The sequence below is a fragment of the Bombina bombina genome, chromosome 1 (assembly GCF_027579735.1).
Source record: "Bombina bombina isolate aBomBom1 chromosome 1, aBomBom1.pri, whole genome shotgun sequence".
NCBI classification, from domain to species: domain Eukaryota; kingdom Metazoa; phylum Chordata; class Amphibia; order Anura; family Bombinatoridae; genus Bombina; species Bombina bombina.
This window is the reverse complement of record NC_069499.1, coordinates 92,254,496-92,326,584: the sequence shown is the minus strand read 5'-3', so window position 1 is coordinate 92,326,584 and position 72,089 is coordinate 92,254,496. Positions and strand designations below refer to the sequence as shown.

The window sequence follows — 72,089 nt, the reverse complement described above, 5'->3', positions numbered from 1 at the left end:
TTTGGACAGCTTCTAGTTTATTTATATCTTTCTGAAGATATGGTTTCCAGAACTGTACACAGTATTCCAGATTTGGTCTAACTAATGATCTGTAAAGTGGCATAAGAGCCTTGCTATTTCTGCTACTAAAACCTCTTCCAATGCAACCAAGCATTTGACTGGCCTTGCTGGCTGCACTGTGGCATTGTGTACCAAATTTTAAATCATCTGAAATAATAATTCCCAAATCCCTTTCTTCTTTAAAGGGATATTCCAGCCAAAATTGTAAACCACATGGGTGTATTTTGGTATTGAAAAGAAGAGATTTTGTAATATACATGCATTAGCAAAAATGCTTCTAATAAAAAAAATATAGCTGTTTCAAAAGTGTATTTAAATATGCACCGTGCACCAGCATTTTAAACACAGCACTTGTTTAGAGAGCCTAAGGTGCTTGTACCGTCTGGTAATGACTCAATTTGTTAATTGCTTACATGATACAAGCCCCGCTGATGATCTGAGAAGCTGCATTATTTAAAATGTGGGTGCAGTGACAATATCTAGCTATGCTTCACATGCACGTCCAGAGAAAAATGTTAACACTAAAACAGTGATTAGTTTTACTAGAAGCATTTTTGCCAATACAAGTATATTGCAAATATGTTTCTATCCAAAGATGCAATAAATCTATGTGCATTTATATTTTGATTGGAATGTCCCTTTAATTACAGTCAGTAATGTACCATTGAGACTATAATTGGCCTTTGGGTTTTTGCATAATTTTGCTCTTGGTGATATTAAATTTCAGATCCCATTTATTTGACCAGTCCTCTAGTTTATTAATATCACAGTTGAAGGGGGCTTCAAATAAACCCTTGGGCTGAATCCCCTAGTTATTTTAGTCTTCTAGAAACACCTCTGATAATTAATAATGCAGGCATGACATAAAAGGTATGGAAATTTGGGCCAAACCAAAAAGAGGGAAGAAAAATAATAAAATAGGGTTGCAGGATATCATTTTCCCTCAATAATCTCAGAACATCATACCTATGGTACAGAAGTACCTGAAAATTAAAGGCACATGAGACCTCAGACAAGACCTATGGCCCTTATGTAAATATTTTACATTCCAATGTTCTTCACGTAGTAGAAAATATTCTTTGTATTTTTAAATATATATTCCTATATATTTCTTCATATATCTATATCTGTATTTATTAATTTAGATATATAGGTATAGATATATATTTTACAAAAAATGTATTTTTTTATATACAGGATATATATATATATATATATATATATATATATATATATATATATATATATATATATATATATATATAAAGAGTGCAATAGGTCCAGCACAAGTAACAGTTCAGAGTTAGTTAGCAAAGTGCACGGTAGCCAGAGGGTCCTGCTCACCTCTCATATGTAAATCCACATATGCATGATTAAGGGTCTGTGTTACCCGAAACGTTGCTGTCTGTTCATTTTGTCACCTTAATAAAGGTTTTTTCACTTTTAAGAAACAGTGCTGGAGCCATTTACTTTTTTCCTTTTGGATTTATATATATATATATATAAGAAAAAGTCCTGACTGAATGACTGACTGTCTCATCAACGTCAAAATGTGAAATTTGGAAGTCACGATTTTTGGAAATTGCGTCCCAAAGGGGGTAAAAAAAGCTGGGTGCTTAGATTCTCCTTGAAAAATAAAGAAACACTTGTTTTACCAATTCCCCAAAATCCACTTAAAGGGGTCAAAAGGGGGGCTGATTTATGAGGATACCTATATCTTAAAAAACCAAAGATGTTATAGACGTGAAAATTGATATTTAGATTATCCTTTAAAAATAAAGAAATACATGTTTTACCAGTTCCCGAAAATCCACTTAAGGGGGGGTCAAAAGGTGGGGGCTGATTTATGAGGATACCTATATCTCAAAAAGCAAAGATGTTACAGACATGAAAATTGGTATTTAGATTACAAGGAACACAGAGAATTAACGAAAACCTAAGACGTTCTTGTCAGCGAGTGTGCAACCCGAACGGGCACACACGTGAGGGCACACGTGATTGCGAATGGTTGCATTTTTCGCTATTTTTTTTACAAATTACAAAATCCACACGAGCAAAGCAGCGGGCAACAGCTAGTATATATATATATATATATATATATATATATGCAAGTAATATATATAAATATTTAAAAATAAAAAGAACCTTTTCTTCTATCTGAAGAACATTGGAATGTGAAATATTTATAACTACCTTCAGGTTTTGTGCTACAGGTATAAAGCAGTGTCGGGTTAGGGCACGAGTGATACGTGTTCCTTTTTTGTTGTTGTTGAAAAGCACACTCCATTGAAGTCTATGAGGAGAAGATTTCAACGAGGTCCAGCTGTTAGTGCGCATTGGAAACACTTATACAATAAAGTGCAGTAGAGTTCTGATGAGGGGAGGCACCCTAATGACACTGGAAGGAAAGAGAGCTATTGGAATACTGGGACACATACAAAAAAGTGCAGTAGAGTTCTGATGAGGGACCATAAATAATGAGCAAGCAAGAGACAGGAACACGTTAGGGGCTAGACTCTTCTAGACTCTATGGAGTTTTGCAATAACTATTGGAAGGACTTAGCACCCCTCAAGACATCTTAAGCTTGCTAATGTAGTAGAGTTGATCTGGTCCTTTTTTACCCTATTAAATGTCTCTTTCTTAAGCTTTACAAATAGTTCTGGTGACTTTTGAATAAATAATTTTAATTTCCAAAGGCAAAAACTTCAGTCAGACAATTGTTATTTTATTTGAACAAAAAACAAACAAACATGTAGTGAATGCATAATTCTATGCAGTGGGATTTACAATCTTTCCAATGAAGGGTAAGCTTCTAGTTGGACGATGATAAAATACTATCAAGAAAGGCCTGTTGAACACAACTGATGGGGAAAGTGACATAGTCCTAAGTTCTAAAGCTGTTTTCCCAGCAGCCTCAGATCCACTTTCATCAACACTCAGAACAGCTTTATGAAGTGCCTAAAACAGAGAACAGAAATGCAGCAGGTTATGATCAGTCATATGAAATAATTCAAAGCAGAAATCTTTAAATGGACCAGAACAACTAAAAGACTTGACAAATTTTTTTTGACAATAAATGTTTTCTAAATATGCTATAGCGAATATGTTCAAATGTATAAATTACAAATGCATTTATGTCCTCCCCAGTTACACTTCATCCTCCCTCTTAACTAAAACATCATTTGCCCTTGCTCTGTCTCCTGATGCTGAGAAGGCTTTCGACATAGTGAGATGGGAATACCTCTGGATCACGATGGGAGCCTTTAATTTCCCAGGCACCTTAATTTGTGCAGTACAAGCCCATTATACTGCCCCTCAACTAGGGTGAAGGGAGTGGGCTTCAGATCAGATCCTTTTCACATCACCAATGGCACTAGGCAGGGCTGCCCGCTCTCGCCCCTTCTTTTCGCACTAGCGATTGAACCTTTAGCCCAGGCGATTAGACTTAACCCCAAAATTGCCGGAGTACAACTTACAACGTCATCCCATAGCATTTCCCTATATGCAGATGACATAACTCTCTTCCTCACTTCACCGACTATCTCTCTTCCTGCTGTATTCAAACTCCTCCATAGTTTTGGCCAACTATCCTATTCTAAACTGAACATCAATAAAACTGAAGCCTTGCACTTAAACATCCCTACTCAGGAGCTAGCTTCCTTACAAAAAATATACCAATTCCAATGGAACCCTCACACTATCAAAATTTTAGGCACCCTTTTAAGCCCTGATCCAGAAACCACAATTGCTAAAAATTACACAGACAGGCTAATAGAATTCCGTAATCTCCTCTTAACACAGGAATTCAAAGAAATTTTGTGGACAGGGAGAATAGCGGCAATAAAGATGTCCTTCATACCCAAACTTACTTATCTGTTCAGGTGCATTTCATATAACATCCCAAGGCCTCTATTAAACAAATTACAGAGTATCGTCACCACTTATGTATGGAAGGATCACAGGCCTAGAACCTCTAGATCCACACTGCAGAGACCAATCTCACAAAGAGGCTTTGCACTCCCCAATATTATCCTATACTATACCGCAGCTCGGTCGTAATTAGTTGGAACATTACAGACGAACGTTCCCGTTGGTTTGATACTGAAGCATCAGTGTTGCCATCAGGACTTATCTTTCCCGACTTGTTATGGATTCCCTACCACTACCAGCATTCTTATAACTAAAAAAACCTCCTTCATTGTGCTATCCTCTGGGAGCTACAGCACACAATTCTAGTCCGATTGCTTCTTGTGCCTTGCACACTGCACAGGATATATGGCACTCACTCCCCCAAGTGTTGGCGAGAATGAGGACAGCTAGGTACCTCCCTACATGTGTGGTGGTCCTGCCCCAGGGTACGTCCTCTTTGGCGATGGATCTTCATAATCCTCAGCTCACTACACATCACCTAACCCTTCAAACCAGAGGTTTTTCTACTCCACATACATTTCCCAAGTCTAACTCCGGCTAGGGAAGCCCTGCCAATATATCTTCTCATGGCCACCAAACTAACTATAGCAAGAATGTGGAAAAACAAAGACCCACCCCCTTTACCACAAGTTTTCTCCATAGTACATTACATTAAACAGATGGAATTATATTCACACAGAACCTTGGACAAGGTTGACATCTACCTAGAGACCTGGTCCCCCTGGATCGAAAGATTTCCAGACTAAAACAGACTCTTAACTGCAACTTCCGTCCCCTTCCTCCCCCCCCCTTTTTTTTCCCTCTCTCCTCCCCCCCCTTCTTTCTCCTTCTTCTCTCCCCACTCACTCCATCTTGGGCTATTCCCTACACTACAGATATTCCAGGAACTGCTCTATCCAGACATCCTTTCTATTAGATCTGGCTGCATCAAACATTTACTACAGCAGTTTATCTGAAAAAAAAACTTGAGGCACTAGGTTCCAGATTAATGAATGAACAAGAACACAAGATTTGCATACTGTATCCTCCTTTATGTATTTACGTATACAACTGTTCTTTTGTAACAAACCGATGTACATCTGAACCGGTTCTTCAATAAAAAATGTCCCACTTAACAATGCAACACATCTATTACATCTATAGTGATTTACTTTAGTCTTATGTAAGCCTTGGTCATGTACTCAGAACTATAAAATATGGCAATGCTTTAAAATAAGAGATAGAATTATTAAAAAAATACATATTTTTTTAACAGAGCTATGGCTACAAGAATAACGTAAAATTATACTTTGCAGATATAAAAAGTTAAATTATTAATGTAAAATATATTTGGAATAATGCAAAAACAACAAAAAACGCATAGAGAATTATCCATTATTTTAAGAAAATACAACTATAAATGGACATGGACATGACAAAATGATCTTTTGTGGACGATTTATCATCGGTCTGTCCGACATGATCCGCTTAGCGGATCATGTCTGACAGACATTGATGAATGCCGACAGCATTTATCATTGCACAAGCAGTTCTTGTGAACTGCTTGTGCAATGCCGTCCCCTGCAGATTCATGGCTAATCGGCCACTAGCAGGGGGTGTCAATCAGCCTGATCGCATAGGATCGGGCGGATTGATGTCCGCAGCCTCAGAGCAGGCGGACAAGTTATAGAGCATTCTGAGCTAGATAATTTGGCCCCTTTGTTTTGATTTCTGGTGCATATGCGCACATCTACAAAGCAGAAAAGCCAGGCCAACAAAGGTTTGGTTTAAAAAACAAAGAAAGAGAGAAAAAAAAAAAAAATGAAAATAGTAGCCATGTTCCTGCTGCAATAGGTACTTTTGTTTTCACAATATGTAAAATGATCATTTCTAATAGTTCTTGCAGAAACCTTCATGAAAATATATCTGTTAGTTTATTCTTTTGTATTTTTTTTGTATTTATTTTTAGCCAGACTTTGACACTTCAAATCCTGCCATAACTCTGATCATAGTAAATTACAGATTATGGGTATCGAGCAGTTGAGATCAAGCAGACGTGGTGGGAATCTTGATAGAGTAATTCTACAACATGAGTCAAGATGGATCTATAGATTAAACACTCTTAGTCCTATTGGATTAAATGAGAAAATAGAGTACTCTTGCTTTCTGTAATATGCAGGAATTGGCATGTTTAGTGCAGTCTTATTGTCTATCTAAATATGCCTTGTAAATAAATATCTATATATACACAAATAAATCTCTCAAGGTAAAATGCTATCTATGTCTAATGAATCTGACAATAGGCTAATTTTTAAATGTATATATCTGTGCTTATATTAGTCTTAATGAAAGTAAAGTATTTATAATGTAGCTAGGTATAGATTTTACTCCAAATTACAATGATGAACATAATGGATTTTATGGTAGTTTGGCGCTTTAAATTTTAACGCTGATACTGCAGTGTGTTAATGATAGTAATACATTTATAATACTTAAGCAATCAGTTTCATGGTTAGCCACCTGTACACAAGGTATTGAGAGCATGCTTTGGTCGCTGTCACTGAACTTTGAGATATCTCAGTAAATGAGGGTGGTACTTTTAACACAAGAATGAATAAATAGCAAGCATGCCCTACAAGATCTACATCTGATGAGGCCCCCGGCTTCAGCCCTTTGTGGGAGGGGCGAAACGCGTCATGTCTAACGAATCAATGATGACATAACGGCTACGATCATACAGGCTGTGTAAGCAACCACGTTGAATTGGACAAACAGGTGTTTAGTGCACTACAGCACATCGGCAAGTGAAGACGCCAACTCACCCACGCTGTATAACTGCACAATAATAAGGTATTGAGTATCCTATCCAGTGGTGAATGAAGCATGTTGGATTACAGGTGAGGTTTGGCTTAAAGTCTTGCAACCCCGTGAGAAGTCCGTGAGAAGTCCAGGAAAAAGTTTGATGATACGGGACTGTATCTAATTATCACAACGCACTTGAAACAAAGTGGATACCCCTTGTGGAATTATTATGGGTGATATGTTATGATACAAGTTATATGCGCATAGCGCAATTTGGCCATTGTTTTGACTGTACCTTATCAAGAGCTCCATGTACCAATACCAGAGCGTTTTTTTAACACTTGAGTTCCTGGTTTGCAATTTGTATCAAGGACTCTGAAATCCATCCGTTCTTTCAATTTCTGGGGCCCCACAGCTATTTTTTGCATACAAAATATACAGCTTTGGACTTGACACACTTCTTATGGCCCATTTTATCAAGATAATATATAGTAATAAAGCGTTGTAGAACTATTGTGCAGCCTTTGGTCCTTCTTTGATTGTTACAATATTTGTTTTCAATCCTTCCCTTTGAATAATTTACATATATATTTATGTGTTTATATGAGTATATACATATATATTTATGTGTTTATATGAGTATATACATATATATTTATGTGTTTATATGTGTATATGCATATATATTTATGCGTTTATATGTGTATATATATATAAATAAATAAATATTTACATTGTGGTCTATGGAAACACACAGTACCCATAGACTGCAATGTAAAGGCACTTTTTAGTAACGTTTTTTTTTTTCTTACACCCACTTGCACCAACTTTAAGGCCCTAAAACTGCCTAGTGCCGTTATTTTTTATTAAAGGGACATGAAACCCAAATTTTTTCTTTCGCGATTTATAAAGAGCATGTCATTTTAAACAACTTTCTAATTTACTTCTATTATCTCATTTGCTTCATTCTCTTGATATCACTTGCTGAAAAGCATATCTAGATATGCTCAGTAGCTGCTGATTGGTTGCTGCACATAGAGGCCTTGTGTGATTGGCTCACACATGTGCATTGCTATTTCTTCAACAAAGGATATCTAAAGAATTGAGCAAATTAGATAATAGAAGTAAATTGGACAGTTGTTTAAAATTACAAGCCCTATCTGAATGATTAAAGTTTAATTTTGACTAGACTGCCCCTTTAATACAATACTATAATGTCCTCTATTTTGAGGGCATTTGGGGAACTTTTCAAAAATTAAAGGGACATGAAACCCAATTTTTTTTCTTTCATGATTTAGAAAGAACATGTAATTTTAAACAGCTTTCTAATTTACTTCTAGTATCTATTTTGCTTCATTCTCTTGATATCCTTTGCTGAAAAGCATATCTAGATAGGCTCAGTAGCTGCTGATTGGTGGCTGCACATAAATGCCTCGTGTGATTGGCTCACACATGTGCATTGCTATTTCTTCCACAAAGGATATCTAAAGAATAAAGCAAATTAGATATTGGAATTAAATTAGAATTTTGTTTAAAATTGTATTCTCTAACTCATTCATGAAAGAAAAATGTGGGGTTTAGTGTCCCTTTAACAAGAGATCGTATCTCTGGTTAAGTTTCTGAGTGCTAATTTCTACCGCATTGTAATGGCTGGTTAATTATTGTGCGGTAGCAATATAATTAACGCTCCACTATATTGTCAAACTTGTCTTGTATGTGCAGTATTGCATTGTTGCTGTGCCCATTGCGAAAACATATTCTGCCATATATCTAAAAGAAAAGAAGATAGAAGATGCCGCTTGGATGAAGATGTCTGCCGGTCCGGATGTCCTCTTCTTGCCCGATAGGATGAAGACTTTGGACCCCCTGGAGGAGCTCTTCTTGCCGGATACGATGAAGACTTCGGACCCTCTTCTGGACGGATCAGTGATACCCGGCGTGGTGAAGACAAGGTAGGGAGATCTTCAAGGCCTTAGTGTTAGATTTATTTAAGGGGGGTTTGGGTTAGATTAGGGGTATGTGGGTGGTGGGTTGTAATGTTGGGGGGGGGTATTGTATGTTTTTTTTTACAGGCAAAAAAGCAGAATTCTTTGGGGCATGCCCCGCAAAAGGCCCTTTTAAGGGCTGGTAAGGTAAAAGAGCTTTACAATTTTTATTTTAGAATAGGGTAGGGCATTTTTTTTATTTTGGGGGGCTTTGTTATTTTATTAGGGGGCTTAGAGTAGGTGTAATTAGCTTAAAATTGTTGTAATATTTTTATAATGTTTGTAAATTATTTTTTTATTTTTTGTAACTTTTTTTTATTTTGTACTTTAGTTAGTGTATTTATTTGTATTTAATTGTAGATAATTGTAGATAGTTTAGTTAATTTATTTATTGATAGTGTAGTGTTAGGTTTAATTGTAACTTAGGTTAGGATTTATTTTACAGGTAATTTTTTATTTATTTTATCTAGGTAGCTATTAATTAGTTATTAACTATTTAATAGCTATTGTACCTAGTTAAAATAAATACAAAGTTGCCTGTAAAATAAATATAAATCCTAAAATAGCTACAATATAATTATTATTTATATTGTAGCTATATTAGGGTTTATTGTACAGGTAAGTATTTAGCTTTAAATAGGAATAATTTATTTAATAAGATTTAATTTATTTCGTTAGAATAAAATTATATTTAACTTAGGGGGGTGTTAGTGTTAGGGTTAGACTTAGCTTTAGGGGTTAATACAGTTATTATAGTAGCGGCGAGGTGCGGTCGGCAGATTAGGGGTTAATACTTGAAGTTAGGTGTCGGCGATGTTAGGAAGGGCAGATTAGGGGTTAATACTATTTATTATAGGGTTTTTGAGGCGGAAGTGAGGCGGATTAGGGGTTAATAACTTTATTATAGTAGCGGTGAAGTCCGGTCGGCAGATTAGGGGTTAATAAATATAATATAGGGGTCGGCAATGTTAGGGGCAGCAGATTAGGGGTACATAGGGATAATGTAGGTTGCGGCGGTGTGCGGTCGGCAGATTAGGGGTTAAAAAAATTTAATAGAGTGGCGGCGATGTGGGGGGAACTCGGTTTAGGGGTACATAGGTAGTTTATGGGTGTTAGTGTACTTTAGAGCACAGTAGTTAAGAGCTTTATGAACCGGCGTTAGCCCAGAATGCTCTTAACTCCTGGCTTTTCTCTGCGGCTGGAGTCTTGTCGTTAGATTTATAATGCTCACTTCAGCCAAGACTCTAAATACCGGCGTTAGAAAGATCCCATTGAAAAGATGGGATACGCAAATGGCGTAGGGGGATCTGCGGCATGGAAAAGTCGCGGCTGGAAAGTGAGAGTTAGACCCTTTCCTGACTGACTCCAAATACCAGCGGGCGGCCAAAACCAGCGTTAGGACCCCCTAACGCTGGTTTTGACGGCTAACGCAGAACTCTAAATCTAGGCGATAGTGTTACACTTGTATGGAGCATTGAACAGATTTTACATACATACAATATAAAAAAAAAAAACAAGAAGCTTAAAGGGACATTGTACACAAGATTTTTCTTTGCATATATGTTTTGTAGACGATCCATTAATATAACTCATCTGGGAGTGTTTTTATAAAAATGTATACTTGTGCTTATTTTTTAAGAACATTGTGCTGATTTTCAGACTCCTAACCAAGCCCCACAGTGCCAGATGTATTCTGATGTCTACAGACTCCTGCAGGCTCCTGTTTATGTTATGTCTTTTAATATGCAGGGAAGGGAGGGAGGAGGGGAGTGTCTGCTCTTTTTCTTTACCCAGCCCCTTTCAGTGGATAATATAAGTTGTCTAAATAGTTAATTTAAGAAGTGAGCAGACCAGCTTTGTATTATAACACAACAAATGTTGTACAAATGCTATTTATATTTTGTGTACAATTCCAGTCATTGCAATATAATTTGAGAATAATATTTTAATTTACATCTGCAAATAAGGGCTGTTTATTATGTTAATTTTTATGTCACTTAAAGTTGTCCCTTGTTCATGATGATGTGGTAGTGCGCTTTTTATGGAGAACTGAAGGAAGGCTGTGATAGAGGGGTCAGAAAATCCCAAGGTATACTTTGTGTACTAAATTTTGCAGATAGGGAGAAATAAAATGCAGATAACTGTGGACATGTTCATAGTATGCTGCTTTCTAACACTTTAACATAAGTTGAGGGAGGCTTCAAATATACCCTTGGGCTGAAGCCCCTAGTTATTTAAGTCATCTAGAAACACCTCTGATAATTAATAATGCAGGCATGACATTAAAGGTATGGAAATTTGGGCCAAACCAAAAAGAGGGAAGAAAAATAATAAAATAGGGTTGCAGGATTTAATTTTCACTCAATAAACTCAGAACATCATACCTATGGTACAGAAGTACCTGAAAGTTAAAGGCACATGAGACCTCAGACAAGACCTATGGCCCTTATGTAAATATTTTACATTCCAATGTTCTTCACGTAGTAGAAAATGTTCTTTGTATTTTAAAATATATATTCCTATATATTTCTTTATATATATATATATATATATATATATATATATATATATATATATATATATATATATATAAATTCCTGACTGACTGACTCATCAACATCAAAATGTGAAATTTGGAAGTCACGTTGTTTTTAGGACATAGGCACCCACTAAGGAAGGATTTTTGGAAATTGCGTCCCTAAGGGGGTGAAAAAGCTGGGTGCTTAGATTCTCCTTGAAAAATAAAGAAACACTTGTTTTACCATTTCCACAAAATATACTTAAGGGGGGTCAAAAGGGGGGCTGATTTATGAGGATACCTATATCTTGAAAAACCAAAGATGTTACAGACGTGAAAATTGATATTTAGATTCTCCTTTAAAAATAAAGAAATACGTGTTTTACCAGTTCCCAAAAATCCACTTAAGGGGGGGGGGGGGTCAAAAGGTGGGGGCTGATTTATGAGGATACCTATATCTCAAAAAGCAAAGATGTTACAGACATGAAAATTGTTAATTAGATTACAAGAAACACAGAGAATTAACGAAAACTCAAGACGTTCATGTCAGCGAGTGTGCAACCCGAACGGGCACACACGTGAGGGCACACGTGATTACGAGTGGTTGCGTTTTTCACTATATTTTACCAATTACAAAATCCACACAAGCGAAGCAGCGGTCAACAGCTAGTATATATATGCAAATAATATATATAAATATTTAAAAATAAAAAGAACATTTTCTTCTACGTGAAGAACATTGGAATGTGAAATATTTATAACTACCTTCGGGTTTTGTGCTGCAGGTCTAAAGCAGTGTCGGGTTGGCGCACGAGCGATACGTGTTCCTTTTTTTTTGTTGAAAAGCACACTCCATTGAAGTCTATGAGGAGAAGATTTCAACGAGGTCCAGCTGTTAGTGCGCATTGAGTTTCGCTTGTGCGCAGTTTACTTTCTACTTGTAATACAAGTGCTAACCCACCCATGTTAAAAGATTACTATCAGTGGTGTTTACGCGTGAGTGAAAAAGATATATAGCGTGCCACTTGCAATCTGGCCCACTAAGAGCTCTACGTTGCAATATCATACTGCCCTAGGAACCAAATAATAACTAGCCTGCAGCAGGTAATGTACTCCAAATATTGCATAATTCTATGCAGTGGGATTTACAATCTTTCCAATGAAGGGTAAGCTTCTAGTTGGACGATGATAAAATACTATCAAGAAAGGCCTGTTGAACACAACTGATGGGGAAAGTGACATAGTCATAAGTTCTAATGCTGTTGCCCCAGCAGCCTCAGATCCACTTTCATCAACACTCAGAACAGCTTTATGAAGTGCCTAAAGCAGAGAACAGAAAGCAGCAGGTTATGATCAGTCATATGAAATAATTCAAAGCAGAAATCTTTAAATGGACCAGGACAACTAAAAGACTTTAGAACAAAATGTTGACAATAAATGTTTTCTAAATATGCTATAGCAAATATGTTCAAATGTATAAATTACAAATGCATTTATGTCCTCCCCATTTACACTTCATCCTCCCTCTTCACTAATACGTCATTTGTCCTTGCTCTATCTCTTGACGCCGAGAAGGCTTTCGACAGAGTGAGATGGGAATACCTCTGGATCACGATGGGAGCCTTTAATTTCCCAGACACCTTAATTCATGCAGTACAAGCCCATTATACGGCCCCCTCAGCTAGGGTGAAGGGAGTGGGCTTCAGATCAGATCCTTTTCACATCACCAATGGCACTAGGCAGGGCTGTCCGCTCTCGCCCCTTCTTTTCGCACTAGAACCTTTAGCCCAGACGATCAGACTTAACCCCCAAATTGCTGGAGCACAACTGACGTCATCCCATAGCATTTCCCTATATGCAGATGACATAGCTCTCTTCCTCACTTCACAGACTATCTATATTCCTGCTGTATTCAAACTCCTCCATAGTTTTGGCCAACTATCCTATTATAAACTGAACATCAATAAAACTGAAGCCTTGCACTTAAACATCCCTACTCAGGAGCTAGCTTCCTTACAAAAAATATGCCAATTCCAATGGAACCCTCACACTATCAACATTTTAGGCACCCTTTTAAGCCCTGATCCAGAAACCACAATTGCTAAAAATTACACAGACAGGCTAATAGAATTCCGGAATCTCCTCTTAACATGGGAATTCAAAGAAATTTTGTGGACAGGGAGAATAGCGGCAATAAAGATGTCCTTCATACCCAAACTTACTTATCTGTTCAGGTGCATTCCATATAACATCCCAAGGCCTCTATTAAACAAATTACAGATTCACCACTTATGTATGGAAGGATCACAGGCCTAGAACCTCTATATCCACACTGCAGAGACCAATCTCGCAAGGAGGCTTAGCACTCCCCAATATTATCCTATACTATACCGCAGCTCGGTTATCACACTTAATTAGTTGGAACATTACAGACGATCGTCCCCGTTGGTTTGATACTGAAGCATCAGTGTTGCCGTCAGGACTTATCCTTCCCGGCTTGTTATGGATTCCCTACCACTACAAGGAAAGATTAGCTAACACGTCCCCAATACTATTAGATGCCCTCAAATTTTGGGACCAAACAAGACACAACCCAGACTTAGCTCCACACCCCTCCCCAGTAATCTCTCTGACCGGTGCCCTTTACTGTTTACCAGATTCTCATGTTGGGTCTTGGCGGAATCTCCCACCTACCTTGGTCACGGATTTCTACGACCAGGGTCAGTGGATTCCACACTCTCAGTTCTGCACAAAATTTGAAATCCCTACTTCTTTACACTTTGAGGCTTTCCACCTCAGTTCTTGGTTGAGATCATGGGGATACCCCAGACAAAATTTGAGAAAATTATCTAGATGGGAGACCAAATGGACCCAGGGGAATGGCCTCAGACATGCCCTATCCTTCCATTACAACCTCCTTCTAGAGCCCACCACTCTTCATAAACTCTCCCAACATAGAGCCTGGGAGAGAGAGATTGGTTTCACGGCCGACACCGATACATGGCATACACGCATTCTAATAACTAAAAAACTCCTTCATTGTGCTATCCTCTGGGAGCTACAGTACAAAATTCTAGTCCAATGGCATCTTGTGCCTTGCACACTGCACAGGATATATGGCACTCACTCCCCCAAAGTGTTTGCGAGGATGTGGACAGTTAGATACCTCCCTACATGTGTAGTGGTCCTGCCCCAGGGTACGTCCTCTTTGGCGACGGATCTTCATAATCCTCAGCTCACTAAACATCACCTTACCCTTCAAACCAGAGGTTTTTCTACTCCACATTAATTTCCCAAGTCTAACTCCGGCTAGGGAAGCCCTGGCAATATATCTTCTCATGGCCACTAAACTAACTATAGCAAGAATGTGGAAAAACAAAGACCCACCCCCTTTACCACAAGTTTTCTCCATAGTACATTTCATTAAACAGATGGAATTATATTCACACAGAACCTTGGACAAGGTTGACTTCTACCTAGAGACCTGGTCCCCCTGGATCGAAAGATTTCCAGACTAAAACAGACTCTTAACTGCAACTTCTGTCCCCTTCCTCCCCCCCTTTTTTTTCTTTCTCTCCTCCCCCCCTTCTTTCTCCTTCTTCTCTCCCCACTCACTCCAGCTTGGGCTATTCCCTACACTACAGATATTCCAGGAACTGCTCTCTCCAGACATCCTTTCTATTAGATCTGGCTGCATCAAACATTTACTACAGCAGTTTATCTGAAAAAAAAACTTGAGGTACTAGGTTCCAGATTAATGAATGAACAAGAACACAAGATTTGCATACTGTATCCTCCTTTTGTACAACATTATGTATTTACGTATACAACTGTTCTTTTGTAACAAACCGATGTACATCTGAACCGGTTCTTCAATAAAAAATGTCCCACTTAACAATGCAACACATCTATAACATCTATAGTGATTTACTTTAGTCTTATGTAAGCCTTGGTCATGTACTCAGAACTATAAAATATAGCAATGCTTTAAAATAAGAGATAGAATTATTAAAAAAATACATATTTTTTTAACAGAGCTATGGCTACAAGAATAACGTAAAATTATACTTTGCAGATATAGAAAGTTCAATTATTAATGTAAAATATATTTGGAATAATGCAAAAACAACAAAAAACACATAGAGAATTGTCCATTATATTAAGAAAATACAACTATAAATGGACATGGACATGACAAAATGATCTTTTGTGGACGATTTATCATCGCTCTGTCCGACATGATCCGCTTAGCGGATCATGTCCGACAGACATTGATGAATGCCGACAGCATTTATCATTGCACAAGCAGTTCTTGTGAACTGCTTGTGCAATGCCGTCCCCTGCAGATTCATGGCCAATCGGCCACTAGCAGGGGGTGTCAATCAGCCCGATCGTATAGGATCGGGCGGATTGATGTCCGCAGCCTCAGAGCAGGTGGACAAGTTATAGAGCAGTTATGGTCTTTAGACCACTGCTTCATAACTACTGTTTCCGGCGAGCCTAAAGGCTTGCGCGGAAACAGGGGCATCAAGCTCCATTCTGAGCTAGATAATTTGGCCCCTTTGTTTTGATTTCTGGTGCATATGTGCACATCTACAAAGCAGAAAAGCCAGGCCAACAAAGGTTTGGTTTAAAAAACAAAGAAAGAGAGAAAGAAAAATAAAAAAAAATGAAAATAGTAGCCATGTTCCTGCTGCAATAGGTACTTTTGTTTTCACAATATGTAAAATGATCATTTCTAATAGTTCTTGCAGAAACCTTCATGAAAATATATCTGTTAGTTTGTTCTTTTGTATTTTTTTTGTATTTATTTTTAGCCAGACTTTGACACTTCAAATCCTGCCATAACTCTGATCATAGTAAATTACAGATTATGGGTATCGAGCAGTTGAGATCAAGCAGACGTGGTGGGAATCTTGATAGAGTAATTCTACAACATGAGTCAAGATGGATCTATAAATTAAACACTCTTAGTCCTATTGGATTAAATGAGAAAATAGAGTACTCTTGCTTTCAGTAATATTCAGGAATTGGCATGTTTAGTGCAGTCTTATTGTCTATCTAAATATGCCTTGTAAATAAATATCTATATATACACAAATAAATCTCTCAAGGTAAAATGCTATCTATGTCTAATGAATCTGACAATAGGCTAATTTTTAAATGTATATATCTGTGCTTATATTAGTCTTAATGAAAGTAAAGTATTTATAATGTAGCTAGGTATAGATTTTACTCCAAATTACAATGATGAACATAATGGATTTTATGGTAGTTTGGCGCTTTAAATTTTAACGCTGATACTGCAGTGTGTTAATGATAGTAATACATTTATAATACAGGTATACCTCACTTTACAGCGCTTCACTTTACAGCGTTTCGCTAATACAGCGCTTTGTGGCGCTGAAGTTCAACCTCCAAAAATTTGAAACAGTGCTGTAATCTTCGTGAGATTGCAAGAAAAGTGACTGTCACCATTTTGTTAAGCGCAGTTCACTTTGTTTACAGCATTGCAGTGCAATCCGTGTCTCAGTATTATAGTCTGGCAAATTTTACTACAGTAATTGTTACTATTTTACAGGTACAGTATTTATTGAATACTGTGCTGAGCTAGTGTTAAACTAAACATAGCAATATTGCACCTCTAATATATGTTAGTTTAAACATGTTTTTAAGTTTTTAAACACACTGGCAAGTGAAAAGATAGCTAAAACTGCCTTGTTTCACTTTAAGGCGGTTTTCACTTTACAGCGGGGCTCTGGTCCCTAACCCGCTGTATGAGCGGGGTATACCTGTACTTAAGCAATCAGTTTCATGGTTAGCCACCTGTACACAAGGTATTGAGAGCATGTTTTGGTCGCTGTCACTGAACTTTGAGATATCTCAGTAAATGAGGGTGGTACTTTTAACACAAGAATGAATAAATAGCAAGTATGCCCTACAAGATCTACATCTGATGAGGCCCCCGGCTTCAGCCCTTTGTGGGAGGGGCGAAACGCGTCATGTCTAAAGAATTAATGTTGACATAACGGATACGATCATACAGGGTGTGTAAGCAACCATGTTGAATTGGACTAACAGGTGTTTAGTGCACTACAGCACATTGGCAAGTGAAGACGCCAACTCACCCACGCTGTATAACTGCACAATAATAAGGTATTGAGTATCCTATCCAGTGGTGAATGAAGCATGTTGGATTACAGGTGAGGTTTGGCTTAAAGTCTTGGCTTAAAGACCCTGTGAGAAGTCCATGAAAAAGTTTGATGATACGGGACTGTATCTAATTATCACAACGCACTTGAAACAAAGTGGATACCCCTTGTGGAATTGTTATGGGTGATATGTTATGATACAAGTTATATGCGCATAGCGCAATTTGGCCATTGTTTTGACTGTACCTTATCAAGAGCTCCATGTACCAATACCAGAGCGTTTTTTTAACACTTGAGTTCCTGGTTTGCAATTTGTATCAAAGACTCTGAAATCCATCCGTTCTTTCAATTTCTGGGGCCCCACAGCTATTTTTTGCATACAAAATATACAGCTTTGGACTTGACACACTTCTTATGGTTTTATGTGTCAGCCTGTTGGTTGTTATACTATATAAGGAAGAGTGTTTCAAATTTCTCCTAGCAGCATACTGCAGTATCAGTGTTTAGAATTGTGTAAAATATTTTCAACGTAGTTGCTTTTCATTGCTTGTCATGCATTTTACTTATATGTGTATGTGGTGACTATATGAAATATGGGTGGAGGATAGATGGCCCATTTTATCAAGATAATATATAGTAATAAAGCGTTGTAGAACTATTGTGCAGCCTTTGGTCCTTCTTTGATTGTTACAATATTTGTTTTCAATCCTTCCCTTTGAATAATTTACATATATATTTATGTGTTTATATGAGTATATACATATATATTTATGTGTTTATATGAGTATATACATATATATTTATGTGTTTATATGAGTATATACATATATATTTATGTGTTTATATGAGTATATACATATATATTTATGTGTTTATATGAGTATATACATATATATTTATGTGTTTATATGAGTATATACATATATATTTATGTGTTTATATGAGTATATACATATATATTTATGTGTTTATATGAGTATGTACATATATATTTATGTGTTTATATGTGTATATGCATATATATTTATGTGTTTATATGTGTATATGCATATATATTTATGTGTTTATATGTGTATATATATAAATAAATATTTACATTGTGGTCTATGGAGACACACAGTACCCATAGACTGCAATGTAAAGGCACTTTTTAGTAACGTTTTTTTATTTCTTACACCCCACTTGCACCAACTTTAAGGCCCTAAAACTGCCTAGTGCCGTTATTTTTTATTAAAGAGACATGAAACCCAAATTTTTTCTTTCGCGATTTAGAAAGAGCATGTCGTTTTAAACAACTTTCTAATTTACTTCTATTATCTCATTTGCTTCATTCTCTTGATATCACTTGCTGAAAAGCATATCTAGATATGCTCAGTAGCTGCTGATTGGTTGCTGCACATAGAAGCTTTGTGTGATTGGCTCACACATGTGCATTGCTATTTCTTCAACAAAGGATATCTAAAGAATTGAGCAAATTAGATAATAGAAGTAAATTGGAAAGTTGTTTAAAATTACAAGCCCTATCTGAATGATTAAAGTTTAATTTTGACTAGGCTGCCCCTTTAATACAATACTATAATGTCCTCTATTTTGAGGGCATTTGGGGAACTTTTCAAAAATTAAAGGGACATGAAACCCAATTTTTTTTCTTTCATGATTTAGAAAGAACATGTAATTTTAAACAGCTTTCTAATTTACTTCTAGTATCTATTTTGCTTCATTCTCTTGATATCCTTTGCTGAAAAGCATATCTAGATAGGCTCAGTAGCTGCTGATTGGTGGCTGCACATAAATGCCTCGTGTGATTGGCTCACACATGTGCATTGCTATTTCTTCCACAAAGGATATCTAAAGAATAAAGCAAATTAGATATTGGAATTAAATTAGAATGTTGTTTAAAATTGTATTCTCTAACTCATTCATGAAAGAAAAATGTGGGGTTTAGTGTCCCTTTAACAAGAGATCGTATCTCTGGTTACGTTTCTGAGTGCTAATTTCTACCGCATTGTAATGGCTGGTTAATTATTGTGCGGTAGCGATATAATTAACGCTCCACTATATTGTTAAACTTGTCTTGTATGTGCAGTATTGCATTGTTGCTGTGCCCATTGCGAAAACATATTCTGCCATATATCTAAAAGAAAAGAAGATAGAAGATGCCGCTTGGATGAAGATGTCTGCCGGTCCGGATGTCCTCTTCTTGCCCGATAGGATGAAGATTTTGGACCCTCTGGAGGAGCTCTTCTTTCCGGATACGATGAAGACTTCGGACCCTCTTCTGGACAGATCAGTGATACCCGGCGTGGTGAAGACAAGGTAGGGAGATCTTCAGGGGCTTAGTGTTAGATCTATTTAAGGGGGGTTTGGGTTAGATTAGGGGTATGTGGGTGGTGGGTTGTAATGTTGGGGGGTATTGTATGTTTTTTTTTACAGGCAAAAGAGCAGAATTCTTTGGGGCATGCCCCGCAAAAGGCCCTTTTAAGGGCTGGTAAGGTAAAAGAGCTTTACAATTTTTATTTTAGAATAGGGTAGGGCATTTTTTTATTTTGGGGGGCTTTGTTATTTTATTAGGGGGGTTAGAGTAGGTGTAATTAGCTTAAAATTGTTGTAATATTTTTATAATGTTTGTAAATTATTTTTTTATTTTTTGTAACATTTAATTTTTTTTTTTTTGTACTTTAGTGTATTTATTTGTATTTAATTGTAGATAATTGTAGATAGTTTAGTTAATTTATTTATTGATAGTGTAGTGTTAGGTTTAATTGTAACTTAGGTTAGGATTTATTTTACAGGTAATTTTTTATTTATTTTAACTAGGTAGCTATTAATTAGTTATTAACTATTTAATAGCTATTGTACCTAGTTAAAATAAATACAAAGTTGCCTGTAAAATAAATATAAATCCTAAAATAGCTACAATATAATTATTATTTATATTGTAGCTATATTAGGGTTTATTGTACAGGTAAGTATTTAGCTTTAAATAGGAATAATTTATTTAATAAGATTTAATTTATTTCGTTAGAATAAAATTATATTTAACTTAGGGGGGTGTTAATGTTAGGGTTAGATTTAGCTTTAGGGGTTAATACAGTTATTATAGTAGCGGCGAGGTCCGGTCGGCAGATTAGGGGTTAATACTTGAAGTTAGGTGTCGGCGATGTTAGGGAGGGCAGATTAGGGGTTAATACTATTAATTATAGGGTTTTTGAGGCGGAAGTGAGGCGGATTAGGGGTTAATAACTTTATTATAGTAGCGGTGAGGTCCGGTCTGCAGATTAGGGGTTAATAATTGTAGGTAGGTAGCGGCGATGTTGGGGTGGGCAGATTAGGGGTTTATAAATATAATATAGGGGTCGGCAATGTTAGGGGCAGCAGATTAGGGGTACATAGGGATAATGTAGGTTGCGGCGGTGTGCGGTCGGCAGATTAGGGGTTAAAAAAATTTAATAGAGTGGCGGCGATGTGGGGGGACCTCGGTTTAGAGGTACATAGGTAGCTTATGGGTGTTAGTGTACTTTAGAGCACAGTAGTTAAGAGCTTTATGAACCGGCGTTAGCCCAGAAAGCTCTTAACTCCTGGCTTTTCTCTGCGGCTGGAGTCTTGTCGTTAGATTTCTAACGCTCACTTCAGCCAAGACTCTAAATACCGGCGTTAGAAAGATCCCATTGAAAAGATAGGATACGCAAATGGCGTAGGGGGATCTGCGCTATGGAAAAGTCGTGGCTGGAAAGTGAGCGTTAGACCCTTTCCTGACTGACTCCAAATACCAGCGGGCGGCCAAAACCAGCGTTAGGACCCCCTAACGCTGGTTTTGACGGCTAACGCAGAACTCTAAATCTAGGCGATAGTGTTACACTTGTATGGAGCATTGAACAGATTTTACATACATACAATTTAAAAAAAAAAAACAAGAAGCTTAAAGGGACATTGTACACAAGATTTTTCTTTGCATATATGTTTTGTAGACGATCCATTAATATAACCCATCTGGGAGTGTTTTTATAAAAATGTATAGTTGTGCTTATTTTTTAAGAACATTGTGCTGATTTTCAGACTCCTAACCAAGCCCCACAGTGCCAGATGTATTCTGATGTCTACAGACTCCTGCAGGCTCCTGTTTATGTTATGTCTTTTAATATGCAGGGAAGGGAGGGAGGAGGGGAGTGTCTGCTCTTTTTCTTTACCCAGCCCCTTTCAGTGGATAATATAAGTTGTCTAAATAGTTAATTTATGAAGTGAGCAGACCAGCTTTGTATTATAACACAACAAATGTTGTACAAATGCTATTTATATTTTGTGTACAATTCCAGTCATTGCAATATAATGTGAGAATAATATTTTAATTTACATCTGCAAATAAGGGCTGTTTATTATGTTAATTTTTATGTCACTTAAAGTTGTCCCTTGTTCATGATGATGTGGTAGTGCGCTTTTTATGGAGAACTGAAGGAAGGCTGTGATAGAGGAGTCAGAAAATCCCAAGGTATACTTTGTGTACTAAATTTTGCAGATAGGGAGAAATAAAATGCAGATAACTGTGGACATGTTTATAGTATGCTGCTTTCTAACACTTTAACATAAGTTGAGGGGGGCTTCAAATATACCCTTGGGCTGAAGCCCCTAGTTATTTAAGTCATCTAGAAACACCTCTGATAATTAATAATGCAGGCATGACATTAAAGGTATGGACATTTGGGCCAAACCAAAAAGAGGGAAGAAAAATAATAAAATAGGGTTGCAGGATTTAATTTTCACTCAATAAACTCAGAACATCATACCTATGGTACAGAAGTACCTGAAAGTTAAAGGCACATGAGACCTCAGACAAGACCTATGGCCCTTATGTAAATATTTTACATTCCAATGTTCTTCACGTAGTAGAAAATGTTCTTTGTATTTTAAAATATATATTCCTATATATTTCTTTATATATATATATATATATATATATATATATATATATATATATAAAATTTCCTGACTGAATGACTGACTGACTCATCAACATCAAAATGTGAAATTTGGAAGTCACGTTGTTTTTAGGACATAGGCACCCACTAAGGAAGGATTTTTGGAAATTGCGTCCCTAAGGGGGTGAAAAAGCTGGGTGCTTAGATTCTCCTTGAAAAATAAAGAAACACTTGTTTTACCATTTCCACAAAATATACTTAAGGGGGGTCAAAAGGGGGGCTGATTTATGAGGATACCTATATCTTGAAAAACCAAAGATGTTACAGACGTGAAAATTGATATTTAGATTCTCCTTTAAAAATAAAGAAATACGTGTTTTACCAGTTCCCAAAAATCCACTTAAGGGGGGGTCAAAAGGTGGGGGCTGATTTATGAGGATACCTATATCTCAAAAAGCAAAGATGTTACAGACATGAAAATTGTTATTTAGATTACAAGAAACACAGAGAATTAACGAAAACTCAAGACGTTCATGTCAGCGAGTGTGCAACCCAAACGGGCACACACGTGAGGGCACACGTGATTACGAGTGGTTGCGTTTTTCACTATATTTTACAAATTACAAAATCCACACAAGCGAAGCAGCGGTCAACAGCTAGTATATATATGCAAATAATATATATAAATATTTAAAAATAAAAAGAACATTTTCTTCTACGTGAAGAACATTGGAATGTGAAATATTTATAACTACCTTCGGGTTTTGTGCTGCAGGTCTAAAGCAGTGTCGGGTTGGCGCACGAGCGATACGTGTTCCTTTTTTTTTGTTGAAAAGCACACTCCATTGAAGTCTATGAGGAGAAGATTTCAACGAGGTCCAGCTGTTAGTGCGCATTGAGTTTCGCTTGTGCGCAAACAGTTTACTTTCTACTTGTAATACAAGTGCTAACCCACCCATGTTAAAAGATTACTATCAGTGGTGTTTACGCGTGAGCGAAAAAGATATTTAGCGTGCCACTTGCAATCTGGCCCACTAAGAGCTCTACGTTGCAATATCACAATGCCCTAGGAACCAAATAATAACTAGCCTGCAGCAGGTAATGTACTCCAAATATTGCTGTATACAATATGTGTGAAAAATGCAGATGCATAAAACTTGTAAGGTGCGAAATGCGTGAGAAAAAAAAATCTGACACAACCTGATTGCTTGATTGGCGAATGTATGCAAGGATGGTAAGCAATTCTAGGAACAGAGAGGGGAGGTGCAGTTCTAGCTCATGAGTGAAAAAACACTTGTTCTGAGTTCTTATGAGGGGTGGCACCATAAGGAATAGAGCTAGTGAGAGACAGTCATACACTAGAGGATAAACTCGACACAGGGAAGGAGAGAGAGATATTGGAGACACTTATACAATAAAGTGCAGTAGAGTTCTGATGAGGGGAGGCACCCTAATGACACTGGAATGATAGAGAGCTATTGGAATACTGGGACACTTATACAATAAAGTGCAGTAGAGTTCTGATGAGGGACCATAAATAAGGAGCAAGCAAGAGACAGGAACACGTTAGGGGCTAGACTCTTCTAGACTCTATGGAGTTCTGCAATAACTATTGGAAGGACTTAGCACCCCTCAAGACATCTTAAGCTTGCTAATGTAGTAGAGTTGATCTGGTCCTTTTTTACCCTATTAAATGTCTCTTTCTTAAGCTTTACAAATAGTTCTGGTGACTTTTGAATAAATAATTTTAATTTCCAAAGGCAAAAACTTCAGTCAGACAATTGTTATTTTATTTGAACAAAAAACAAACAAACATGTAGTGAATGCATAATTCTATGCAGTGGGATTTACAATCTTTCCAATGAAGGGTAAGCTTCTAGTTGGACGATGATAAAATACTATCAAGAAAGGCCTGTTGAACACAACTGATGGGGAAAGTGACATAGTCATAAGTTCTAATGCTGTTGCCCCAGCAGCCTCAGATCCACTTTCATCAACACTCAGAACAGCTTTATGAAGTGCCTAAAGCAGAGAACAGAAATGCAGCAGGTTATGATCAGTCATATGAAATAATTCAAAGCAGAAATCTTTAAATGGACCAGGACAACTAAAAGACTTTAGAACAAAATGTTGACAATAAATGTTTTCTAAATATGCTATAGCAAATATGTTCAAATGTATAAATTACAAATGCATTTATGTCCTCCCCATTTACACTTCATCCTCCCTATTCACTAAAACGTCATTTGTCCTTGCTCTATCTCTTGACGCTGAGAAGGCTTTCGACAGAGTGAGATGGGAATACCTCTGGATCACGATGGGAGCCTTTAATTTCCCAGACACCTTAATTCATGCAGTACAAGCCCATTATACTGCCCCCTCAGCTAGGGTGAAGGGAGTGGGCTTCAGATCAGATCCTTTTCACATCACCAATGGCACTAGGCAGGGCTGTCCGCTCTCGCCCCTTCTTTTCGCACTAGAACCTTTAGCACAGGCGATCAGACTTAACCCCCAAATTGCTGGAGCACAACTGACGTCATCCCATAGCATTTCCCTATATGCAGATGACATAACTCTCTTCCTCACTTCACAGACTATCTATATTCCTGCTGTATTCAAACTCCTCCATAGTTTTGGCCAACTATCATATTATAAACTGAACATCAATAAAACTGAAGCCTTGCACTTAAACATCCCTACTCAGGAGCTAGCTTCCTTACAAAAAATATGCCAATTCCAATGGAACCCTCACACTATCAACATTTTAGGCACCCTTTTAAGCCCTGATCCAGAAACCACAATTGCTAAAAATTACACAGACAGGCTAATAGAATTCCGGAATCTCCTCTTAACATGGGAATTCAAAGAAATTTTGTGGACAGGGAGAATAGCGGCAATAAAGATGTCCTTCATACCCAAACTTACTTATCTGTTCAGGTGCATTCCATATAACATCCCAAGGCCTCTATTAAACAAATTACAGAGTCACCACTTATGTATGGAAGGATCACAGGCCTAGAACCTCTATATCCACACTGCAATCTCGCAAGGAGGCTTAGCACTCCCCAATATTATCCTATACTATACCGCAGCTCGGTTATCACACTTAATTAGTTGGAACATTACAGACGATCGTCCCCGTTGGTTTGATACTGAAGCATCAGTGTTGCCGTCAGGACTTATCCTTCCCGACTTGTTATGGATTCCCTACCACTACAAGGAAAGATTAGCTAACACGTCCCCAATACTATTAGATGCCCTCAAATTTTGGGACCAAACAAGACACAACCCAGACTTAGCTCCACACCCCTCCCCAGTACTCTCTCTGACCGGTGCCCTTTACTGTTTACCAGAATCTCATGTTGGGTCTTGGCGGAATCTCCCACCTACCTTGGTCACGGATTTCTACGACCAGGGTCAGTGGATTCCACACTCTCAGTTCGAAATCCCAACTTCTTTACACTTTGAGGCTTTCCACCTCAGTTCTTGGTTGAGATCATGGGGATACCCCAGACAAAATTTGAGAAAATTATCTAGATGGGAGACCAAATGGACCCAGGGGAATGGCCTCAGACATGCCCTATCCTTCCATTACAACCTCCTTCTCGAGCCCACCACTCTTCATAAACTCTCCCAACATAGAGCCTGGGAGAGAGAGATTGGTTTCACGGCCGACACCGATACATGGCATACACGCATTCTTATAACTAAAAAACTCCTTCATTGTGCTACCCTCTGGGAGCTACAGTACAAAATTCTAGTCCGATGGCATCTTGTGCCTTGCACACTGCACAGGATATATGGCACTCACTCCCCCAAAGTGTTTGCGAGGATGTGGACAGTTAGGTACCTCCCTACACGTGTGGTGGTCCTGCCCCAGGGAACGTCCTCTTTGGCGAAGGATCTTCATAATCCTCAGCTCACTAAACATCACCTTACCCTTCAAACCAGAGGTTTTTCTACTCCACATTAATTTCCCAAGTCTAACTCCGGCTAGGGAAGCCCTGCCAATATATCTTCTCATAGCCACCAAACTAACTATAGCAAGAATGTGGAAAAACAAAGACCCACCCCCTTTACCACAAGTTTTCTCCATAGTACATTACATTAAACAGATGGAATTATATTCACACAGAACCTTGGACAAGGTTGACTTCTACCTAGAGACCTGGTCCCCCTGGATCGAAAGATTTCCAGACTAAAACAGACTCTTAACTGCAACTTCCGTCCCCTTCCTCCCCCCCTTTTTTTTCCCTCTCTCCTCCCCCCCTTCTTTCTCCTTCTTCTCTCCCCACTCACTCCAGCTTGGGCTATTCCCTACACTACAGATATTCCAGGAACTGCTCTCTCCAGACATCCTTTCTATTAGATCTGGCTGCATCAAACATTTACTACAGCAGTTTATCTGAAAAAAAAACTTGAGGCACTAGGTTCCAGATTAATGAATGAACAAGAACACAAGATTTGCATACTGTATCCTCCTTTTGTACAACATTATGTATTTACGTATACAACTGTTCTTTTGTAACAAACCGATGTACATCTGAACCGGTTCTTCAATAAAAAATGTCCCACTTAACAATGCAACACATCTATTACATCTATAGTGATTTACTTTAGTCTTATGTAAGCCTTGGTCATGTACTCAGAACTATAAAATATAGCAATGCTTTAAAATAAGAGATAGAATTATTAAAAAAAATACATATTTTTTTAACAGAGCTATGGCTACAAGAATAACGTAAAATTATACTTTGCAGATATAGAAAGTTCAATTATTAATGTAAAATATATTTGGAATAATGCAAAAACAGCAAAAAACACATAGAGAATTGTCCATTATATTAAGAAAATACAACTATAAATGGACATGGACATGACAAAATGATCTTTTGTGGACGATTTATCATCGGTCTGTCCGACATGATCCGCTTAGCGGATCATGTCCGACAGACATTGATGAATGCCGACAGCATTTATCATTGCACAAGCAGTTCTTGTGAACTGCTTGTGCAATGCCGTCCCCTGCAGATTCATGGCCAATCGGCCACTAGCCGGGGGTGTCAATCAGCCCGATCGTATAGGATCGGGCGGATTGATGTCTGCAGCCTCAGAGCAGGCGGTCAAGTTATAGAGCAGTTATGGTCTTTAGAACCCTGCTTCATAACTACTGTTTACGGCGAGCCTGAAGGCTCGCGCGGAAACAGGGGCATCAAGCTCCATTCGGAGCTTGATAATTTGGCTCCTTTGTTTTGATTTCTGGTGCATATGTGCACATCTACAAAGCAGAAAAGCCAGGCCAACACAGGTTTGGTTTAAAAAACAAAGAAAGAGAGAAAGAAAAAAAAAAAAAAATGAAAATAGTAGCCATGTTCCTGCTGCAATAGGTACTTTTGTTTTCACAATATGTAAAATTATCATTTCTAATAGTTCTTGCAGAAACCTTCATGAAAATATATCTGTTAGTTTATTCTTTTGTATTTTTTTTGTATTTATTTTTAGCCAGACTTTGACACTTCAAATCCTGCCATAACTCTGATGATAGTAAATTACAGATTATGGGTATCGAGCAGTTGAGATCAAGCAGACGTGGTGGGAATCTTGATAGAGTAATTCTACAACATGAGTCAAGATGGATCTATAGATTAAACACTCTTAGTCCTATTAGCTTAAATGAGAAAAGAGGGTACTCTTGCTTTCTGTAATATGCAGGAATTGGCATGTTTAGTGCAGTCTTATTGTCTATCTAAATATGCCTTGTAAATAAATATCTATATATACACAAATAAATCTCTCAAGGTAAAATGCTATCTATGTCTAGTGAATCTGACAATAGGCTAATTTTTAAATGTATATATCTGTGCTTATATTAGTCTTAATGAAAGTAAAGTATTTATAATGTAGCTAGGTATAGATTTTACTCCAAATTACAATGATGAACATAATGGATTTTATGGTAGTTTGGCGCTTTAAATTTTAACGCTGATACTGCAGTGTGTTAATGATAGTAATACATTTATAATACTTAAGCAATCAGTTTCATGGTTAGCCACCTGTACACAAGGTATTGAGAGCATGTTTTGGTCGCTGTCACTGAACTTTGAGATATCTCAGTAAATGAGGGTGGTACTTTTAACACAAGAATGAATAAATAGCAAGTATGCCCTACAAGATCTACATCTGATGAGGCCCCGGCTTCAGCCCTTTGTGGGAGGGGCGAAACGCGTCATGTCTAACGAATCAATGATGACGTAACGGCTACGATCATACAGGCTGTGTAAGCAACCACGTTGAATTGGACAAACAGGTGTTTAGTGCACTACAGCACATCGGCAAGTGAAGACGCCAACTCACCCATGCTGTATAACTGCAGAATAATAAGGTATTGAGTATCCTATCCAGTGGTGAATGAAGCATGTTGGATTACAGGTGATGTTTGGCTTAAAGTCTTGCAACCCCGTGAGAAGTCCAGGAAAAAGTTTGATGATACGGGACTGTATCTAATTATCACAACGCACTTGAAACAAAGTGGATACCCCTTGTAGAATTGTTATGATACAAGTTATATGCGCATAGCGCAATTTGGCCATTGTTTTGACTGTACCTTATCAAGAGCTCCATGTACCAATACCAGAGCGTGTTTTTAAAACTTGAGTTCCTGGTTTGCAATTTGTATCAAGGACTCTGAAATCCATCCGTTCTTTCAATTTCTGGGGCCCCACAGCTATTTTTTGCATACAAAATATACAGCTTTGTACTTGACACACTTCTTATGGTTTTATGTGTCAGCCTGTTGGTTGTTATACTATATAAGGAAGAGTGTTTCAAATTTGTCCTAGAAGCATACTGCAGTATCAGTGTTTAGAATTGTGTAAAATATTTTCAACGTAGTTTCTTTTCATTGCTTGTCATGCATTTTAATTATATGTGTATGTGGTGACTATATGAAATATGGGTGGAGGATAGATGGCCCATTTTATCAAGATAATATATAGTAAGAAAGCGTTGTAGAACTATTGTGCAGCCTTTGGTCCTTCTTTGATTGTTACAATATTTGTTTTCAATCCTTCCCTTTGAATAATTTACATATATATTTATGTGTTTATATGAGTATATACATATATATTTATGTGTTTATATGAGTATATACATATATATTTATGTGTTTATATGAGTATATACATATATATTTATGTGTTTATATGAGTATATACATATATATTTATGTGTTTATATGTGTATATGCATATATATTTATGCGTTTATATGTGTATATATATAAAAAAATATTTACATTGTGGTCTACGGAAACACACAGTACCCATAGACTGCAATGTAAAGGCACTTTTTAGTAACGTTTTTTTTTTCTTACACCCCACTTGCACCAACTTTAAGGCCCTAAAACTGCCTAGTGCCGTTATTTTTTATTAAAGGGACATGAAACCCAAATTTTTTTTTTTAGAAAGAGCATGTCATTTTAAACAACTTTCTAATTTACTTCTATTATCTCATTTGCTTCATTCTCTTGATATCACTTGCTGAAAAGCATATCTAGATATGCTCAGTAGCTGCTGATTGGTTGCTGCACATAGAGGCCTTGTGTGATTGGCTCACACATGTGCATTGCTATTTCTTCAACAAAGGATATCTAAAGAATTGAGCAAATTAGATAATAGAAGTAAATTGGAAAGTTGTTTAAAATTACAAGCCCTATCTGAATCATTAAAGTTTAATTTTGACTAGACTGCCCCTTTAATACAATACTATAATGTCCTCTATTTTGAGGGCATTTGGGGAACTTTTCAAAAATTAAAGGGACATGAAACCCAATTTTTTTCTTTCATGATTTAGAAAGAACATGTCATTTTAAACAGCTTTCTAATTTACTTCTAGTATCTATTTTGCTTCATTCTCTTGATATCCTTTGCTGAAAAGCATATCTAGATAGGCTCAGTAGCTGCTGATTGGTGACTGCACATAAATGCCTCCTGTGATTGGCTTACACATGTGCATTGCTATTTCTTCCACAAAGGATATCTAAAGAATAAAGCAAATTAGATATTGGAATTAAATTAGAATGTTGTTTAAAATTGTATTCTCTAACTCATTCATGAAAGAAAAATGTGGGGTTTAGTGTCCCTTTAACAAGAGATCGGATCTCTGGTTAATGTTCTGAGTGCTAATTGCTACCGCATTGTAATGGCTGGTTAATTATTGTGCAGTAGCGATATAATTAACGCTCCACTATATTGTCAAACTTTTCTTGTATGTGCAGTATTGCATTGTTGCTGTGCCCATTGCGAAAACATATTCTGCCATATATCTAAAAGAAAAGTTATGTGTAAAAAGCACTTTTACAGCCCTAAGTATTAATGGCACAAAATGGTAAAATCATTGCTGTATACACTAAAGGAAACCAAATGATGTGTAAAATAACATTTATTTATGGTGCTGGGAGAGAGACAAATCATATCTTTGTGTGTTAGCATTAAAGGGACAGTAAAGTCATAATTAGAAATTCATGATTTACAAAGAGCATACAATTTTGAACAACTTTCCAATTTACTTCTATTATTTAGTATGTTTCCTTCTCTTGTTATCCTTTGCTAAACGGTTTATCAAGGTAAGCTCAGGAGGAGCAAATAACCTAGGTTCTAGCTGCTGATTGGTGGCAGCATATATATATATACCGATTGTCATTGGCTCACCCATGCATTCAGTTAGAAACCAGTAGTGCATTGGTGCTCCTTCAACAAATGATACCAAGAAAATGAAGCAAATTTGATAATAGAAGTAAATTAGAACGTTTTTTAAAATTGTATGTTCTACCTAAATCATGAAAGAAAATTTTTGGGTTTTATGTCCCTTTAAGATGAAATAATTCCTCTATGCTCATTAATAATGGCCAAGGTTTGTAAAATATTTGATCGGGCTGACATGGGTTTTTGACTTTTAGCTCTATTTCTATTAATGGTAGAGGGGTGGAGTGACAGTATGTATCTATGTATGTTATTTACAGCAAAGAGTGTTAAACAAAAGGTTAAAATTACACTATTTTGCAACCACTCAATATAAGCTATTTAAATAAATATTACATACCTCCAGCAGCATGAAAACAAAAATTGTTTTATTTATGTAAAGGTCTATTTAAAATTCTATAATATATTTTAATATCAATGGTGTTTTACCTTTCAGATTTGCCCACATATTTGTGTTACACACAGACAACAGGAACACTCACTAAATTGTTCATATTTCTCTAATCCAAGGAGTTTGAAAACACAACACCGTCAAGTGGTGTGTGTATGTTGGGGTGGACTACTGATGCATGTGTGTTACTGGCACAGAGTGTTTAAATATTTCTCTAAATGGGCTACTACCAAGCAAATGAAATAGGGTCTGTGGTCTGTATATATTACTGGCAGCAATGGGTGTTACAATTACAGGTCTCTTTGTGATTATTAGTGCAAAGAAGGATAATCATTACATTGTTTGTGTATCTGAAATAAAAAGGAATAGTAAAATCACTACAGTTGAGTTACTGTCAGCCAAAGGAATGTTATTTCACTAGTCTTTCTCTGTTACTGACAATCAAGGGGATTCAAATCACTCTGTGTGTGTAATATTGGCATCAATAAAATGTCAAAGCTATATATATATATATATATATATATATATATATATATATAATGTCCCAAGAAGAAGCAGGCACTCACTAGACTTTATACAATATCCTTTTATTACCAGTATTAAACAAACATAACGTTTCGGCACCTTACATGTGCCTTTGTCAAATGTCACCAAGCAAAATGTAACCTAGCACCTAAACCACCTAATACAAATTAAAACTGGCATTCCTTATACACTGTATACAGTAAATAACAAGCAAATTTACCGCCAAACCTTCAGATGGTATCTGTGTACATATAAAATGTTGGAATGTATTCTTACTCTAACAGAATAATAATATTAATTATTGTCTCCGCCTCTCTCGGATTAGTAGGTCTATGAAGCCAGAGTTCCTACTTCTGGCTTATTGTGTATATACATAATTTAGTGTATATGTGCAAATTTCATATGCGGCTTTTATAGTATCTCTACACTGTTTGTGGCTATTGGGTTAAAAGATGGTATCACTGCCTTATTAAATCTTCACTAAATGTGTCTTTCTTTCCTATAGGGGTAATATACTTAAGTCTATCAGGCCCATTTATCAAAGGGCTTGCGGACCTGATCCGACACTGCGGATCAGGTCCGCAAGACCTCGCTAAATGCGGACAGCAATACGCTCTCCGCATTTAACATTGCACCAGCAGCTCACAAGAGCTGCTGGTGCAACGCCGCCCCCTGCTGACTCGCGGCCAATCGGCCGCCAGCAGGGGGGTGTCAATCAACCCGATCGGGTTGATTTCCGGCGATTCCTGTCCGCCTGCTCTGAGCAGGCGGACAGGGTTATGGAGCAGCGGTCTTTAGACCTCTGCTTCATAAGTTGTGTTTCTGGCGAGTCTGAAGACTCGCCAGAAACACGGCCCTTCAAGCTCCGTACGGAGCTTGATAAATGGGCCTGTATAACTCAGTTGCCATATTAATTTTAAGTTGTCCACATATGTCAGTCCTCACACTGTACGCTGTTTGTATATAGCGGTAGCTATGACAACCATCTAGTTCCCCTGCGAGTAGGGTTCTGGTTGCGCATGCGCAACAGTGATGGCGGACATGACATGAATCAGATTACCGCATCCTTCTGCGTTCTTTGTTGGTCGGTTGCTATAGAGACGGCGCTGATTACGCCGTGACGTGGATCACGACTCTACATGCTGATGTCACAGGCCACTCTGAACGCGCTTCTGAAGGTTTGGCGGTAAATTTGTTTGTTATTTACTCTATATAAGGAATGCCAGTTTTAATTTGTATTAGGTGGTTTAGGTGCTAGGTTACATTTTGCTTGGTGACATTTGACAAAGGCACATGTAAGGTGCCGAAACGTTATGTGTGTTTAATACTGGGAATAAAAGGATATTGTATAAAGTATATATATATAAATATAGCAGGATGCTGCCTAGGACATTGTTGGTTGACAATAATAGTTGTGTTCTGAGATCTTTAACCATAAACAAGTGCTGAAGGCTCTCATCATTTTGCAACCTGGCAACAATGCTTTTATATCACTATATTTATGTTATCAAATCATTACGGATGGTGCTATTAATAACCCTTACCTTGGAAACTATCAGGTTCTTTTCTCCAGTTATCCCAGAGAGATCAGCTTGATCAGAGAATATATCTGTAACACCTAATTTTCTTAATTCTGGTATAAGATCAAGAGATGCAGAAATAGAGAATTTGGGGATCCATAAGTCAATAGAACTGTAAAAGCAAGCAACAACAAAGGTTAAAGGAAATAGTCACAATTTCACTGTTAGTGTGAAAAAATGCTGTTGTTGCAGAGACTGTTAGGATGAAACACGTTTATTAGTGAAAATAATATCATGTAATATACACACTAATATATGCTAGGTATTGGGCTTTGCTATATAGACATAACGAAGCATGTGTGTGTATAGAAAGTGATAAAATAAGGAGATCTGATTTCCCTGTAAGTTCATCCCATTGTAAAGGGTTGTGGTGACAATGAAAAAATCCAGTTATTTCACATACTAAAATAAACCCAAAGGTGTGATTTCTCATACATTTGATGCTACTTGCATAGCAAGTCATTGGAAACACATTAAGGGGGACTCAAAAACAAAACTAGTTCCTTCAGAAACAAAATCCTTTCTTTACACACTAGTAGCATACAACCCTCTCAACTGCTTGTTATCATCCAAAACCCACACAGCCACACATTTACCTCTCTTGCCCCTGTTACTGAGGAAAACATTTCTGCCCTTATATCTTCTTCCCACCTCACTTCTTGTCCCTTCAATCCCATCCCTCACAACTACTACCCTTGCTCTCTCCTTTTATTATTCCAATCCTGACACATATTTTAAACCTCTCCCTCAGCACTGGTATATTTCCCTCATCTCTTAAACATGCACTAGTCACAACTATCCTCAAAATAACTTTCCATCTAACACACCACAGAAACAGCAATAGTTAAGGTTACTAATGACCTACTTACAGCAAAATCAAAATGCCTCTCAGTCAGTCAACATTTTATGCTGTTGACTAAACCTCTCTTGCTCCAGACCCTCCAATTCTATGGCATTTGTGACACAGGCCTTTTGTGGTTCTCCTCCTACATGTCTAATCATACCTTTATAACAAATCTCTTTATAACTAATCTCTGTCCATGACACCCTACCCTTCTCAATCTATACCTCATCCTCAGGTTCCTTAATAAAGTCCACCAGGTTCCAATATAATTTCTTTGCTTATGACACCCAAATCTACCCCTCTGTACCAGACGTCTCCTTGCTAACTTGAGTCACTAATTGTCTTAATAACTTTTCATCTTGAAAGTCCTCTTACTACCTTATGCTAAATCTCTCCAAAACTGAGCTCCCCCCTTCTTCCAAAATTTTCACCCACCAATTTCCTATAACTGTTGATAATAATCTTATTACCCAAGCCCCGTATTCCTGCTTTCTTTGGGTCACATTAGACTCAGATCTTTCTTACACTTCCCTCATCCAGTCTTTGGCAAATTCCTGCCGATTCCATCTTAAATACTTCTACAAAATGTATTTGCCACTTCCGCACACAAGACACAACTAACATTTTAATCCACTGTCTCATAGTTTCCTGCATTGACTATTGAAACTCCATCCACTCTGGTCTCCCTAGATGCCATCTATCTCCTTTCCATAATAAATGCCTCCACCTCCTGTGCTGCACCTCTCTTCCAGTCCCTTTACTGGCCTCCTCTAGCCTCCAGAATTAAACACAAAATCCAGACTCTGGCATTCAAGGCTCTCAATAAGACTTTCCCCCCTCTACCTCGGACCTTGTCTCCAGATACTCTTCCTGCCATTCCCTTCACTCTACTCATTTGTCTCCTATAAATGCTTCCATGCATGTCATACCTATGTTTATAACACTGCAGAATCTGAATACAAATAACTGATAATAATAATAAATAAAACTAATTTGTGGGATCAATAATGTATGACCTTTGGCAGTATTTGGTTAGACAAATTAACTTTGTAGAAAATATAAAATCCTCACCTTCCTCTCATTGATTTTTTCCAGTTTTTTAATGTGGATTTCTGAAGAGCTTCTTCCACTTGATTAAGTTTTCCTTGATCTGGCAAGATAAACAATGCAGATGCATTTCCTTTGTATGGTAGCTCTACTACAGTGCAACCCAGCTTTTCATCAATTAACACATTGTAGTAGCCGTGTCTGTACATCATTGGCACCTTCACAACAGTTTTCTCATCCACATTGAAATCATCTTCATTTGTGTTTTCTTCTCTAAAAGGATGTTCCCACTTTCCTAAAAATAAATATAATGAACCAATTTAAGCCACATTCAGAAAGTTGTTAAAGAAAGTTGCACATAGTCTATGTTTTATTGTTAAACTATATAGTTGTATTTAATATTGGAAATTCATTACTCAAATTCCTTTAAACATTATACTATAACTGTGCAACATTTAAAGGGACATTAAACACTTTGAGATGGCGATATAAAATGATAAATCATATATATAAAAAAAGGTCTGTGATATATTGTCATTATTTATTTTGCCCCCTTTTCATGTAATCCTATTCAGAAATTGTGAGATTTTCAGTTCCTATTAGAAATGGAAGTGCCGATTACTATTATATACCACACAGCCATTGGCTACACACTCTAGTGACCTATTTATAACTGTCTCTAATTGGCCACAGCAGAAAAGGTAACCTAAGTTACAACAATGCAGCTCTCATAGTTTTATAGACACTAAAACTTTACACTCATTTTGTCAATATTTAAACAGCTAATGAAACTTTTAAAAATACATCTACATGTTATTCTTAGACTAATTGATTCTTTAAATGCATCATTCTATCTAGCATTTATTTAGTGTTTAATGTCCCTTTAAGATATATATTATTTTCAGAATTTTGTTATGTGTATTGATTTGATAAACACATCCCATAGCCAAGGACTTACCCCTGAAGTAAATGTAGTTAATAAGAACTAATGCAGCATTTTGGTCAACGCTTTTCAGCAAGTCAACAATTTTCCCATTGGTTTTCTTCTCCACATAACCATTAATCTGAGATTTTGCATCATCAGCATTTTGAAAATCTGTAGAAAATGCTTCAGACTGGTATAAGTTTTTCACATCTTCTAAGAAAGCCTCAAGCAACTTAAGCTTATTGTGTATGAACAGGGCATTTCCAGTATTCACCTGCAACTCACTGTCAGGGTCATTCAAAATGTGCAGGAGATGATGGAACCCTTCATGGATGTCTTCCTCTGAGATCTTTGATATGTTAAAACCCAGTCCTTCTATGAGCTGGTCAAAACTCTGAGATCTGGCACCCAAGGAGAGCATAGAAAAAGCAGTGGAGATACTCAGCGGGGAGAAGAAAATGTTTTTTGCTGGTTGTTCAGAAGCTATCTGCCTGTAAAGACTGAAGGCAAATTCAGCATTGGATGTGGCGATTTTATGGCAGTCCATTGAGTCATTGTGATGATGCTTGTGACTATGCTTTTCTTTACCATGATGGTGGTCATGGTGGTGATGTTTATGACCCTTGTGATCATGTTTATGATGTCTGTGTCCATATTTATGACCTCTGTGGTTATCTTTATGGTTATGGTCATGGTCATCTTCATGGCTATGGTCATGACCATGATGGTCAGCAAAGACTAACGCATAAAATAGAGCAAAGCTCAAACACCAAATCACTAAGGACCTCATTGTCTGAGATATCCTGCAATGAAAAAAAATAATACATTTTACTTTTGTCCACTGAGTGAATGATTAGCATTTACAATGTTCTTAAAAGTTCTGAGTTACTTTTTCCTCCTAATCTATTTTACAATTCATCATTTATGATATTTTTAGCTTTCGGAAATTCAGAAAAAGGTTTACAGACTGGGATATGTGGCTCATAGTGTAAACTATGTACCATACCATACAGTGGCATGGAGTTTTAGGTTAGAATCTTGTAACCTCTTACTACTGCCTAAAACATGTTGAGCTGACAGTGGTAAGAGTAGCCTAGACTGGCCTTCAAAATATGAACTAAATGTTCAAAGCCCTCAATAAAAACTCCCAATATTACCAAGCCACATGGGCTATAAAAATATTCCCCAGATCTTAGAAGACTCTGGAAAATAGACTTTAACGGTTAAATGTGAATGCAGTCTATACTGCTATTAACCCATCTAGGAAGGATTTCATGAGTAATTTACCTATTTCTTTTAAATTACATTTTCAACTAACCCCAAGTATGTGAAATTATGTTGTACTTTTTTAATAATTTGTTTATAAATGTATTATTTATCAGCAATATTCTGGTTTTAAATATAAAAAAATGGTTAAATGTCATAGATTTAAAGACTAGTTGACCCCTACAATCTGATGTACATAGTTTTAGTTGGGGATGTAAGAGAAGTGATTAAAAAGGGACATGGAACCAAATTTTTTTTTCATTATTCAGATAGAGGATACACTTTTAAACAACTATCCAATTTATTTATTTTATCTAATTTGCTTCTTTCTCTTGGTATACTTTTTTTAAAAGCATATCTAGATAGGTTCACGGAGCTTGAAGTTAGCTGCATATTGGTGTCTGCACATATATGCCTCTTGTAATTAGCTAAACAATGTATTCAACTAATTCCCAGTAGTACATTGTGGCTTATTCAATAAATGATACCAAAAGAATAAAGCAAAATTGATAATAGAAATTAGATTTTTTTTTACAATTGAATCATGAAGTAAGTTTTTTTGTTTCATGTCTCTCAAATGAACGACTAGGGTTTTTTTTAACTCCAGTTATCATAAAGCTATAAACAGACCAATACCTTTGGACTAAGAAACTTTACAAATCCAGGCTCCCCCATCCCATGAACAAAGCTGGGAGTGGATGGCTTTGTTGGAGGGATAGGGAGAAATAGGAATACAGACCAATACCCTTCAAGTTACCAAACCAAAACAACTTCTTTTTAAATTATTATTATTTGTTTTAATACGCATATAATATACAAAGTAACATAGTAGATGAGGTTAAAAGGAGACATAAGTCCATCGACTTCAACCTATAAAGATACTACCTAATTTGCTATAAAGAAGCTGTCAAGTGATCTTACATTAAAATAATATTAAAGCTGACCTATTTAGCACAAGCAATAGAAATCCTGAATTCTGTTTTTATCTAGAAACTTATGTAAACCATTTTTAAATGTATCTAAGGTATTTGCATTCACTGTTACCTTAGGCAATGAGCTCCATGATTTGATTGCTCTTACAGTAAACAAAGAATTTTAGTTCTCCTTTTCAATAGCCTTAAAGTGTGACCTCTTGTCACATACAACTGCTTTGGAATAAACAGAGCTTCTACTATATATTTGGGCTTTGAATATATTTTTTAAAGTATTCATATCACCTCTCAACTGTCTTTTTTCTCAAGTATACAGCTTTAGTTAGGCTAACCTCATCTCATAGTTTAAATCATCCATCCTTTTTTTTTTGGCCCTTCTCTGAACTCTTTCTAATTTGGCAATTGTTTTACATTTTATCCAAGAACTGCACTCCAGACATGAGGTGAGGTCTTACCAGGAATTTATATAGTGACAGAATTATGCTTTCTTCCCTTGCATCTATGCTTCTTTTAACCCCTTAAGGACCAGACAAACTTTCAATTTCTTACCCTTAAGGACCAGGGCTATTTTTACATTTCTGCGATGTTTGTGTTTAGCTGTAATTTTCCTCTTATTTATTTACTATACCCACACATATTATATACAGTTTTTCTCGCCATTAAATAGACTTTCTAAAGATAGCATTATATTCATCATATCTTATAATTTACTATAAAAAAGATAACAATGGAAAAAAACACATTTTCTAAATTTGATCACCATAATCTGTTTGACATCTACAACCACAAAAAAACACCCATGATAAATAATTTCTAAATGTTGTCCTGAGTTTAGAAATACCCAATGTTTACATGTTCTTTGCTTTTTTTGCAAGTTATAGGGCAATAAGTACAAGTAGCACTTTGCTATTTCCAAACCATTTTTTTTTTTTTCAAAATAATCGATAGTTACATTGTAACACTGATATCTGTCAGGAATCCCTGAATATTCCTTCACATGTATAAAATTTTTTCTAGTAGACAACCCAAAGTATTGATCTAGGGTCATTTTGGTATATTTCATGCCACCATTTTACCGCTAAATGCGATCAAATAAAAAAAAAACGTACATTTTTCACTAACTTTTTCACAAACTTTTGTTTCTCACTGAAATTATTTACAAACAGCTTGTGCTATTATGGCAAAACTGGTTGTAAATGCTTCTCTGGGATCCCCTTTGTTCCCACCTCAGAATTGTCACCGCCATCTTAAGTACTAGCAGAAAGTCTGCCAGTATATAAAGTTTTTTTTAAAAAAACAAACATTTTTTATATATTTTTTATGAAACCTCCCAACCTCCCTGATCCCCCCCAAACAGCTCTCTAAGCCTCCCCCCACGACCTATTGGCCGCCATCTTATGTCCTGGCAGCTGTCTGCCAGTACACAGTTTGCTTACAAATTTGCCTTTTTTTTGTAAAAAAATATAATCCCTTATTTTCTGTAGTGTAGCTTCCCCCCCTCAATACCCTACCCCCTCCCCCTCCTAGATTTCTTTCCAAAAATGTTTTCCCTATCCCTTTCACCTTTCCCTCATTCGGCTGCAGTATTTGATTACTGTGCACGCACACACGCGCTCCCAAGCCCCACCCACCGCCTCCGTGCACGCTTATGGACATGAACCGGAACACGCACCGGCGATGGGCCGCCCACCCACCTCCCTGCTATTGCTCCCACCCACCAATGATCGGACCACGGCTGCCCGATGCAAAGAGGGCCACAGAGTGGCCCTCTCTGCATCGGTAACTCTGCAAATCTATTTCTGCAGTGCCCCACTCGTGGGGCATGGAGAAATAGCACAATCTGGCAATTTTGAGCGAGATTGCGGCAGAGAGAAGCCCACAACTGCAGCAACGTACAGGGTACGTCGCTGGTCCTTAAGGGCATAACGACCAGCGTTGTACAGAGTACGACACTGGTCGTTAAGGGGTTAATACATTCTTGTATCTTATTAGCCTTAGAAACCACTGTCTTGCATTGTACATTCATCCGTAGTTTCACAGCCTAATCCAACCTTCTGCCTCATGATGTGGTCCTGGCTGTCAGCTTTGACAGCTAAGACTGCAGCCAAAGGCAGATGCCTTCTGCCTCTTACTGCAATTATTATATATGATGTAAATATTCGGAATTATGTGCTTAACCACTTTGCAGGGATTAAGCACATAGAGGTGCAGTGTCACTAGTTTTTATGTTATTTTCTAACAAATTAGAACATGTAACTGTTGGGCTGCAATTGCTCTTTAAGTTTGAAGAAAGGTTAGAGAAGCAATTAGCCAAAAACCTACACCACAAAATTCTGCCCTAGACTTTTTTACATTTTGGTATTCATGTTTATATTTAAGTTGTACATCTACATAACCACACACACACATATATATATACACACACAGTATAGTCGTGTTCCTCTGGGTCAGGAAAAAAAAATTATGATATATGTATAAGTTTACCCCAAGAATTAAGTTAATTACATTTAAAGGGACAGGAAACTCCAAACATTTCTTTTATGATTTGGATAGAACATACAATTTTAAACAACTTCCAGTTTACTTTTATTATCAAATTTGCAACATTCTCTTGTTATCCTTTACTGAAGGAACAGCATTGAACTACTGACAACTAGTTAGCCAATCACAAGAGACAAATGTGTGCAGGCACAAATCTGCAGCTAACTCCCACTTGTGTTTTGACTTTCATATCCCTTTAAGAAAGAAATATTAAAAGAGTATGTGGCCCTTTGGTAATCATCTGCTTTACAAATATATGTCTGTATATGCCTGAGTTTGAGCTACAGACTCTCTATAATATGAGACACATATATATGATGTATATAATACATGATGTAAATACCAATTTATGGGTGGCGCACAAATGTGAGCTATTATTACTAGTTGAGCGCAGTGCGAACGAGACCTCACGTTTGCATTGCAGGGAAGTGTTGCCCTCACAATAGCGCACTTCCATAGGCTCCAATGGGAGTCTCATTCTCATGCTGTCAGACATGGCTGAGAACCTAGCGCAGCGAAGGGGGTAAGTTGTGAAGCGAAGGGCAGCAAAGCGTAAATATATATGTATATGAATATATACTGTACATATATATATTTATGTGTTTATATGTGTATATACACATATTAACGCATAAATATATTTGTATATAAGCACATACATATATATTTACTGGGAACACACAGTTCCCCATAGACCGCAATGTAAAGGCACTTTTCAGTGCTGTTTTTTTTTTCTAACAACCCACACCTGCTAACTTTAGCCCCTAAAACACTACACTAAAGTTTAGGGCCAATTGGGGCACTTTTTGAAAATTAACCAGAGAGCGTTAATTGCTACCGCAAGCTATAACCAGCCACTTGTAATTGCTGATTATTTGCCCATTTATGGGCGTGCAATAAATTAGCACTCTGCTTGTAATCTAGCCCTATATAGATATTAAACAGTGCTCCTTCTGTAAACACACATATGTTCAATTAAAGAAAACATAAAAGAGATTATGTAAAAAACAATAACAAACTATTTACTTGCTTTCTTGCAAAATGAACACTTAGAAACTCTCAGTGTAACCCATTGTGATAAGAGCAGAGCATTTTTAAAACCTTTTATTCTGTCAGTTCTGAGCATGAGCAAACCTGCCTTTTATCTAGTCTCTTCACTGTATAGCACTGGTTTTCAAACCTATCTTCAGGCCTCCCCAACAATCCAGATTTTCAGGATTACCTTGGATGAGAGCAGGTAAAATAACCATATTTACACCTGTGCTCCAGTTCATATATCCTCAAAATGTGGCCTGTTAGGGAGGTCTGATGACAGGTTTGAAAACCAGTGCTCTATAGTAAACCAGCCTAGACGTTTTATGACATCAGGCTAAGCTATATCTTCCTGCAAAGCCCCCCTTCTCCTTGTAGGGCTGTGACACTGCACAAATGTAGTGTAAAAAAGAAATAAAAGGTAAAATCCATTTAAATAGATGTATAATCCATATTGCAATAATTTCTAGTAAGTATAAGCAACGGCTTAAACTGTATGAAACATACAGTTTAAAAAGGAATAGTAAAATCATTATTGGATAGAGCATGTCATTTTAAACAACTTTCCAATTTACTTCTATAATAATATTTGCTTAGTTCTCTTGGTATCCTCTGTTAAAGAGCAATCCTAAGTGAGCTCATGACCATGCACATATATTATGCCATCAATCAGCAATAGCAATGTTCTAGATAGATTCAAACACTGCTGCCATACTGCTATATAAATGTCCACTCTCCTAAGCTACTATCAGCCTACCTAAGTTTAGTCTTCAACAAAGCATACGCATAAAACGGTGCTCGGACAAAATTCCGACGGACAAAATGCCGAAACACATTCGTCCGTCAGACATATGTCCGATATACACTGCTTCCGACTGCACGCCGAACAGCACAATCACGCAATCACGTAATTGCATAATTGTCATCAGTATAAAAGCGGAAAATTTAAATATATATTGTGGCTACTGAGGTAAAAAAAACAACACAAACACTTAAATAAATAAATTTAAAAAAAACATCAAATTAAAAAAATGGAGTTCATAAAGACGTGTAAAGGAGGAAGAAAAATGTTATATGAAGGTTATGCATACATTGTAGACAAAAAAAAAGAAAATGTCACATATTGGAGATGTGAAAAAAAAGGTTTTTGTGGAGGAAGGCTAAAAACCATTAATGATATAATTGAAAAAGATGCATCAAATCATTCACATCCACCTAATGCAGCAAGAATTTTATCTATGAAAACAATTGAAAAAATAAAAGAAGTTGCTAAAAATTCAGAAGAAGTAACATCAAGCATAATACAAAATTGCACATCTAATTTCCCCCTTGAAGCAGCAGGAGCTCTACCTAAAAAAGAAACTCTTGCCAGAATGGTACGTCGACATCGAACAACACCAAATGGAAACATTTTAAATGATGATTTAAGAAAAACAACCAGAGGAGAAAATTTCATCATGCACGAAAGTGAAAATTTAATCATTCTGTCTACTAAAAAAAATGTAGATCTTCTTTCAAAAAAACAACACTGGCTCTGTGACGGAACATTTGACTCAGCTCCTTTAGGTTTTCAGTTGTATACAATACATGTTTTAATAGAAGATAACCATACCATACCATTAGTATACTGCATATCAAAAAATAAAAATCAGGAAACTTATAATTTAATTTTTAGTATTATAAAAGAAAAAAATCCAGATATCAATCCTATATCAATTACTGTAGATTTTGAAAGAGCAGCAATAAATTGCATGACAAATTTTTTACAAAATACAATAATTTATGGATGCTTTTTCCATTTTTCCCAATGCCTGTGGAGAAAAATACAATCTTTGGGCTTAAAAATATGGTATAATAATGAAAAAATGCTCTGATCATAAAATGCTTAGAAGCATTAGCATTTGTGCCAGTGGAAGATGTAGTTGAAACATTTAATGACTTTGTAAAATCAATAGAAAAACAAAACAGTAACATTTTATCTGAATTTTTAAATTATTTTGAAAAAACCTGGATTGGCGAACTACAAGAAGGTACAAGAAGAAAACCTACTTTCGATATTACGATGTGGAACACTTTTGAAAGAACAAAACTAGGGTTACCTAGAACAAACAACTCTCTAGAAGGATGGCACAGAGCATTTGACCAACGAATGTCTATAACCCACCCAAGCATTTGCAGACTAGTTTCAAAAATAAGAAAAGAACAAGCAGAATGGGAGTTAACAATTGAAAAAATTGATTCTGGAGTTGAACTGAGAAAACCCAAAAAAAAATATGAAATCATAAACAACAGGATAATGAAAGTTTTAGAAAAATACAGTGAATACTCAAGATTAGACTTTTTAAAGGCAATAGCACATAATATATAAGATTTACTTAAATAAATCAAGATACATTCGGCCGAGGGCAGATACGATCCAAAATTTTCTGTTACAATCAGTGACTTGGGCGCCGCAACCGCCTCTGGGAACCTATCCATGGGTCCCTACCCTCACGATGTACTTTTAACACATAATATAATTATTATAATTATAATATTATAATTAATATGTTATATATAAGTTGATTTAATTGTCTTTTGTCAGTCCACTATTAAAAATGTTATAAATGTTATATATAAGTTGATTTAATTGTCTTTTGTCAGTCCACTATTAAAAATGTTATAAAACCGTGATTTTTAAGCTTCATTCCCACCCAGCAGCCGGATAAATGTCTTTCGGAATATTGTCCGTCGGACAAATGTCCGTCGGAAAAGCGTCATTCGGATAACAGTCCGGCCACGGCATAAAACAAAGTAAATTGGATAGTATGATCTATCTCAATTATGAAAGTTTAGTTTTGACTTTGTTGTCTATTTAATGTCCCTTTAAATATTTATTTATTGTGCAAGATGTTTCCCTTGTCCAAGGGATGAAGTTCTATGCAAATTAGCAATTAATACAACATTTTACAAAGTAAATATTGTGCAGTTACAAAAAAGAAAGCATATACCGATAAATCATACATACTTAAAACAAGATGTTTTAATTTTACTTACTAGGACCCTTTTAAAGGGATATTAAACACTAAATTAATGCTAGTTAGAATGATTCATTCAAAGAAAATATTAGTCTGAGAATAACATGTAGATGTATTTTTTTAAGTTTAATTAGCTGTTTAAATATTGACAAAATAAGTGTAAAGTTTTAGTGTCTATAAAAGAATGGGAGCTGCCATGTTGTAACTTAGGTTACCTTCTCTGCTGTGACCAATTAGGGACAGTTATAAATAGGTCACTAGAGTGTGCAGCCAATGGTTGCATGGAATATAACAGTGTTCTGCACTTCCATTTCTATCAGGAATTGAAAAGCTCACAATTTCAGAAGGGGACAAAATAAATAGTGAAAGTATATTGCAGAGGGTTTTTTTTTACATATACAATTTATCATTTTATATTACCATCTCAAAGAGTTTATTGTCCCTTTAATTTTATATACTAGTGTCTATCACCTGGAATACTGATAGCTACCTTGGAATCGGTGAAATCTTTTTTTTGTCCACACGCAGTAAGACGTCTTCAGAAATCGTCCAGAATGAACAGTTCTAGTAAATAAAATCAGCCACTTATATAGAGTTTTACCTATATTATTGTGCAACTGTGAGTCTTATAAATATTAACCTAATCTAACCTTTGTGCTGTGTGCTCTAAACAGAGCAAATATTGAATAATGTAAAGGTTCAAATCAGCACATTTAACTACTTGCATAATATTATTTAATGTTTCAAATAACATCAGACACATCAGTTCTAATTAAAACCATAGGGCTAGAATACGAGTGGAGCGCAAACTATTGCTCAATGGTTTTTGGGATTGTTTAAGTTGTGCCCATATCACGCTAGAATCATTACCGCAATCTCAGAGCTCTGGTTAAATGTTTTGCAAAAATTAAAAAGTTGCACTAAACACATCAAAAATACATTACAAAATACACTCATAATAACACTATTTAATAATAAAGTATTCACAAAAAATATTGTACAAAAAAGTTATAAGTGCACAAAGATATAAGATCTCACGTCTAAGAATAAAAAAAGGCAGGCAAAGGACTTTAACCCCCTCACTACCAGAACTTTCAAATAAAATCTGGAGAGTTTTTAGCATTGTTGCTATCATTCCATTTAAACAGAAATAGAGCCTTCTTTTTAATTTACCTTTAAAAACTATCGCCTAGATTTAGAGTTCTGCGTTAGCCGTCAAAACCAGCATTAGGGGCTCCTAACGCTGGTTTTGGGCTACCGCTGGTATTTAGAGTCGTGTAGGTAAGGGTCTAACGCTCACTTTCCAGCCGCGACTTTTCCATACCGCAGATCCCCCTACGCCATTTGCGTATCCTATCTTTTCAATGGGATCTTTCTAACGCTGGTATTTAGAGTCTTGGCTGAAGTGAGCGTTAGAGCTCTAAAGACAAAACTCCAGCCGCAGCAAAAAGTCAGGAGTTAAGCGCTTTCTGGGCTAACGTCGGTTCATAAAGCTCTTAACTACTGTGCTCTAAAGTACACTAACACCCATAAACTACCTATGTACCCCTAAACGGAGGCCCCCCCACATCACCGCCACTACATTTTTTAACCCCTAATCTGCCGACCGCACACCGCCGCAACCTACGTTATCCCTATGTACCCCTAATCTGCTGCCCCTAACATCGCCGACCCCTATATTATATTTATTAACCCCTAATCTGCCGCCCCCAACGTCGCCGCCACCTACCTACAATTATTAACCCCTAATCTGCCGACCGGACCTCACCGCTACTATAATAAAGTTATTAACACCTAATCCGCCTCACTCCCGCCTCAAAAACCCTATAATAAATAGTATTAACCCCTAATCTGCCCTCCCTAACATTGCCGACACCTAACTTCAAGTATTAACCCCTAATCTGCCGACCGGACCTTGCCGCTACTCTAATAAATGTATTAACCCGTAAAGCTAAGTCTAACCCTAACCCTAACACCCCCTAAGTTAAATATAATTTAAATCTAACGAAATAAATTATTTCTTTTTAAATAAATTAATCCAATTTAAAGCTAAATACTTACCTGTAAAATAAACCCTAATATAGCTACAATATAAAGAATAATTATATTGTAGCTATTTTAGGATTTATATTTATTTTACAGGCAACTTTGTAATTATTTTAACCAGGTACAATAGCTATTAAATAGTTAATAACTAGTTAATAGCTACCTAGTTAAAATAATTACACAATTACTTGTAAAATAAATCCTAACCTAAGTTACAATTAAACCTAACACTACACTATCAATAATTAAATTACATACAAATACCTACAAAAAAATAAAAAAAGAATTTACAAACAATATAAAAAAATTACAACAATTTTAAGCTAATTACATCTACTCTAAGCCCCCTAATAAAATAACAAAGCCCCCCAAAATAAAAAAATGCCCTACCCTATTCTAAAATAAAAATTGAAAAGCTCTTTTACCTTACCAGCCCTTAAAAGGGCCTTTTGCGGGGCATGCCCCAAAGAAAACAGCTCTTTTGCCTGTAAAAAAAACCTACAATACCCCCCCAACATTACAACCCACCACCCACATACCCCTAATCTAACCCAAACCCCCCTTAAATAAACACTACCCCCCTGAAGATCTTCCTACCTTATCTTCACCACGCCGGGTATCACCGATCCGTCCAGAAGAGGGTCCAAAGTCTTCATCCAAGCCCAAGCGGGGGGTGAAGAGGTCCATCATCCGGCTGAAGTCTTGATCCAAGCGGGGGCTGAAGAGGTCCATCATCCGGCTGAAGTCTTGATCCAAGCGGGGGCTGAAGAGGTCCATCATCCGGCTGAAGTCTTGATCCAAGCGGGGGCTGAAGAGGGGCTTCAATCTTCTTTCTTCCGGCTCCATCTTCATCCCGCCGACGCGGAACATCCATCCTGGCCGATGACTTCCCGACGAATGACGGTTCCTTTAAAGAACGTCATCCAAGATGGCATCCCTCGAATTCCGATTCGGACCCTCTTCTGGACGGATCGGTGATACCAGGCGTGGTGAAGATAAGGTAGGAAGATCTTCAGGGGGTAGTGTTAGGTTTATTTAAGGGGGGTTTAGGTTAGATTAGGGGTATGTGGGTGGTGGGTTGTAATGTTGGGGGGGTATTGTATGTTTTTTTTACAGGCAAAAGAGCTGTTTTCTCAGGGCATGCCCCGCAAAAGGCCCTTTTAAGGGCTGGTAAGGTAAAAGAGCTTTTCAATTTTTATTTTAGAATAGGGTAGGGCATTTTTTTATTTTGTGGGGCTTTGTTTTTTTATTAGGGGGCTTAGAGTAGGTGTAATTAGCTTAAAATTGTTGTAATTTTTTTATATTGTTTGTAAATTATTTTTTTATTTTTTGTAACTTAGTTGTTTTTTTATTTTTTGTACTTTAATTAGTTTATTTAATTGTATTTATTTGTAGGTATTTGTATGTAATTAATTTATTGATAGTGTAGTGTTAGGTTTAATTGTAGATAATTGTAGGTAGTTTATTAAATTTATTTATTGATAGTGTAGTGTTAGGTTTAATTGTAACTTAGGTTAGGATTTATTTTACAGGTAATTTTGTAATTATTTTAGCTAGGTACAATAGCTATTAAATAGTTAATAACTATTTAATAGCTACCTAGTTAAAATAATTACAAAATTACCTGTAAAATAAATCCTAACCTAAGTTACAATTAAACCTAACACTACACTATCAATAAATAAATTAAATACAAATACCTACAAATAAATACAAATAAATACACTAACTAAAGTACAAAAAAATTAAAAAAGAACTAAGTTAAAAAAAATAAAAAAATTATTGACAAACATTATAAAAATATTACAACAATTTTAAGCTAATTACACCTACTCTAAGCCCCCTAATAAAATAACAAAGCTCCCCAAAATAAAAAAATGCCCTACCCTATTCTAAAATAAAAATTGAAAAGCTCTTTTAACTTACCAGCCCTTAAAAGGGCCTTTTGCGGGGCATGCCCCAAAGAATTCTGCTCTTTTGCCTGTAAAAAAAAACATACAATACCCCCCCAACATTACAACCCACCAGCCACATACCCCTAATCTAACCCAAACCCCCCTTAAATAAACCTAACACTAAGCCCCTGAAGATCTTCCTACCTTATCTTCACCACGCCGGGTATCACTGATCCGTCCAGAAGAGGGTCCGAAGTCTTCCTCCTATCCGGGCGATGTCTTCATCCAAGCGGGGGCTGAATAGGACCATCATCCGGCTGAAGTCTTCATCCAAGCGGGGGCTGAAGAGGTCCAATCAGCCAATCAGATTGAACTTGAATCTGATTGGCTGATTCAGATTTAAGTTCAACTATTTAATAACTATTGTACCTAGTTAAAATAAATACAAACTTGCCTGTAAAATAAAAATAAACCCTAAGCTAGATACTAACGCCTAGATTTAGAGTTCTGCGTTAGCCGTCAAAACTAGCGTTAGGGGGTCCTAGTGCTGGTTTTGGCCGCCTGCTGGTATTTAGAGTCAGTCAGGAAAGGGTCTAATGCCCACTTTCCAGCCACGACTTTTCCATACCGCAGATCCCCCTACGCCAATTGCGTTTCCTATCTTTTCAATGGGATCTTTCTAATGCCGGTATTTAGAGTCTTGGCTGAAGTGAGCGTTAGAAATCTAACGACAAGACTCCAGCCGCAGAGAAAAGCCAGGAGTTAAGAGCTTTCTGGGCTAACGCCGGTTCATAAAGCTCTTAACTACTGTGCTCTAAAGTACACTAACACCCATAAACTACCTATGTACCCCTAAACCGAGGCCCCCCCCACATCGCCGCCACTCTATTATATTTTTTTAACCCCTAATCTGCCGACCGCACACCGCCGCAACCTAAATTATCCCTATGTACCCCTAATCTACTGCCCCTAACACCGCCAACACCTACATAATATTTATTAACCACTAATCTGACCCCCCAACGTCGCCGCTACCTTACCTACAATTATTAACCCCTAATCTTTCGACCGGACCTCACCGCTACTCTTATAAATGTATTAACCCCTAAAGCTAAGTCTAACCCTAACCCCCCCCTAAGTTAAATATAATTTTTATCTAACGAAATAAAATAAATCTTATTAAATAAATTATTCCTATTTAAAGCTAAATACTTACCTGTAAAATAAAGCCTAATATAGCTACAATATAAATAATAATTATATTGTAGCTATTTTAGGGTTTATATTTATTTTACATGCAACTTTGTATTTATTTTAACCAGGTACAATAGCTATTAAATAGTTAATAACTATTTAATAGCTACCTAGTTAAAATAATTACAAAATTACCTGTAAAATAAATCCTAACCTAAGTTACAATTAAACCTAACACTACACTATCAATAAATAAATTAAATACAAATACCTACAAATAAATACAAATAAATACACTAACTAAAGTACAAAAAAATTAAAAAAGAACTAAGTTACAAAAAATAAAAAAATTATTGACAAACATTATAAAAATATTACAACAATTTTAAGCTAATTACACCTACTCTAAGCCCCCTAATAAAATAACAAAGCTCCCCAAAATAAAAAAATGCCCTACCCTATTCTAAAATAAAAATTGAAAAGCTCTTTTACCTTACCAGCCCTTAAAAGGGCCTTTTGCGGGGCATGCCCCAAAGAATTCTGCTCTTTTGCCTGTAAAAAAAAACATACAATACCCCCCCAACATTACAACCCACCACCCACATACCCCTAATCTAACCCAAACCCCCTTAAATAAACCTAACACTAAGCCCCTGAAGATCTTCCTACCTTATCTTCACCACGCCGGGTATCACCGATCCGTCCAGAAGAGGGTCCGAAGTCTTCCTCCTATCCGGGCGATGTCTTCATCCAAGCGGGGGCTGAAGAGGTCCATCATCCGGCTGAAGTCTTCATCCAAGCGGGGGCTGAAGAGGTCCATCATCCGGCTGAAGTCTTCTATCAAGTGGCATCTTCAATCTTCTTTCTTCCGGCTCCATCTTCATCCCGCTGACGCGGAACATCCTTCCTCCACGACGAACTCCCGACGAATGAAGGTTCCTTTAAGGGACGTCATCCAAGATGGCGTCCCTCGAATTCTGATAGGCTGATAGGATTCTATCAGCCAATCGGAATTAAGGTAGGAAAATTCTGATTGGCTGATGGAATCAGCCAATCAGATTCAAGTTCAATCCGATTGGCTGATCCAATGGCTGATTCAGATTCAAGTTCAACTATTTAATAACTATTGTACCTAGTTAAAATAAATACAAACTTGCCTGTAAAATAAAAATAAACCCTAAGCTAGATACTAACGCCTAAATTTAGAGTTCTGCGTTAGCCGTCAAAACCAGCGTTAGGGGGTCCTAGTGCTGGTTTTGGCTGCCCGCTGGTATTTAGAGTCAGTCAGGAAAGGGTCTAATGCTCACTTTCCAGCCACGACTTTTCCATACCGCAGATCCCCCTATGCCAATTGCGTCTCCTATCTTTTCAATGGGATCTTTCTAATGCCGGTATTTAGAATCTTGGCTGAAGTGAGCGTTAGAAATCTAACGACAAGACTCCAGCCGCAGAGAAAAGCCAGGAGTTAAGAGCTTTCTGGGCTAACGCCGGTTCATAAAGCTCTTAACTACTGTGCTCTAAAGTACACTAACACCCATAAAATTCTGATTGGCTGATGATCCAATCAGCCAATCGGATTGAACTTGAATCTGATTGGCTGATTCAATCAGCCAATCAGAATTTTCCTACCTTAATTCTGATTGGCTGATAGAATCCTATCAGCCAATCGGAATTCGAGGGACGCCATCTTGGATGACGTCCCTTAAAGGAACCTTCATTCGTTGGGAGTTCGTCATGGAGGAAGGATGTTCCGCGTCGGCGGGAAGAAGATGGAGCCGGAAGAAAGAAGATTGAAGATGCCGCTTGATAGAAGACTTCAGCCAGATGATGGACCTCTTCAGCCCCCGCTTGGATTAAGACTTCAGCCAGATGATGGACCTCTTCAGCCCCCGCTTGGATGAAGACTTCAGCCGGATGATGGACCTCTTCAGCCCCCGCTTGGATGAAGACATCGCCTGGATAGGAGGAAGACTTCGGACCCTCTTCTGGACGGATCGGTAATACCCGGCGTGGTGAAGACAAGGTAGGAAGATCTTCAGGGGCTTAGTGTTAGGTTTATTTAAGGGGGGTTTGGGTTAGATTAGGAGTATGTGGGTGGTGGGTTGTAATGTTGGGGGGTATTGTATATTTTTTTTTTACAGGCAAAAGAGCAGAATTCTTTGGGGCATGCCCTGCAAAAGGCCCTTTTAAGGGCTGGTAAGGTAAAAGAGCTTTTCAATTTTTATTTTAGAATAGGGTAGGGCATTTTTTTATTTTGGGGGGCTTTGTTATTTTATTAGGGGGCTTAGAGTAGGTGTAATTAGCTTAAAATTGTTGTAATATTTTTATAATGTTTGTCAATTATTTTTTTATTTTTTGTAACTTAGTTCTTTTTTAATTGTTTGTACTTTAGTTAGTGTTTTTATTTGTAGGTATTTGTATTTAATTTATTTATTGATAGTGTAGTGTTAGGTTTAATTGTAACTTAGGTTAGGATTTATTTTACAGGTAATTTTGTAATTATTTTAACTAGGTAGCTATTATATAGTTATTAACTATTTAATAGCTATTGTACCTGGTTAAAATAAATACAGTTGCCTGTAAAATAAATATTAATCCTAAAATAGCTACAATATAATTATCATTTATATTGCAGCTATATTAGGGTTTATTTTACAGGTAAGTATTTAGCTTTAAATAGGAATAATTTATTTAATAAGATTTATTTTATTTCGTTAGATAAAAATTATATTTAACTTAGGGGGAGGGTTAGGGTTAGACTTAGCTTTAGGGGTTAATACATTTATTAGAGTAGCGGTGAGGTCCGGTCGGCAGATTAGGGGTTAATAATTGTAGGAAGGTAGCGGCGACGTGGGGGGGGGGGCAGATTAGGGGGTAATAAATATAATATAGGGGTCGGCGGGGGTTAGGGGCAGCAGATTAGGGGTTAATAGGGATAACGTAGGTTGCAGCGGTTTACGGAGTGGCAGATTAGGGGTTAATAATAATATGCAGGGGTCAGCGATAGCGGGGGCGGCAGATTAGGGGTTAATAAGTGTAAGGTTAGGGGTGTTTAGACTCGGGGTACATGTTAGGGTGTTAGGTGCAGACATAGGAAGTGTTTCCCCATAGGAAACAATGGGGCTGCTTTAGGAGCTGAACGCTGCTTTTTTGCAGGTGTTAGGTTTTTTTTTCAGCTCAAACTGCCCCATTGTTTCCTATGGGGGAATCGTGCACGAGCACGTTTTTTAAGATGGCCGCGTCCGTAAGCACCGCTGGTATTGAGAGTTGCAGTGGCGGTAAGTTATGCTCTACGCTCCCTTTTTGTAGCCTAACCAGGGCCGGACTGGGACCAAAAAAAGGCCTGGGCATTTTAGAGCAAAGAGGCCCACTCACCCCCCCCCTTTGCTCACCATTTATTTTTTAACCGTATACCAAACATGGCAAGTATAATACTTGTTTAAGTGACAAAAACATTTAACATTCAATACTGTGTAAAAATATATAAAAAAACAAAACAACAAAACCAAAATAAAGTGCTAATTTTTCATGAAAAACAAGTGCATTCTTAAAAAATTCCACCAGAATCAGCCAAACTTTAATCTAGATTTTAAGGAGTATGAAAGCCAAAAGTAAACTTTATTCAGATAGAGTATGTCTTTTCAAGACACTTTTTATACTAACTTCTATTAGAAAGTTTACTTTGTTCTTTTGGGTTCAAAAGTGTGTGTGTGCATATATATATATACACACACACACATACATATATATATTGTGCTGTCCTCATTAACTGATAACTAGACAGCTAGTTAACAAACCAGACAGAAATAGCTTTGTGTTTATTCCAAACTGATTTTACTTCTGAATAGTTATTTTGTAAAACTGCAATACAATAAGAAAAGTTGAAATTACAATATGTACTGACACGCAGTGTTTGCAATACATACAATAACATACCCCCCAACTGTCCCGATTTTCGCGGGACAGTCCCGATTTTAGGGGTCTGTCCCTCTTTCCCGAGTTGCTAGCCATCTGTCCCGATTTTCCCCAGGCATTAAAAAAAAAAAATTTTTTTTTTTTTTTTTTTTTTTTTTTTTTTTACAATTCTATTGGGCCCATACTCAGAAGCAGCTGGCTTTGCTCTCACAGGGTTAGATACCTGTTATATTCCCTGTGGAAAAGGAAAGGTGTGTGGGTTAAGCAGGAGTAAGAAGGCTGTATACACTCTGACCACGGGTAATGGTGACCTCTCTAACCTACCTCTGGTAATGATGATATCTAACCCCTGGTGATAATACTAGCAAGCTTTCAGTTTTCTACAATGAGCAGTGCTAATACCAGGGTAACAAACAGTTTAACGAACAGTGGCAGCCGCAGACTGCCAGCTAATGTGCTTGCCAACCCCAGGACCCCATACAATGAATTACAGATACCCATATATGATGTAGTGTGTGTGTCTATCTGTATCCATAACTGTGTGTGTGTATCTGTATGTATAAGTTTATGCTATGTAGTGTGTGTGTGTCTGCATGTATAAATGTAAGCTATGTAGTGTGTGTATGTGTATCTGCATGTATAAGTGTATGCTATGTAGTGTGTGTGTGTCTGCATGTATAAGTGTATACTATGTAATGTCTTGTGTATCTGCATGTATAAGTGTATGCTGCATGTATAAGTGTATGCTATGTAGTGTGTGTGTATCTGCATGTGTAAGTGTATACTATGTAGTGTGTATGTATCTGCATGTATAAGTGTATGCTATGTAGTGTGTGTGTATCTGCATGTATAAGTGTATGCTGCATGTATAAGTGTATGCTATGTAGTGTGTGTGTGTCTGCATGTATAAGTGTATACTATGTAGTGTCTGTGTATCTGCATGCATAAGTGTATGCTGCATGTGTAAGTGTATGCTATGTAGTGTGTGTGTATCTGCATGTGTAAGTGTATGCTATGTAGTGTGTGTATATGCATGTATAAGTGTATGCTATGTAGTGTGTGTGTATCTGCATGTATAAGTGTATGCTATGTAGTGTGTGTATCTGCATGTGTAAGTGTATGCTATGTAGCGTGCTACTGTGCATTTTTGCTGACTTTAAAGGCCAGAATCTAGAATATTAATGGGGAATGCAGAGAGTAGTTTTAAAGAATGTATTAATAAATGTGCAATTAAGATAAAAATATTTAGCAATGTCTTTGCAAAGGCTAATTAAATACAGCGCTCACATAGTCATACCAGTGGTTTGAGCTTGTGTTTGATTTGCTGCCTAAGTGTATTAAAATATATGACTTTATTTAGAATTTTATTTTTATTACTTTGGTCTTATGATTTTTAAGCCCCGCCCACCACATTTCAATTTTTTTGCCGGGGGGGGGGGGGGATGTCCCTCTTTTGAATTTTGAAATGTTGGGAGGTATGCAATAATACATGTTTCTAACACAGAGAGCTTACATTTAAACCCTACAGCAAATAGCAATGCAATTCAAATGTACAATGAACTCTTAGCAACAATAACTTACAGGCATATGTATGTTTAGAGGCAAATGTTTAAGAGCTGATTTCCATGCTTCTTGTTGCTAAGATGGCTGCTGTGAAAATGAAAGTAAAGACTTTTCATTTACAATTGAGAACTTTATTAACAAGAGCCAGGACACTTCCTCATTCCTTCTTGAGAGGAACTAAGCTGTAATTGCAACATGAAACCATCAGATGTCATCAACATGAACATAATAAGCATATAATAGACAGAACATATATATATATATATATATATATATATATGACAAGGTAACACAATAAAGGAACAAACCACTCTTAAGACAGAACAGAAAAGAGCAGGATATTTACAATTTTATAGAGTGCACATCTGCTATATACTGCATATAAAATATTTTTGGGGGGCTAATAGATTTTTTACATACAGATTTTTTTCCATTTACATATAGCTGCACTATTTAAACATATATAAATCAGGGCTCAAAATTTCCCTGTGTGTGTATATACAGGGAGTGCAGAAATATTAGGCAAGTTGTATTTTTGAGGATTCATTTTATTATTGAACAACAACCATGTTCTCAATGAACCCAAAAAACTCATTAATATCAAAGCTGAATATTTTTAGAAGTAGTTTTTAGTTTGTTTTTAGTTTTAGCTATTTTAGGGGGATATCTGTGTGTGCAGGTCACTATTACTGTGCATAATTATTAGGTAACTTAACAAAAAACAAATATATACCCATTTCAATTATTTATTTTTACCAGTGAAACCAATATAACATCTCAACATTCACAAATATACATTTCTGACATTCAAAAACAAAACAAAAACAAATCATTGACCAATATAGCCACCTTTCTTTGCAAGGACACTCAAAAGCCTGCCATCCATGGATTCTGTCAGTGTTTTGATCTGTTCACCATCAACATTGCATGCAGCAGCAACCACAGCCTCCCAGACACTGTTCAGAGAGGTGTACTGTTTTCCCTCCTTGTAAATCTCACATTTGATGATGGACCACAGGTTCTCAATGGGGTTCAGATCAGGTGAACAAGGAGGCCATGTCATTAGATTTTCTTCTTTTATACCCTTTCTTGCCAGCCACGCTGTGGAGTACTTGGACGCGTGTGATGGAGCATTGTCCTGCATGAAAATCATGTTTTTCTTGAAGGATGCAGACTTCTTCCTGTACCACTGCTTGAAGAAGGTGTCTTCCAGAAACTGGCAGTAGGACTGGGAGTTGAGCTTGACTCCATCCTCAACCCGAAAAGGCCCCACAAGCTCATCTTTGATGATACCAGCCCAAACCAGGACTCCACCTCCACCTTGCTGGCGTCTGAGTCGGACTGGAGCTCTCTGCCCTTTACCAATCCAGCCACGGGCCCTTCCATCTGGCCCATCAAGACTCTCATTTCATCAGTCCATAAAACCTTAAAAAATCAGTCTTGAGATATTTCTTGGCCCAGTCTTGACGTTTCAGCTTGTGTGTCTTGTTCAGTGGTGGTCGTCTTTCAGCCTTTCTTACCTTGGCCATGTCTCTGAGTATTGCACACCTTGTGCTTTTGGGCACTCCAGTGATGTTGCAGCTCTGAAATATGGCCAAACTGGTGGCAAGTGGCATCTTGGCAGCTGCACGCTTGACTTTTCTCAGTTCATGGGCAGTTATTTTGCGCCTTGGTTTTTCCACACGCTTCTTGCGACCCTGTTGACTATTTTGAATGAAACGCTTAATTGTTCGATGATCACGCTTCAGAAGCTTTGCAATTTTAAGAGTGCTGCATCCCTCTGCAAGATATCTCACTATTTTTGACTTTTCTGAGCCTGTCAAGTCCTTCTTTTGACCCATTTTGCCAAAGGAAAGGAAGTTGCCTAATAATTATGCACACCTGATATAGGGTGTTGATGTCATTAGACCACACCCCTTCTCATTACAGAGATGCACATCACCTAATATGCTTAATTGGTAGTAGGCTTTCGAGTCTATACAGCTTGGAGTAAGACAACATGCATAAAGAGGATGATGTGGTCAAAATACTCATTTGCCTAATAATTCTGCACTCCCTGTATATAATTTATATATATATATATATATATATATATATACATATATATACACACACACACACACACACACACAGGGAAATTTTATATACACTGTCACTCTCTTGTTAAGAACAAAATTTACCTCATTCATTGTGAACTGAAGGGTTAACCTGGGTTAACTGGCTCCTACAATCTGGCAGGCTGTAAATCTCGTGTGAGTTTGTGGGTGATTGAAGTGCGCTTAGTGTAGGGTATCAGACACCTTTACTAGATAACAGATCCTTCAAACTGTTATAATGAAAAGTTAAGAATAAACGAGATAGTGGAAGTAAGGGCGCTAAAAAAGCTTAAAATACCCCTTAAAAGCTGACAAATAATTATATGAAGATGACCAGGGACTTCGATAGATTATATGTGTATTTAATATACTTTAAAATTAGACAAATTACAGATTATAAAAAATAGAAATTATGAAAAAGGGACGTCTCCCTTGAAATGTTACGTGCACTTATACAATAGAACAACGATTTAAAATATTCCAATCATAAAAATATAAAATATATTCAGACACCAGAGTTCAAAATAAGTGGTAGATACTGTATTTTTGCGGAAAGTTCACTCCTTAGGACATTGCCGTTTACAGAATAAAGTGTTTATATCTAATCTCCGATGTTAAAATTACAAAATTCTTGATAGCTGATCTATATTATATTTGCAGTTTAAACATCTGTACTTTATCTCAGGTTTTTGATGACAGTTTTGCCGGTAGTTTTACAGGTTAAATCATCCGTACCTTATTTCAAATTTTTGGTAACAGCTTTACCGGTATCCAGTCTCTGTCGGGTAAGCTTCGTGTGTGTTCCTCGAGATCTCAGCGTCTGACGTCACGGTTTCCGGCTCGAGGGCTCATCTTTATCCAGCCAACCAGAACCTCCGTGGGTTCCTTTCTGTTACTCCGCTGCTGTCCGGTCCAATTCTCAATAATCAGGTTATAGTTGGAGGTTGCTCTTAGTGCTGTGCACGCAACCTCTTCTGTACTATCCGCCAGGGGATAAAAAATAATAAACAGATTACAACCCGGGTTGATAATTCTTCTTTCTGTATGGTGGTGGTTAGTTCTTAGAGTATAGTATGTGGTACTAGTTTTTCTACACGTTTCACTCCTTTCAGAGCTTTATCAAGAATGACTAGCCCACATTATCCTTCTCCTTTTAAAGAGATCCCTTTATTACCATTAGTCAGTCCTTCATAGGAATTAAAGGTGGTATTTTTTCTGTCATTTCACTCTTTGTTCCTTCTTCTATCTTTGGTGGAAGATTCGTTGTATTTATTTTGTTTTTTTCTTAAAGGCAAATTTCACTTTCCTTATGGCTTATGTTCTTTTCTTGATGATATCAATATACATTTTACAGTATCTTTTGGCCACTTTATCAAATAATCTCTGGTGATATATTTCTTGACGATTCATCATACATTAATTTCGTATATTAAAAAATATAATTTTGGGATAAAAAGTATGAGTTTTACAAAATACCAACATAGACGTTTAAAATTGTATCATTTGCATCTTCTGTTAAGAAAGTATTATTTTTAATCTAAGATAAATGGGGATACATCTAATTCAGAATTTAAACCTCTAGGGTTCAAAGTATCATATTTAAATATTAATTCAGCCTCTTTAATTAGCAGCTTTTTTTCAATGTTTCCCCCTCTCCAATGTTTTTTTATGGTTTTGATTCCCCAATATGTGTCATAACTGCCTAAGTTCTTTGCCTTATCCTTTGTATAGCTGTGTCTTTTCACACTTACATAACTCCTCCCCAACAAGCAGTTTAAATTTCCCTCCTACTCATACCAAATTGCTTGATTGTTGAATCCAGCTTCTCACCCTCTAACCTCCTTGCAACCTTTGAGACAGACGCTGCTCTCCTCTCTACCAAACACAGGACCGGAACCGGCAAGCGGTGACGTCACACGCCATCGCACACGCTGCAATTTTCCCAAACTCTGCAGGGGAACTTCGCTCTGTCCGGACAGACCTCACCCATTACTACTACTAGTAAGTCTCAAAAGCGCTTCCTTCATACTCATACCGCAGTAACTTACGAATATTCAGTAATTACTCCTGACATGTCTCAGAATCTTAGTTAGGTTTCCTTCATATTTAAATGCTCTAATACTACCTATATTCTTAATTGTTCAGTCTCAATACCTAAGTACTGCCTAAATCTCATTAGCTCTATTTTTTGCCTTAATTTGTACAACTATGTCTGCTGCCAAATATGATCAGATATGGTCTGTCTAAAACTTTAACTTGCAATTGCATGTTGTTATATGTGGGAATCAGTTTGTCAATACTGAGTGGGGCTATACGCTCTGAGGTCTCAGCCATTGTCACACCTATCCTTATAATAAAAGTGAACTGTATCTAATGATTCTGAACCTTGCTGCCTTCCCTCACCTGCACAGAATCACTGATACTTTCACAACACTCCTAAGCCTGCAGTTGTGGTCCTAAAAATTCCCTCTCTCCTTTACAGGGGTGAGATTACCTTCCACAGGCTGACAATAACAATCAAGCCTTACTATGGACCCAGCAGCCTTATTATCTCATGTAGAGAAATTAACTCAAACTGTAGATAACCTTACAACAGGGTTAAACACACTACAATTAGAAAACTCTGCCCTAAAGCAATACATCAATGAAAAAATTGATACCCTCACTACACGTATTAGTTCTAGTGAACCCCAACCTAATCCTCCACAAACATTTAGTGGTATTCGTTCAGAATTTAGGGAATTCAAAAACTCATGTTCCTTATATTTCCAATTAAAACCCAAAACATACTTCAATGATCATTTGAAGGTTCTCACCACAATCTCCTATCTGCGTGGCGAACCACGTATATGGGCAAATTTGTTTTTTGAGACCAATGACCCATTGCTGTACTCATTTGATCAGTTTTTTAAAGCAATGGGACAGCTTTATGATGATCCCTACAAACAGCTGTCTGCTGAGACAGCAATGAGGTCTCTGAGACAACATAAAAGGCCTGTGGAGGACTACATCGCAGAGTTTAAGAAATGGTCCCCTGATACACAGTGGAATGACCTTTCTTTGCGCAATCAATTCCGCCTAGGCCTCTCAGATACTCTCAAGGATGAGCTAGCCAGACAACCCCTCCCAGAGACTTTAGAACTCCTTATAGATGCTAGCATCACATTAGATAGACGCATCAGAGAGAGACGCTCAGAAAAGTCACACTTAGAAACATCCACTAAACATACAGTTACTACTCTGCTTCCACCTAAGACAACTACAAAAGCCTCTGAAATCCCTATGGAACTCGGTTTCATCAGAGGTCCATTAACTCTACAGGAAAAATTAAGAAGAAAAGCTTTAGATCTCTGTATGTATTGTGGAGGGATCGATCACTCTGTAAAGGACTGCTCTCAATTACAGCGTAGGAAGGGTAAGATGAACACCACAAGTATATGTTTATCTGCTAAACAAACACAATCTAATCATTGCTCCCTTCCTATCTTATTACAGTGGGATCAGCAAAGACTCAACTCACAAGCAATCCTTGACTCTGGTGCCAGCCACAATTATATAGATTACCAATTCACTACTGTAAATAAAATTCCACTAGTTAAGAAAATGGTGCCTAGTGTACTTCGTTTTATTGATGGTAATGAAATTACATCAGGACCCATCTTATACCATACCATACCTTTAAGGCTCACCACACATGACCAACACACAGAGTTTCTTACTTTTGATGTTATACCCTCACCTCTATATCCCATTATACTTGGTATCAGTTGGTTTAAACAACACGATCCCACTATACAATGGTCAACTTCACAAGTCATCTTTGATTCTCCTTATTGTAAAAACTTGTGTCTCCATCATGAACAAATTTTACTTGATGTTCCTTTACAAATCCCCAAGGAATACATAACATTCGCTGATGTCTTTGACAAAAAAGAATCAGAGAATCTACCCCCTCATAGGGTTTATGATTGCCCTATAGATCTCCTACCAGGTGTTGATATACCTTACGGCCATATATTTCCCCTCTCTGATCCTGAGTTACAACATCTGAAAACTTATTTGGCAGATAATTTGAAGAAAGGCTTTATACGTCCTTCCACCTCCCCAGCTGGGGCTGGTATCTTTTTTGTTAAAAATAAAGATCAATCCCTAAGACCCATTATTGATTACAGAGAGTTAAACAAGCGTACAATAAAAAACCGCTATCCACTGCCTTTAATTCCGCAACTCCTTGATAGATTACAAAATGCTACTATATACACTAAATTGGATCTAAGAGGGGCTTACAACTTGGTACGTATCAAGGAGGGTCATGAATGGCTTACAGCATTCCGTACACGTTACGGCCTTTTTGAATATACTGTGATGCCATTTGGCCTCTGTAATGCCCCGGCTACCTTTCAGTACTTCATAAATGATATTTTTAAGGATTTTTTGGATTTATTTATGGTAATATATTTGGATGACATACTCATATTCTCTACCTCACTTACTGAACACATCAAACATGTCACCCTAGTATTAACACGGTTACGAGAGAACTCTCTTTATGTTAAACTAGAAAAATGCTTATTTCACTCCAAAGAAATTAAATTTCTAGGTTATATTGTATCACCCCAAGGTATCCAGATGGATAATGATAAGATATCAGTAATTCAAAATTGGCCTTCCCCAAAAAGTAAAAAGGATATACAAAGGTTCATGGGTTTCGCCAATTTCTACAGAAAGTTTATTAAAAATTTTGCTGACTTGACAAGACCATTAACTAACTTGACCAAATCTGACACACACTTCAGATGGAACGATGATTTAGAAGAAATATTCAACTTCTTAAAAAAAGCTTTCACTACGGCCCCTATCCTCCAATTCCCTAATTCTGAGTTGCAGTACATCTTGGAAGTGGATGCATCTAATTATGCTTTAGGAGCAATCCTCTCACAGAGGCAGACTCCAAAAGACCCTCTGCACCCTGTTGCCTTCTATTCACGTATTCTTAATTCAGCTGAAATAAACTACCCAATAGGTGATAAAGAACTGTTAGCAATCAAAACATCATTGGAACAATGGAGACACCTTCTAGAAGGGACCCTTCTTCCAATCTTGATTTACACGGATCACAAAAATCTAGAATACCTACAATCTAATAGGACTCTTAGCGCACGACAGGTCCGATGGAACCTATTCTTGGCTAGATTTAATTATCTTATCACCTACCGTCCTGCAAACAAGAACAAGAAGGCTGATGCCCTTTCAAGACACTTGGTGGACCAAGTGTCACATCCAAACCTTTCACCCCTAATTCCTCTTGACAGATTCTTAGCTTTAACTACAGAACAAAACATTCAGTTCAAATCAGCACAACAGGCTGACTCAAATAAACCATTACAGGTCTTGGATTTACACTCGGATGGGTTGTATTATTATCAACAACAAATCTATGTACCCAACAGTCTCAGAGCAACAGTCTTAAAAACTTTACATGATTCTCCATCTGCTGGACACATGGGCATAAAGAAAACTCAAGAATTAGTCTCCAGATTCTTTTGGAGGATTACGTTAAAACCTGCTTAATCTGCGAAACTACAAAAAAAGGGAGGACTCCCCCTTACGGAAAATTGATCCCATTACCGACTCCTGATCGTCCTTGGAAGGACATAGCAATCGACTACATAGTCGACCTACCTATTTCTGAAAGGAATAACACCATATTAGTAGTCGTAGACTTATTTAGTAAAATGGCACATTTCGTGCCCTACCATAAGCTGCCAACTTCTTCTGAAACCATTTCCTTAATGATCCATCATATATTCAAGTATCACGGACTCCCGAATAGTATCACCTCAGATAGGGGAACTCAATTCACCAGCCAATTCTGGAAACAACTTTGTCACTCATTGGGTATTTCTAGACGTCTCAGTACCTCTTTCCATCCCCAAACTAATGGCCAGACTGAAAGGACAAACCAGTGCATTGAACAATATTTAAGATGTTTCATTTCAGCTAAACAAGATACCTGGACCCAACTACTACCATACGCAGAATTCGCCTTCAACAATTCCGTCCATTCCTCTACAAAGTTCACACCGTTCTTCATTAATTATGGTTTCCATCCTTCTTTTGAATGGGATTCTATGGACAGCAACACCTGTCCTGTTGTGAATGACCTCATCAACACTATTAGTGAATCTTTTTCATTAACTGCTGAAAATATTCGCATCGCCAAGGATCGCTATAAATTCCATTTTGATAAAAAAAGGATTTCCTCGCCTAAATATAGAGTAGGTGACTACGTTTGGTTATCAACACGTAATCTACATTTACCCCTTCCTTCCAGGAAATTATCTTCCAGCTTCATTGGACCATTTCCCATCATAAAAATTGTGAATATGAACGCTGTTACCCTCGCATTACCAGCTCATCTGAAATCCCATCCTACCTTTCATGTGTCTCTCCTCAAGCCTTATAGACAACTTCGTCACCATGATCCTTCTATTCCTCTACTTCCTCATCTACAGGATGCCACCCTGGAGTATGAGGTACAAGATGTCTTGGACTCCCGACGCTTTCGAGGGCAGCTTCAGTATCTGGTCCATTGGAAGGGCTACCCTGATTCGGAGGACTCCTGGGAACCGGCATCCAATCTCTCTGCCCCCCGATTGGTGGCCAGGTTCCATGAACGTTATCCTGATCGTCCTGGACTCGATCCCCGGAGTTGATCATTGGGGGGGGGTCCTGTCATAACTGCCTAAGTTCTTTGCCTTATCCTTTGTATAGCTGTGTCTTTTCACACTTACATAACTCCTCCCCAACAAGCAGTTTAAATTTCCCTCCTACTCATACCAAATTGCTTGATTGTTGAATCCAGCTTCTCACCCTCTAACCTCCTTGCAACCTTTGAGACAGACGCTGCTCTCCTCTCTACCAAACACAGGACCGGAACCGGCAAGCGGTGACGTCACACGCCATCGCACACGCTGCAATTTTCCCAAACTCTGCAGGGGAACTTCGCTCTGTCCGGACAGACCTCACCCATTACTACTACTAGTAAGTCTCAAAAGCGCTTCCTTCATACTCATACCGCAGTAACTTACGAATATTCAGTAATTACTCCTGACATGTCTCAGAATCTTAGTTAGGTTTCCTTCATATTTAAATGCTCTAATACTACCTATATTCTTAATTGTTCAGTCTCAATACCTAAGTACTGCCTAAATCTCATTAGCTCTATTTTTTGCCTTAATTTGTACAACTATGTCTGCTGCCAAATATGATCAGATATGGTCTGTCTAAAACTTTAACTTGCAATTGCATGTTGTTATATGTGGGAATCAGTTTGTCAATACTGAGTGGGGCTATACGCTCTGAGGTCTCAGCCATTGTCACACCTATCCTTATAATAAAAGTGAACTGTATCTAATGATTCTGAACCTTGCTGCCTTCCCTCACCTGCACAGAATCACTGATACTTTCACAACACTCCTAAGCCTGCAGTTGTGGTCCTAAAAATTCCCTCTCTCCTTTACAGGGGTGAGATTACCTTCCACAGGCTGACAATATGTTAGGTCTTTTGTTCTCCCTTTGTGGACAGTCTTAAAATGTTTATATAAATAAGTGTCTTCCAACCCTTTCTCTATGCTCCTTAGGTGTTCCCTAATTCTGTCCCTTATCGCTCTTTTGGTTTCTCCGATATAGAACAAATTACACGTGCATTTTAAAACGTATATTGCACAGGTATGTGTACATCTAATTAGTTCCTTTATTTGGAAAATATCTTGAGAATTATTGAGCTTAATTTCTTTAATTTCTTTACTGTGACCACAGGCCTTACAAGAATAGCATGGGAAGAAACCTATTGGTTTTGTACCAAATAGATTTTTTTGTATTGTCAGCCTTTTACCACTCCTCTGTCTTTTAAGCTCACTTGGTGCTAAGATTGATTTTAAGTTTGTAGCTTTTTTAAAAATGAAGGTAGGATTGTTGGGAATTTTTTCTCCTAGGATATTGTCCTCTTTTAGGATGTGCCAGTGCCTTTTTACAATTCTCTTTATCAGATTGTAATCTACATTATACTCTGTAATGAAAGGTACTTGAATCTGTTTATCATCAGCATCTATAGTTTTCACTTTGTATGTCAACAGAGTTTCCCTCTCAGTATTTGTGGCCCTTTGTATAGCTTTTTTGTGTGTTCTTTATTATAGCCTCTAGAGTTAAATCTCTCTTCTAGAATCTCAACCTGCTGTTCAAAATCCATTAGACTCAAGCAATTCTTCCTAATTCTAAGACATTGCCCAACGGGGATATTCTCTTTCCAAGTATTCAAATGACAGCTCTCAGCATGAATATATGTATTACAATCTACCTTTTTGAAGTGTGTTTTTGTTTCTATGGAGTTATTAATGGTCATTATCTCCAAGTCCAAAAATGTTATAGAAGTTTTACTATAATTATGAGTAAAGGTTAAACCATAGGTGTTATTGTTCATTTCATCAAGAAAGGCTATAAGTCCAGATTCCGGTCCTTTCCATACAAGCAGAAGGTCATATATGTACCTTTTGTAGAGTACAAGGTTTGCACCATAGCTACCCCCGCCAAAAAAGTGAGTCTCCCAGGCTCCCATGAACAAATTGGCGTAGCTAGGTGCAAACCTTGTACCCATAGCTGTACCCTCCGCTTGTATATAAAAAGTGTCATTAAAAGAAAAATAATTATTTTCCAGAATAAATTTTATAATCTTTAATATAAAGTTTTTTTGTATTTCCGTCATATCTCTATCTGATGTTAAAAATGTGTCTACTGCTTTAATACCTTTGGTGTGATTGATTACGGTATATAGTGACGTAACGTCACAAGTCACTAAGAACATGTCATCCTCCCATTTCAGAGAGTTTAGTATATTTAAAACTTGTGTTGAATCTCTAAGATATGAATCCAATTTCTGGACATATTTCTGGAGGTAACCATCTACATACTTTGACAAATTAGCTGATAGGGAGTCAATCCCCGAAATTATAGGCCTCCCTGGTGGATTGCTTAAGCATTTGTGGATTTTTGGGAGGAAATAAAAAATTGGGATTCTTGGGTGTTTTGGAGTTAAAAACTGAAATTCCTTTTCTTTGAGTATCTGCAACTTCTTACCTTCTAATAAAATTTGATTCAGTGTCTGTGTGAACTTAGTGGTTGGTTCAGAGTCTAGTTTTTTTATAGGTCTTGTTATCATTAAGTAATCTATGTGCTTCTTTTAGATAATTTTGCGTGTCCATAAGGACAATACCTCCGCCCTTGTCAGCTGATTTAATGGTCAGCTCAGTATTATTTTTTAGATTATCAAGTATAGTTCTTTCTTTTTTGGTCATATTATACTTTCTTAGTTTGGGTGGATTACACTTTTTTAAGTCGCTTAGAACCAGTTTTTCAAACGTATCCAAATAGTTACCTTTGGAATGTATAGGGTTAAAATATGATTTCGGTTTTAAATTGGAATGTATAAATTTTTCTGTATTTACGGGTTGGGCAATAAGTTCTTTTTCAGCTGGATTTTTCAAATAGAATCTTTTAAGGGTTAAATTCCTTACGAATTTCTTTACATTAATGTAGGTATTAAATTTGTTAAGTCTAGTTGTGGGAGCATAAGATCTAGACCTAAAACTTTTTCTTCCTCTGTTTTGAGGTGAATGCTGCTTAAATTAAAGATTCCCTGCTGACCTTTAGTTATCTCAACCTTTTTGCTTCGCTTGAGCATTCCCCTTCCTCTCTTTCCTCTAAACTTCTTTTTTTCTTTTGGTTTATTTCTTTTTCTATCCTGATCGGAAACATTTGGTTGCCCTCCTTTAGAGGGCTCTTCTCTAAAAAAAGGGAACTGGTATTAGTATTTTGGTCTTCCCTGCCTTCTGCTTCTCTAAAAGCATCAAAGCGATTATAAGTGGGGGTCCTCCATTGTTCATAATGATTATTACTATCATCTCTAAAATTATCAGCTCTATAAGACCTTCTTGGATATTGCCATTCATTTTCCCTATTATGAGGAGTTCTATGATGATAGTTAGTATTATGATTATTAAATGACCTCGGTTGCCAATTTTGGTAATTTCTATTCCCATATCTTGGATACCATGGTCTTTCATTGTTACCATTCTGACTATAGTTACGATTTGTGCCATATTCGTTTTGTCGGTTATATCCCTGTGTTTTGTTGTGTGAATATTCATTTCTATATTGTTGATTATTTTTGTATTCAAAAGTGTTAGGGTTCGTATGATTTTCTTTCCTTAATCTTTTTTCATGTGTATTCTCATTCCTGGTGCTTTTATCCGTAATTTCTATTTCACCTTCATTGGTTGTGTCTTGTTGTATAAGATTGTCTTTAGTGTCCCTTTCCATTTTACCCCATTTCGTCCTTAAGAGGTCTTTATTTAAATTATCTAATTTCCCAATAATTACTCTTTGCCTTTCTTTATATTCGTTCTAATTTTTTCTATCTGTAAGTTTTTCTTTAATCTCTAAGATATTTTTCTCAATTTCTGCTAGAGTCCCTTTTCGTGATCTTTTTAATATATCTATAAAAGTGTTTGAAGCCTTTGTGAGTGTGTCCTTCCATTCTAATTGTAAATCCTCTTTCAAAGGAAAAGTGCAATTTTTCTTAATTTGTAAACCCCTTGGGACAATTCCTTTTTGTTTATATCTATTTAAGAAAACTAATTCCATTTTCTGCTTAAAGGGACAGTCTACACCAAAAAATTTCTTATTTAAAAAGATAGATAATCCCTTTATTACCCATTCCCTGTTTTTGCATAACCAACACAGTTATATTAATATACTTTTTACCTCTGTGATTACCTTGTATCTAAGCCTTTGCAGACAGCCTCCTTATCTAAGTGACTTTGACAGACATGCAATGTAGTCAATCAGTGAAGACTCCTAAATAACTTCACGGGAGTGAGCACAATGTTATCTATATGACACATGTGAACTAGCACAGTCTAACTGTGAAAAACTTTCAAAATGCTCTGAGCTAGGAGGTGGTTTTCAACTGTTTAGAAATCAGTTTGAGCCTAGCTAGGTTTAGCTTTTCAAAAATACCACCAAGGGAAACAAAGCAAATTTGATGATAAAAGTAAATTGGAAAGTTGTTTAAAATTGCATGCCCTATCTGAATCATTAAAGTTTAGTTTTGACTTTACTGTCCCTTTAAGTTCTTTAACTAGTGCATATTCCAAATTTTGCATATGATCTGAAGTTTTATCAGATGAAATTGTGTCAGTGTGTGGGATATTATCATCTTTCATATCTAAGAAAATGTTGTCCCTAAAGTCAAATATGTCGTCCATGCTTTCACTAGCCGCTACTAACAATGAAGGAAAGTGAAAAACATGTGAGGTTGTGGGTGATTGAAGTGCGCTTAGTGTAGGGTATTAGACACCTTTACTAGATAACAGATCCTTCAAACTGTTATAATGAAAAGTTAAGAATAAACGAGAGAGTGGAAGTAAGGGCGCTAAAAAATCTTAAAATACCCCTTAAAAGCTGACAAATAATTATATGAAGATTACCAGGGACTTCGATAGATTATATGTGTATTTAATATACTTTAAAATTAGACAAATTACAGATTATAAAAAACAGAAATTATGAAAAAGGGACGTCTCCCTTGAAATGTTACGTGCACTTATACAATAGAACAAAGATTTAAAATATTCCAATCATAAAAATATAAAATATATTCAGACACCAGAGTTCAAAATAAGTGGTAGATACTGTATTTTTGCGGAAAGTTCACTCCTTAGGACATTGCCGTTTACAGAATAAAGTGTCTATATCTAGTCTCCGATGTTAAAATTACAAAATTCTTGATAGCTGATCTATATTATATTTGCAGTTTAAACATCTGTACTTTATCTCAGGTTTTTGATGACAGTTTTGCCGGTAGTTTTACAGGTTAAATCATCAGTACCTTATTTCAAATTTTTGGTAACAGCTTTACCGGTATCCAGTCTCTGTCGGGTAAGCTTCGTGTGTGTTCCTCGAGATCTCAGCGTCTGACGTCATGGTTTCCGGCTCGAGGGCTCGTCTTTATCCAGCCAACCAGAACCTCCGTGGGTTCCTTTCTGTTACTCCGCTGCTGTCCGGTCAGATTCTCAATAATCAGGTTATAGTTGGAGGTTGCTCTTAGTGCTGTGCACGCAACCTCTTCTGTACTATCCGCCAGGGGATAAAAAATAATAAGCAGATTACAACCCGGGTTGATAATTCTTCTTTCTGTATGGTGGTGGTTATTTCTTAGAGTATAGTATGTGGTACTAGTTTTTCTACGCGCTTCACTCCTTTCAGAGCTTTATCAAGAATGACTAGCCCACATTATCCTCCTCCTTTTAAAGAGATCCCTTTATTACAATTGGTCAGTCCTTCATAGGAATTAAAGGTGGTATTTTTTCTGTCATTTCACTCTTTGTTCCTTCTTCTATCTTTGGTGGAAGATTCGTTGTATTTATTTTGTTTTTTCTTAAAGGCAAATTTCACTTTCCTTATGGCTTATGTTCTTTTCTTGATGATATCAATATACATTTTACAGTATCTTTTGGCCACTTTATCAAATAATCTCTGGTGATATATTTCTTGACGATTCATCATACATTAATTTCATATATTAAAAAATATAATTTTGGGATAAAAAGTATGAGTTTTACAAAATACCAACATAGACGTTAAAATTGTATCATTTGCATCTTCTGTTAAGAAAGTATTATTTTTAATCTAAGATAAATGGGGATACATCTAATTCAGAATTTAAACCTCTAGGGTTCAAAGTATCATATTTAAATATTAATTCAGCCTCTTTAATTAGCAGCTTTTTTTCAATGTTTCCCCCTCTCCAATGTTTTTTTATGGTTTTGATTCCCCAATATGTTAGGTCTTTTGTTCTCCCTTTGTGGACAGTCTTAAAATGTTTATATAAATAAGTGTCTTCCAACCCTTTCTCTATGCTCCTTAGGTGTTCCCTAATTCTGTCCCTTATCGCTCTTTTGGTTTCTCCGATATAGAACAAATTACATGTGCATTTTAAAACGTATATTGCACAGGTATGTGTACATCTAATTAGTTCCTTTATTTGGAAAATATCTTGAGAATTATTGAGCTTAATTTCTTTAATTTTTTTACTGTGACCTCAGGCCTTACAAGAATAGCATGGGAAGAAACCTATTGGTTTTGTACCAAATAGATTTTTTTGTATTGTCAGCCTTTTACCACTCCTCTATCTTTTAAGCTCACTTGGTGCTAAGATTGATTTTAAGTTTGTAGCTTTTTTAAAAATGAAGGTAGGATTGTTGGGATTTTTTTCTCCTAGGATATTGTCCTCTTTTAGGATGTGCCTTGTTAAGAACAAAATTTACCTCATTCATTGTGAACTGAAGGGTTAATCTGGGTTAACTGGCTCCTACAATCTGGAAGGCTGTAAATCTCCCTCACTCACAGGCTCAGCTTAGTAGGGATCAGCCACTCTGAACTACAGCATCATGTGACGTGACTGATATGATGTCATCCAGCAGGGTCAGAAGGAGATGCTGAGCGGCTGAGTTACTCATCCTCACTGAGCATCATCTTAATAACTACTCAGTTACAAAATACTGGTCTCATAATATTAATTAAATAAATTGATAGATTTGGAATCCCTGCAGCTAGCTCAGACCCTGGGCATACAATTAATCTCCTTATATTATATCCAAAGTCAGCACTGGCTGGCTAAACAAGAGCATGGATTCCCATGGAACTACATCTCCCAGAAAATGAAAACAAGCCGCAACTGGGCAACAGTTAAAAGTAATCCACTTTATTCAAAAAGTAAAAGCACCATAGAAATGGCACATTTCCCCTTTCTATGGTGCTTTTAACTTTTTGAATAAAGTGGATCACTTTTAACTGTTGGCCAGTTGCGGCTTGTTTTCATTTTCCCCTTGCTTTGCGGTTTGTCCGCCACTTACTGCCGGCCCGGCACCATGCTGCCCCAATCGGGAGAACACTGACCTGACCTGCTACTTACAAAAAAGGAAGTCCCTCTGTCTGACCTCACCTGCTGAGAATCGAGTCTGCTCTGTGCTCTCATCTGAGATGATGGATCAGCCCGGCATCTCTACTCTTCTCTCCTATTCAGACACGATAATGATTTGACAGCCTGTGTCACGTGGTTGT

At 37.0% G+C, this 72,089-nt stretch overlaps 1 protein-coding gene across 1 annotated transcript; it reads right to left on the bottom strand.

Moving 5' to 3' along the window:
* Positions 1 to 24,108: 24,108 nt before the first annotated feature.
* LOC128636329 (alpha-1-antitrypsin-like protein GS55-MS) lies at positions 24,109 to 55,918 on the bottom strand. The gene is made up of 5 exons (XM_053689360.1): positions 55,831 to 55,918; positions 36,445 to 37,214; positions 35,511 to 35,781; positions 33,560 to 33,707; positions 24,109 to 24,362 (listed from the first exon to the last, which is right to left on the bottom strand). The coding sequence occupies exons 2-5, from the start codon at positions 37,199 to 37,201 to the stop codon at positions 24,174 to 24,176; spliced, it is 1,365 nt and encodes a 454-aa protein (XP_053545335.1). The 5' UTR covers positions 37,202 to 37,214; positions 55,831 to 55,918; the 3' UTR covers positions 24,109 to 24,173.
* Positions 55,919 to 72,089: the final 16,171 nt, after the last annotated feature.

Bases quoted from the DNA above. Each gene is read 5' to 3' on its own strand.
- LOC128636329 (XM_053689360.1), bottom strand. From the start codon at position 37,201: ATGAGGTCCTTAGTGATTTGGTGTTTGAGCTTTGCTCTATTTTATGCG. The intron at 35,782-36,444 runs GTAAGTCCTTGG...ATTTATTTTTAG, and splicing joins TAACTACATTTACTTCAGGG to GAAAGTGGGAACATCCTTTT. The intron at 33,708-35,510 runs GTGAGGATTTTA...TTGCTTTTACAG, and splicing joins AAAAAATCAATGAGAGGAAG to TTCTATTGACTTATGGATCC.